Source organism: Oncorhynchus nerka, linkage group LG27 (assembly GCF_034236695.1).
Source record: "Oncorhynchus nerka isolate Pitt River linkage group LG27, Oner_Uvic_2.0, whole genome shotgun sequence".
Lineage (NCBI taxonomy): Eukaryota > Metazoa > Chordata > Actinopteri > Salmoniformes > Salmonidae > Oncorhynchus > Oncorhynchus nerka.
Genome location: NC_088422.1, coordinates 30,276,323 through 30,348,411, shown reverse-complemented (window position 1 = coordinate 30,348,411; position 72,089 = coordinate 30,276,323). Strand labels below are relative to the sequence as shown.

At 42.5% G+C, this 72,089-nt stretch overlaps 1 protein-coding gene and 2 pseudogenes across 10 annotated transcripts; 2 read left to right on the top strand and 1 right to left on the bottom strand.

Moving 5' to 3' along the window:
* Positions 1-21,181: 21,181 nt before the first annotated feature.
* Positions 21,182-31,723, bottom strand: LOC115111561 (leucine-rich repeat transmembrane neuronal protein 4-like). Of its 10 annotated transcripts, none has more exons than XM_065011536.1 (11): positions 31,631-31,723; positions 30,929-31,269; positions 30,781-30,814; positions 29,897-30,289; positions 29,727-29,798; positions 29,468-29,604; positions 29,211-29,336; positions 28,974-29,119; positions 28,415-28,795; positions 28,215-28,327; positions 21,182-24,314 (listed from the first exon to the last, which is right to left on the bottom strand). In XM_065011536.1, the coding sequence occupies exons 10-11, from the start codon at positions 28,261-28,263 to the stop codon at positions 22,696-22,698; spliced, it is 1,668 nt and encodes a 555-aa protein (XP_064867608.1). In that variant the 5' UTR covers positions 28,264-28,327; positions 28,415-28,795; positions 28,974-29,119; positions 29,211-29,336; positions 29,468-29,604; positions 29,727-29,798; positions 29,897-30,289; positions 30,781-30,814; positions 30,929-31,269; positions 31,631-31,723; the 3' UTR covers positions 21,182-22,695. The 10 variants fall into 10 exon arrangements, with proteins under 10 accessions (XP_064867608.1, XP_064867606.1, XP_064867609.1 ...); XM_065011534.1 differs by having other exon boundaries at positions 29,228-29,336; XM_065011537.1 differs by having other exon boundaries at positions 29,228-29,336; positions 29,482-29,604.
* Positions 31,724-32,044: 321 nt separating this feature from the next.
* LOC115111562 (KH domain-containing, RNA-binding, signal transduction-associated protein 1-like) lies at positions 32,045-34,192 on the top strand (annotated as a pseudogene).
* Positions 34,193-34,319: 127 nt separating this feature from the next.
* Positions 34,320-49,912, top strand: LOC115111028 (centromere-associated protein E-like; annotated as a pseudogene).
* Positions 49,913-72,089: the final 22,177 nt, after the last annotated feature.

Here is a 72,089-nt window from a genome sequence, read left to right as displayed (position 1 = left end):
TACTCTTTTTATTCACACCCACACAAGACACACACACGCATAGATAACTTTTTACTTTCGACACAACTGTTTCATAGTGTTAGATGTCGAGTATCTCCCCAGATTGCTTAGTGACCATTCTCCTCTGGTATTATCAATCTCCATTCCTACCAAGGTAAATGGAGCATATAGATGGAGACTAAATTCTACACTCCTAAAGCAACCTGAATTTTGTGCATTCATCAAAGAGCAGATCAATATTTTTACTTTGACAAACAAACCCTTTGCTCCTGACAGCTTCATTCTTTGGGACACATTGAAGGCCTATCTGAGGGGACAGATTATTTCCTATACTAAAGGGCTGAAGAAAAAACACGGTGTGGAACTGAGTGCCCTTGAATCTGAAATCTCCGAGCTAGAGAAAACCTACCAAAGAGGCCCGACTAAAGATCTATACAGGCTTTTGGTAAATAAAAAACTTAAATATAATATTCTGAACACATATCAAGCTGAGAGGGCCATCACTAAATCAAAACAGCGTTATTATGAGCTTGGAGAGAAAGCTCACAAAGTATTGGCATGGCAACTGAAAGCAGAGGAAAGTAAGAGGACAATTAATGCCATAGAAACTCTTACTAAAGAGATATCTTTCGACCCTACTGAAATTAATAATACTTTTAAGAAATACTATGAAGACCTCTACACTTCCCAATCAAGCGATGATCTATCAGAGATAGACTCCTTTCTCTCCTCTCTCAACCTCCCATGCCTGTCAGGGGAAGACAGCGAGCGCCTGAGTGAACACTTCTCAGTTCCTGAATTGTTGGAGGCCATTAAATCCTTACCTTCTAATAAATCTCCTGGGGAGGATGGCTTCCCTCCAGAGTTCTATAAAGAATTTAGGGAGCTGTTGGTCCCCTACCTTATGGAGGTACTTAAAAAAGCCAGAGAAGACAACTGCTTTCCAGAGTCCTTCTCTCAAGCAGTGATTACTGTAATCCACAAGAAAGGGAAAACCCGCTAAAGTGCGCCTCCTATAGACCAATCTCTCTCCTTAACACAGATTGTAAACTGGTCACCAAGATGCTATCTAAGAGACTGGAGTCATGTCTTCCCCTGTTGGTCAACCCAGATCAGACTGGCTTCATAATTAATAGATTGTCCTCCAATAATCTCAGAAGGTTCTTTGATATAATTCACCTTGCTAACAAAAACAAAATACCTAGTGTCGCAGTCTCCCTCGACGCTGAAAAGGCCTTTGATAGGGTTGAATGGCCATACCTCTTTCGCGTCTTGGAAAAGTTCGGTTTAGGTACCGTGTTTGTAAATTTGATAAAATCACTCTACAAATCTCCTAAAGCTAGGATTGCTACCAATGGGATTACTTCCTCCTCTTTCCCTCTTTATAGGGGGAACAGGCAAGGTTGCCCAATTAGCCCCCACCTCTTTGCCCTCGCCATCGAACCGTTGGCTGAGGCTATTAGAACGTGCCCTGACATACATGGCTTTGAGGTGGGCCCCCATACCCATAAATTATCACTCTTTGCGGACGACCTTATCTTATTTCTAACAAACCCAGAACACTCCTTCTCTCACTTGCAGATCCTACTACAGTGTTATAGTTCTTTCTCTGGATATAATTTTGATAATTTTGATAATTTTGATAAAAGCGAAATCTTACCGTTGTCTGTCTTTGACCATCATACCATCAAGCACAAGTTTCCTTTCAGATGGTCGCCTATGGGCTTCACATATTTGGGCATAATGGTGGATGGTAATCTGAACAACCTCTATAAACTCAATCTGGCCAGTTTGTTGCAAAAGGTGGAGGTTGACCTTTGTAAATGGATGGACTTACCTCTCACTCTACTGGGTAGAATCAATGTAATTAAAATGAATGTCCTGCCCAGATTTCTATATCTGTTTCAATCTCTCCCTATCCCTGTTCCCGCAGCATTTTTTTCCTCTCTCGACAAGCTGGCCATACGGTTTATCTGGCACGGCAAAACCCCTAGGGTTGGCCTGGATAAACTGACCCTTGATTACAGTCAAGGGGGCTTAAACCTCCCCAATTTTAGAATGTACTACTGGGCTGCACAGTCTCGGTTTCTGGCTCAGAGGTTTGACAATGGTCCCTCTCCCTCATGGTTGAACATTGAAAAGCTTGAGGTAAATGATGACACTGGGGCAGATTTGTTTTACAAATGGGACAGAAAATCTATAAAAACCATCACAGACAACCCTTTAATCATACATTCTGTCCTGGCATGGTGCAAACTGCATGAGCTGTTCGGACGAGGGGGATTCCTTTCCCCTAAAACCCCTTTATGGAACAATAGATTGATCCCTATGTTTTTCCAGAATAGTAACTTTAGACCATGGTCTGATAAGGGGATCACTCTTCTGGAACATTGTTACGAGGAGGGAGTTCTTATGTCTTTTGATCAGCTGAAACAGAAATACCACTTGCCTAACAGGGACTTCTTTAGCTACCTACAACTACGAAACTTTATTAGGGTGACTCTCAAGGGACAATGGAACCTACCTAAGATGTCACCTATTGAACAACTCTGCCACGCAGACCAACCACTGTTCAAGACCATTTCCGTGTTTACAATGCTCTTATGTCAGGACTAACACTGCCTGGGCTAGATAAACCCCGACTTAGATGGGAGAAAGATCTGGGTATTGATCTTGATGAGGATCTATGGAGTGACCTATGCAGGGATGGTGTTACATCCACATTGAACTCCAGATACAGACTGATCCAGTTTAATTTCCTCCATCAGCTCTATATCACCCCATCTAGACTGCACAAGTTCAACCCAGATATCTCCTCCCTATGTTTTAGATGTGGCTCAGATGAAGGAACATTCCTCCATTCCACTTGGCAGTGTTCAAAACTACACCGTTTCTGGCAGGGGGTATGCGATACCATATCCTCAATTCACGGGGTTGCATTCCCTTTAGACCCGGAGGTCTGTCTACTGGGTAACTTTACTAACACCAATCTTAGGCAAAGCCATACTATAAAGCTAACAGAAATATTGCTAGCGATTGCCATGGAGAAAGTTCAGCACTGTTGCTACTCTCCCTAGGAGTGGCCGTCCTGCAAAGATGACGGAGAAGACATTGCTGTCCAAAAAAAACATTGCTGCACATCTGAAGTTTGCAGAAGGGCACCTGGATGTTCCACAACGCTACTGGGAAAATATTCTGTGGACAGATGAAGCTACAGTTGAGTTGTTTGGAAGGAACACACAACACTATGTGTGGAGAAAAAAATGCACAGCACACCAACATCAAAACCTCATCCCAACTGTAAAGTATGGTGGAGGGAGCATCATGGTTTGGGGCTGCTTTGATGCCTCAGGGCCTGGACAGCTAGCTATCATCGACGGAAAAATGAATTCCCAAGTTTATCAAGACATTTTGCAGGAGAATGTTAGGCTATCTGTCCACCAATTGAAGCTCAACAGAAGTTAGGTGATGCTACAGGACAACGATCCAAAACACAGATTTAAATCAACAACAGAATGAATGGGTTCAACAGAAGAAAATACGCCTTCTGGAGTGGCCCAGTCAGAGTCCTGACCTCAACCCGATTTGAGATGCTGTGGCATGACCTCAAGAGAGCAGTTCATACCAGACATCCCAAGAATATTGCTGAACAGAAACAGTTTTGTAAAGAGGAATGGTCCAAAATTCCTCCTGACATTTGAGCAGGTCTGATCCACAACTACAGAAAATGTTTGGTTGAGGTTATTGCTGCCAAAAAAGGGACAACCAGTTATTAAATCCAAGGCTTCACATACATTTTCCACCCTGCACTGTGAATGTTTACACTGTGTTCAAAAAAGACATGAAAACGTATAATTGTTTGTGTTATTAGTTTAAGCAGACTGTGTCTATTGTTGTGACCTAGATGAAGGTCAGATTACATTTTGATAACTAATTTATGCAGAAATCCAGGCATTTCCAAACGGTTCACATACTTTTATTGCCACTGTATAGTTATCTGTGCCAATAAATTGCTTCCCTTGTGTTTTAAGGACTGCATGGGCATTGATTGAGTTATTTTATCAAATCAGAGCAAACTACTCTGAGCTTAACCCAAAATGAGTGCCGAGCCTTATTCTCCACAGACAGGGAAAACATTGTTTATTTTGTCACAAAGGACAGTAATTGGAAAATTGTTGTCACGTGTGCTCCCTCTCCAGCCTCTAGGTCACCAGGCTGCTCATTATGGCGCATACCTGTCACCATCGTTACGTGCACCTGCGCGTCATCAGACTCACCTGGACTCCATCACTTCCCTGATTACCTTCCCTATATATGTCACTCCCTTTGATTCCTTCCCCATGCGTTATTGTTTCTGTTTCCAGCCTGTGCGTTGTTCGTGTATCTTATTACGTTTAGGTTATTCATAAAAATGAGTCACTCCCTGAACTTGCTTCCCGACTCTCAGCGCAGATCGTTACAGAATAACGCCTCACCTATGGGAAGTATCAGGGAGTGTGTTTTTTTGTGTGTCAGGTGGAATGACTTCGGGTCCTGGAGCCGCTACAGGTTTTCATGCCTCAGCCAGATCGCCAGGTTCCCCTGCCTCAGCCGGCTCGTTAGGCTTTCATGCCTTCGTTGGAATGCCAGGCTCCTCTGCGTCCACCAGCTCATCAGGCTCTCGTGCCTCAACCTGGATCGCCAGGCTCCTCTGCCTCAGCTGGTCTGTCAGGTTCCCGCGTCCCAGCCGGCAACAGGTTCCCGCGCATCAGCAGGGGTGACCAGTCTGCTCCTGATCCCCGGGATCGTCCCTTGGGTTGGTGTCCTGCTGCTGGAGCCGAATGCGCTGAGGAGGGGGTACCGGCATGTGTGCTCCCTCTCCGGCCTCTAGGTCACCAGGCTGCTCGTTATGGCGCACACCTGTCACCATCGTTACGCGCACCTGCACATCATCAGACTCACCTGGACTCCATCTCTTCCTTGATTACCTTCCCTATATATGGCACTCCCTTTGGTTCCTTCCCCAGGCGTTATTGTTTCAGTTTCCTGTCTGTGCGTTGTTCGTGTTTCTTTCATTAAATGATTCACTCCCTGAACTTGCTTCCTGACTCTCAGCGCACATTGTTACAATTGTGGTAATTTGGAATTAGTAAAGGTCACAAATCTTTAAAAAACAGGACATAGAGTACATTCGGAATGTATTCAGGTCCCTTGACTTTTTCCACATTTTGTTACATTACACCCTTATTTTAAAATGTATTAAATAATTTGTTTCCCTCATCAATCTACACAGTTTCCCTACATCATCCTTGAGATGTTTCTACAACTTGGAGTACACCTGTGATAAATTCAATTGATTGGACATGGCTTGGTTTTTGCTCTGCCTTTCCAAATCATGTCCAATCAATTGAATTTATCACAGGTGTACTCCAAGTTGTAGAAACATCTCAAGGATGACCAATGGAAACAGGATGCACCTGAGCTCAATGTTGAGTCTCATAGCAAAGGGTCTGAATACGAAGGAATTGTCCGTAGAGCTCCGAGACAAGATTGTGTCGAGGTACAGATCTGGGCAAGGGTACCAAAAAATGTCTGCAGCACTGAAGATCCCCAAGAACACAGTGGCCTCCATCATTCTTAAATGGAAGAAGTTCGGAACCACCAAGACTCTTCCTAGAGCTGGCCGCCCGGCCAAACTGAGCAATCGGGGGAGAAGGGCCTTGGTCAGAGAGGTGACCAAGAACCCTATGGTCACTCTGAGAGAGCTCCAGAGTTCCCCTGTGAAGATGGGAGAACCTTCCAGAAGTATAACCATCTCTGCAGCACTCCACCAATCACGCCTTTTCGGTAGAGTGGCCAGACGAAAGTCACTCCTCAGTAAAAGGAACATGACAGCCCTCTTGGAGTTTTCCAAAAGGAACCCAAAGGACTCAGACCATGAGAAACAAGATTCTCTGGTCTGATGAAACCAAGATGGACACTTTGGTCTGAATGCCAAGCATCACATCTGGACGAAACCTGGCACTATCCTCATGGTGAAGCATGGTGGTGGCAGCAGCAGCATCATGCTGTGGGGATGTTTTTCAGCGGCAGGGACTGGGAGACGAGTCAGGATCGAGGGAAAGATGAACGATGATCCTTGATGAAAACCTTCCATCAGGACAAGATAGTATTTACTCCACCTGCCTGGTTTAGCATCTGATTGGTATGCTTTCAGAAAATGATCACACCCCTTGACTTTTTCCACATTTTGTTGTATTACAGCCTGAATTTAAAATGGATTCAATTGAAATTGTATGTCACTGGCCTACACCCAATACCCCATAATGTCTCTCTTGTGGTACTGTTTTTGTTCTCGTTTATTTATTTTGGATTATCTTTTGAGGCTTTTTTCTGCTGTACCTACCACCTTCTGGATTTACCTTTTGACTTGGAGGATTTTCTTTTTCTCTTGGAATTACTTTTTGACGTTGTGGATTTATATTTTTGCCTGAAGAACTTTCCTTTTTACTTTATTAAAACACCGTCTCAAGTACTGCTGTGTCTGACTCATGTTCTGGGTTCTGCCGTCTATTAGTGGCTCAGTTTGCTAAGTGACTGTTTCTCACACCGGAGACCCGAGTTCGTAACTGGGTCTTGACAGATTACAGCCTCGAGTCTTCTTGGGTATGATGGGATGAGCAGAGAATTTCAAACACAGATTCAACCATTAAGATCAGGGAGGTTTTCCAAAGCCTTGTAAAGAAGGGCACCTATAGGTAGATGGGTATAAATAAAAAAGCATGCATTGACTACCCCTTTGAGAATGGTGAAGTTATTAATTACACATTGGATGGGGTATCAATACACCCAGTCACAACAAATATATAGACGTCCTTCCTAACTCAGTTGCCGGAGAGGAAGGAAACTGCTCAGGGATTTCGCCATGAGGCCAATGGTGACTTTAAAAGAATTACAGAGTTTAATGTCTGTGATAGTAGAAAACTGAGGATGGATCAAAAACATAATTGTTATTCCACAATAGTTTTTCCCCCCGGATAAAGATAAATGGAATATAGCTAAGCACAGGCAAAATTCTAGAGGAAGATCTGGTTCAGTCTGCTTTCCTACAGACACTCGGAGACAAATTCACCTTTCAGCAGGACGATAACCTAAAACACAAGGACAAATATACACTGGAGTTGCTTACCAATATGTCATTGAATGTTCGTTAGCGGCCTAGTTTCAGTTTTGACTTAAATCGGCTTGAAAACCTATGGAAAGTCTTGAGAATGTCTGTCTAGCAATGATCAATAACCAACTTGACCTTGCTTGAAGAATGTTTTTGAAGGAGCTCTAATCTATTTTTCCAATAAACAAAAAAATCATCCATTTTATGTTCCAAACATTTTTGTGTAAGAACAGTATTTCAACATTGAGCCACATGGTAGTAAAAATCAACACTTATTTATCATAAACATAAAGTATATAGTATGTTCACAGGACATGATGACCTCTGACAAAAAGCTCTGCTCTAAAATGAGTTGCCAACATCAATCTCACATTCCTATTCTACACACATAAAAATGTACACAAATACAACACAAACATTGCCTCCAGCTACAGTATTAGAGTTGTGATGGTGGACATCAGAATCCAAGAATGTATGCTTAATCTGCCAAAGACAGTGTAGTTTGGCAGAGAGGGAGGTTCCATTGAGAGTGTGGTCTCCCAAGCCTTGCCTGGAGGAGAAGTGGAAGGAAGTAGGAACTGACACTTTCTGATAAACAATTTCACATGACTTTCTCCATCTGTTTCATGTTCACATTTCTAAGAATCTGCCTGTCACAGATTTGAGGAAGTATATTGAAAAGTGGACGGTTAAATCAATCATGTAAAATGGCTGGCTCAGTAATACAGACATGCTCAAATTTGTTGGTACCCCTCCACAAAATACGAAGAATGCACAATTTTCTCTGAAATAACTTGAAACTGACAAAAGTGATTGGCATCCACTATTGTTTATTCCATATTTAATAGAAATCAGACTTTGCTTTTGATTTTTTTATACAACATAATATTGTAAATAATAAAACACATGAAAGTGGCATGAACAAAAATGATGGGACCCGTAACCTAATGTTTTGTTGCGCAACCTTTAGAGGCAATCACTGCAATCAAATGTTTTCTGTAGCTCTCAATGAGATTTCTGCACCTGTTAACAGGTAGTTTGGCCCACTCTTCCTGAGCAAACTGCTCCAGATGTCTCAGGTTTGATGGGTGCCTTCTCCAGACTGCAAGTTTCAGATCTTTCCATAGACGTTAGATAGGATTCATATCAGGACTCATAGAAGGCCACTTCAGAATAATGTTTTGTTCTTATCCATTATTGGGTGCTTTTAGCTGTGTGTTTTGGGTACATTATCATGTTGGAGGACCCATGACCTGCGACTGAGACAGAGACAGAGCTGGGCAGTACGTTTCACTCCAGAATGCCTTGAGTCTTGAGATTTCATTATGTCCTGCACATATTAAAGGCACCCTGTGCCATGCGCAGCAAAGCAGCCCCAAAACGTAACCAAGCCTACTCCATGTTTCACTGTACTGTAGGTATGGTGTTCTTTTCTTTGAAACCTTCATTTTTTAGTCGGTGAACATAGAGCTGATGTGACTTGCCAAAAAGCTCCAGTTTTGACTAATCTGTCCAAAGGACATTCTCCCAGAAGGATTGTGGCTTGTCAATATGCATTATAGCAAATTCCAGTCTGGCTTTGTTATGTTTTTCTTTCAAAAGTGGAGTCTTCCTGGGTCTTCTTCCATGGAGCCCACTTTCGCTCAAAAAGCAAAGGATGGTGTGATCAGAAACTGATGTACCCTCACCTTGGAGTTCAGCTTTTATCTATTTTGCAGTTATCCTTGTTTCTTTTTCTACCATTCGCACTCTCCTTCTGTTCAATCTGGGGTTGACTTTCCTCTTGCGGCCGCGCCCAGGGAGGTTGGCTACAGTTCCATGGACCTTAAACACCTTAATAATATTTGCAACTGTTGTCACAGGAAGATCAAGCTGCTTGGACATGGTCTTGTAGCCTTTACCTTGCTTGTCTATTATTTCCTTTCTGATCTCCTCCTTTGCTTTCTCTGGTCCATGTTCAGTGTGGTGCACACAATGACACCAAACAGCACAGTGACTAATTTTCTCCATTTAAATAGGCGAAATGACTGATTTCAAGATTGGAGACGTGTGATACTAATTAAAGAAACTAATTAGTTTGAAATATCACTATAGTCCAATTATTTATTATATTTTCTAAGGGGTACCAAGAAATGTGTCCAGGCCATTTCAGAATATCTTTATAGAATAAGCAATAATTCATCTCTTTTCACAGCTTCTTCACTTCATTCTATGACATACCAAAGGCATGCAAGTATACATGATAAAATAGGTTTTAATTGAATCACTTTTCAGGAGGAATGAAGCATTATTTCAATGAGCTGTAAGGGTACCAACAAATTTTAGCACGTCTGCAAGTAAATTCCTCTTTACTTCCCATTTACAAAAGGCATTTTCTTCGCTATTGATAGCAACATTTTTATTGTTGTCATTGACCACTGCCAACTAATGTGGGACATCTGGCAACAACTGAATATGAAAGTAATTCCATGTTATTGAATGCAGCTCATGTTGCATAATCTAGAACTGTTTATGTTCCTACACAAACCAAATGATTAATTATGTAGCCATAGTCTTCTTGTTATTTTAATTGAGAATGCAGGAATCTATTTAATTCCATACTCAATATTGAATCATTTGAACAGTATGAAACTGTCACTTGCTTATCAGAGGTGTCTCTAAAGGATGGAAAAAAAGTATTGTTTGAAAAAGCTAGCCTTAGCTTTCCTAACTGTCTGTGTATATTGGTTCCTAACTTCCCTGAAAAGTTGCATATCACAGGGGCTATTCGATGCTAATGCAGAACGCCACAGGATGTTTTTGTGCTGGTCAAGGGCAGGCAGGTCTGGAGTGAACCAAGGACTATATCTATTCCTGGTTCTACATTTTTTGAATGGAGCATGCTTATTTAAGATGGTGAGGAAGGCACTTTTAAAGAATAACCAGGCATCCTCTACTGACGGGATGAGGTCAATGTCATTCCAGGATACCCCGGCCAGTTCAATTAGAAAGGCCTGTTCGCTGAAGTGTTTTTAGGGAGCGTTTGACAGTGATGAGGCGTGGTCGTTTGAATGCAGAACCATTACGGATGCAGGCAATGAGGCAGTGATTGCTGAGATCTTGGTTGAAAACAGCAGAGGTGTATTTGGAGGGCGAGTTAGTTTGGTTGATATCTATGAGGGTGCCTGTGTTTATGGATTTGGGGTTGTACCTGGTAAGTTCATTGATAACTTGTGTGAGATTGAGGGCATCAAGCTTAGATTGTAGGATGGCCGGGGTGTTAAGCATGTACCAGTTTAGGTCACCTATCAGCACGAGCTCAGAAGATAGGTGGGGGGCAATCAATTCACATATGGTGTCCAGGGCACAGCTGGGGGGAGAGGGTGGTCTATAGCAAGTGGCAACGGTGAGAGACTTGTTTCTGGAAAGGTGAATTTTTAGAAGTAGAAGCTCAAATTGTTTTGGTACAGACCTGGATAGTAAGACAGAACTCTGCAGGCTATCTCTGCAGTAGATTGCAACACCGCCCCCTATGGCAGTTCTATATTGGCGGAAAATGTTATAGTTAGGGATGGAAATTTCAGGGTTTTTGGTGGTTTTCCTAAGCCAGGATTCAGACACTAAGACATACGGGTTGGCAGAATGTGCTAAAGCAGTGAATAAAGCAAACTTAGGGAGTAGGCTTCTAATGTTAACATGCATGAAACCAAGGCTTTTACGGTTACAGAAGTCAACAAATGAGAGCACCTGGGGAGTAGGAGTGGAGCTAGGCACTGCAGGTCCGGGATTAACCTCCACATGACCCGAGGAACAGAGAAGTAGGATTAGGGTACGGGTAAAGGCTATAAGAACTGACCGTCTAGCACATTCGAACAGAGAGTAAAAGGAGCAGGTTTCTGGGCACGATAGTATAGATTCAAGGCATAATGTACAGACAAGGTATGGTAGGAAGAGAGGAAGAGACTTGATGGAAATTAGCAAATTATATGATGGTAAAATAAAAATGATTATATACTGGAGGTACAAATACATAAAGTCATAATTTTGTTGCTCTCAGGATATAATGTGATTTTCTCTGTATGTCTGACAACAACTAAGAGAAATACAGACCATTAATTATATTCACTGAATGGTAGGTGTATATTGAATTCATAATGAAATCAAATTGATTAAATTAAACATTGTGCTTTAATAAATAAAAAATATGGGTGGTAATGTTGCAAGAGCAATGGTTCGCTAACACTAATTGTTCAACCCTTTCATGTGGTAATTTGCTCAATGCTTGCTGCTCTCATAATGACTGTACTAACACCTGCATCATCCAATGAGGAATTACTTAAATGTTACACTGTCAGACTTGGTGATAGAAACCCTGTCTCCACCCCTTGAACATAAACAAGCCACTACAATAACTAGTTAATTAAGGGAGGGGAGAGGAGGTGAGGCTGTAGGACTGAATCTTGCTGTCTGTCTTCAAATCAAGGAGGCAGTCTCAATGAAATGTGAGTCACTGTTTTGACCAGAGGAAACAACTGGAAAAATCCCAGTGGTTCGTAAGATAGTGGGGAATCAGTGTGTCCTGTTCACTTGAGATCCCACTAAGACGTATTTTTTTTGGGGGGGGGGGGCCTGATGCAAAAAAGAAAGACAGTAGCTTTGCTGGAGATGAAGATTCACTGGACCAGAGCCAGGGCCTCTGTGCTGCAATTACAGAATGTCAGTGGAGAGAGTGTTCTTTTCTAACCACTGGAGTGGTCAATGCCACAGAGGTGACCAGGAGGCATGGTGCTGCTCCATACAGTATGAAACCCCCATTAAACAGAGGTTAATAAATAAATGGAAACAATTCCAAACTCCAGAGATCACATGGGGATCCAACAAGAGTTGATCATTTGAAACATTGGATACGTTGACTGATTCTGTGCCCTATGATTTTACAAGGACATTTGAATCTACAGTATGTAGTACAGTCTAAAATGAAGGTTACAGTAGGTTTGGTTTGGGCCTGTAATGGTTCCTGGTGGCATTGGAGTCCTCTGGAATGAATATAGTGTTTAGCCACTGAGCGGTTTGTCAGTGAACTCTGGGTAATCTCCAAGCCATGCTCCTGGTAAAGGTCTTGGATTCTTTCTAAGTGAGGCAATGAATAAGAAAACAATTAACATTTACATTACATTTAAGTCATTTAGCAGACGCTCTTATCCAGAGCGACTTACAAATTGGTGCTTTCACCTTATGACATCCAGTGGAACAGCCACTTTACAATAGTGCATCTAGGTCTTTTAAGGGGTGGGGGGGGGGGGGTGGGGGGTGAGAAGGATTACTTTATCCTATCCTAGGTATTCCTTAAAGAGGTGGGGTTTCAGGTGTCTCCGGAAGGTGGTGATTGACTCCGCTGTCCTGGCGTCGTGAGGGAGTTTGTTCCACCATTGGGGGCCAGAGCAGCGAACAGTTTTGACTGGGCTGAGCGGGAACTGTACTTCCTCATTGGTAGGGAGGCGAGCAGGCCAGAGGTGGATGAACGCAGTGCCCTTGTTTGGGTGTAGGGCCTGATCAGAGCCTGGAGGTACTGAGGTGCCGTTCCCCTCACAGCTCCGTAGGCAAGCACCATGGTCTTGTTAACAATGAGACATTTCTATAAAAGTTTTGTATAAATAAATTCATTATCACAAAATCTGAGTGCAACTGGTATAACAGTTGTAAGCACCTACAATGCATAAAATATGAGATATTTTAAATCTTACCTTCCTATTTAATTACCATATACATAGTGTTAGAACCATTGGCTTTAATGCAAATACATAGGTTGGCGTCACTTAGGGGGCAGCGGCAAGCCTCGAGGTTAGAGAAGTGGGCCAGTTGCTGGTTCAAATCCCAGTGCTGACGTGGGGGAATATCTGCCGGGGAGTGAGCCGGCAACCGGACGGTTGCTGGCATCAATATCTCAGGTGCCACCTACCACCGGTGTTCCCTTGACTATGGAACTTAACCCCCTAAACTGTTCATTGGGCTGCGGATGTCCTCTGCTCCAGCCTCCCCAATTAAATGTGTGTTTGTGGGTATGTGTATATTGGGGGGTTGGATAAAAGCAGAAAACAAATGTCGATCTCGCGTGGACTAGTGGAGTGTAAAGTATATCTAATATAAATGGCATTGGACCACTTTCCAGGAAAACTATTAATATAGAACAGCATACTACAGAGAAGCACCCAACACTCATACTGAGCATTACACTCATACTGAGCATTGCATTCATAATGAGCATTGGATTAAAAAGCAAGTTTGCGGCTGTTAGTGATGCACATTCACTAAATTACCATGAATACATTCAATAAATGGATGCAGACTGAGTACTTCTCAACATAACACGTTGAGAGGAAGGGAGGATTCAATTAAAATAGTGTTTTATCGCAACATTAAATTAATTACAAAAAGCATTATGAAATACTAATTATTGTCATCTGTAATAATTAGTACATTACAGTATGAGTTGGTCTGGAAGGAAAGACATCAGCCAGAGTATACCACAACATGCAATGGAATGCTCATCTTACTCAATCGTTGTGAAATCAAATAGTTTTCTTGCTCACGGCTAGGGTTAGAAAGGGTCAGAAACTTTCCGGTAAATTTACAGAATTTTCCATGGGAAAATTTGGGGAATTTTGCTTAAATTCATCAGAAAAGTTAGCTTATAACAGTTAACCTTTTTTTGTGGGATACAAATAAGGCAATTATAGGTCTTGTGGCATATTTTGGTGGAATTATCCCCAATTCAATGGAATTGCAACCCTCTGCATGCACAGTGCACTCTTCCATCACATGTACAGCGGATTCTCAATATCGTGCACACTAATGAGATGCTAATGAGCCCACACTACTTACTACCCTGTCTGAGCCACGGACTACATGCTTCTGGTAAGTTTTGATTACAACACTGGGTGTGGTGAATATATTTTATATACAGTGCCTTGCGAAAGTATTCGGCCCCCTTGAACTTTGCGACCTTTTGCCACATTTCAGGCTTCAAACATAAAGATATAAAACTGTATTTTTTTGTGAAGAATCAACAACAAGTGGGACACAATCATGAAGTGGAACGACATTTATTGGATATTTCAAACTTTTTTAACAAATCAAAAACTGAAAAATTGGGCGTGCAAAATTATTCAGCCCCTTTACTTTCAGTGCAGCAAACTCTCTCCAGAAGTTCAGTGAGGATCTCTGAATGATCCAATGTTGACCTAAATGACTAATGATGATAAATACAATCCACCTGTGTGTAATCAAGTCTCAGTATAAATGCACCTGCACTGTGATAGTCTCAGAGGTCCGTTAAAAGCGCAGAGAGCATCATGAAGAACAAGGAACACACCAGGCAGGTCCGAGATACTGTTGTGAAGAAGTTTAAAGCCGGATTTGAATACAAAAAGATTTCCCAAGCTTTAAACATCCCAAGGAGCACTGTACAAGCGATAATATTGAAATGGAAGGAGTATCAGACCACTGCAAATCTACCAAGACCTGGCCGTCCCTCTAAACTTTCAGCTCATACAAGGAGAAGACTGATCAGAGATGCAGCCAAGAGGCCCATGATCACTCTGGATGAACTGCAGAGATCTACAGCTGAGGTGGGAGACTCTGTCCATAGGACAACAATCAGTCGTATATTGCACAAATCTGGCCTTTATGGAAGAGTGGCAAGAAGAAAGCCCTTTCTTAAAGATATCCATAAAAAGTGTTGTTTAAAGTTTGCCACAAGCCACCTGGGAGACACACCAAACATGTGGAAGAAGGTGCTCTGGTCAGATGAAACCAAAATTGAACTTTTTGGCAACAATGCAAAACGTTATGTTTGGCGTAAAAGCAACACAGCTCATCACCCTGAACACACCATCCCCACTGTCAAACATGGTGGTGGCAGCATCATGGTTTGGGCCTGCTTTTCTTCAGCAGGGACAGGGAAGATGGTTAAAATTGATGGGAAGATGGATGGAGCCAAATACAGGACCATTCTGGAAGAAAACCTGATGGAGTCTGCAAAAGACCTGAGACTGGGACGGAGATTTGTCTTCCAACAAGACAATGATCCAAAACATAAAGCAAAATCTACAATGGAATGGTTCAAAAATAAACATATCCAGGTGCTAGAATGGCCAAGTCAAAGTCCAGACCTGAATCCAATCGAGAATCTGTGGAAAGAACTGAAAACTGCTGTTCACAAATGCTCTCCATCCAACCTCACTGAGATCGAGCTGTTTTGCAAGGAGGAATGGGAAAAAATGTCAGTCTCTCGATGTGCAAAACTGATAGAGACATACCACAAGCGACTTACAGCTGTAATCGCAGCAAAAGGTGGCACTACAAAGTATTAACTTAAGGGGGCTGAATAATTTTGCACGCCCAATTTTTCAGTTTTTGATTTGTTAAAAAAGTTTGAAATATCCAATAAATGTTGTTCCACTTCATGATTGTGTCCCACTTGTTGTTGATTCTTCACAAAAAATACAGTTTTATATCTTTATGTTTGAAGCCTGAAATGTGGCAATAGGTCGCAAAGTTCAAGGGGGCCGAATACTTTCGCAAGGCACTGTAACATACATAATCTTTTGTTAACTGGTAAATAGTAGCCGACAGCAAAGTGTGTTTAAATCAGTTCTACCTTGTTAACAATTTCTGCTAGTTTGTTTTTGCTACCATGTGGGCTTGCTTGAGCATGCTAACTGAGAAGTGTTAATTCACCTGTTTCCATACATTTATCTTACAAAGGAGTTGTTTAATCTAACTGCTTAACTATTTATCTGTACATGGAATTGTATGTGGTTTTTTTACTAATTATTTTCAAGTCTTTACAGGAAAATTCCACGGGCACTATCTGATGTGTGAAGACATTTCACTGCATCTAATGTAGAAAGAAAAGCTGTGTACATTTGCAAATACTGAGCCAAATCATATGTGAAGAATGCAACAAAGATGCAGAATCATCTAGCCAAGTGCATAAAGTTCCCTCAGAACAAGCAACCTCTGACAAAAGTCAGAATCAGACACCTTATCGATAGCATAAGCTCATGGTCCTCCTGGAATCAGAAGTGTTTTTGACTCAATGGAGGAACGTAGTCAGAGAATGCTGATGGATGTCCTGCTCAAGCTGTGTATGCAACTGGTTCACCTCTGATGCTCACAGACAATGTGTATTGGAAGAGATTTCTGAATGTTCTCTGCCCAGCATACACCCCTCCAACCAGACATGCTTTATCTACTAATTTGCTGGATGCAGATTTCAAGTGAAGGTCAAGCAAATCATAGAGAAAGCAGACTGTATTGCAATCATCTCTGATGGGTGGTTGAATGTTTGTGGGCAAGGAATAATTAACTACATCATCTCCACCCCTCAACCAGTATTCTACAAGAGCACAGACACAAGGGACAACAGACACACCAGTCTCTACATTGCAGATGAGCTGAAGGCAGTCATCGATGACCCTGTTCCACAGAAGGTATTTGCACTGGTGACAGACAATTCTGTGAACATGAAGGCTGCTTGGTCTAAAGTGGAGGAGTCCTACCCTCACATCACACCCATTGGCGGTGCTGCTCATCCATTGAATCTGCTCCTCGAGGACATCATGGCACTGAAAACAATGGATACACTCTACAAGAGAGCCAAGGAAATGGTTAGGTATGTGAAGGGTCATCAAGTTTAAAAACAATTTTTTAACTAGGCAAGTCAGTTAAGAACAAATTCTTATTTTCAATGACAGCCTAGGAACAGTGGGTTAACTGCCTTGTTCAGGAGCAGAACGACATATTTTTACCTTGTCAGCTCAGGGATTCGATCTCGCAACATTTCGGTTACTAATCCAACGCTCTAACCACTAGGCTACCTGCCACCCCAGTTAGCAGCAATCAACCTCACCAAGCGAAGTGAGAAGAATAAGAGCACCACATTGAAGCTGCCCTGCAACACCCATTGGGGTGTTGTTGTCATCATGTTTGACAGTCTCCTGGAGGGGAAGGAGCCTCTCCACAGTCTGCCGATATGGACAGCCCCATCAAGAGGATCCTCCTGGATGATGTATTTTGGGAGAGAGTGGTAAGTAGCCTGTGACTCCTGAAACCTATAGCAGTAGCCATTGCACGGATTGAGGGAGACAATGCCATCCTGTCTGATGTTCAGACTCTGCTTGCAGATGTAAGAGAAGAAATCCATACTGCCCTGCCCACTTCACTGTTGCTCCAAGCAGAAGAAACTGCAGTTCTGAAATACATCAAAAAGCATGAAGACTTCTGCCTGTAGCCCATACACACCGCAGCATACATATTGGACCCCAAGTACGCTGGCAAGAGCATCCTGTCTGGTGAAGAGATCAACAATGGTGTCATCACTACCGTGTCTTGCCACCTTGACCTGGATGAGGGCAAGGTTCTTGGCAGTCTGGTGAAGTACACTTCCAAGCAAGGGCTTTGGGATGGAGATGCAATATGGCAGTCGTGCCAACATACCTCAACAGCAAACTGGTGGAAGGGACTTTGTGGATCTGAGGCTCTTTCCCCTGTTGCCTCCATCATCCTCCAAATCCCACCAACATCAGCCACCTCAGAGCGCAACTGGTCCTTGTTTGGGAACACACACACCAAAGTACGCAACAGGCTGACCAAAGAAGAGTTAAAAATTGGTGGCCTCCCGGGCAAATTTGAGGATTTTTGAGGATTTTTGAGACTGACAACGAGCCATCCTCAACAAGGTTGGAAACGGACAGTGAAGATGAGGCCTCATAGTCTGATGTTCAATAGATGGACATTGAGGAGGTCCAGGAAGAAGACATCATTTTACAGATGTATGCTGAAAACATTTCTGGGAGATGCGATGGATCATTGGGGATCATTCAATATTCCCTTTCTTTTGATGTTCAGTGAAATCATCCCATGTGAAGAGTCAACTCATTTAATTAAATGACTCATTTAATTCAATTCAGAACTAAATCGTTTTTTATATTTAATCATTTGCAATTATGTCTACTTATGATAAGGTCAAAGGTTTATGTTTCTGTCTCCATATGATATGGTAAATATATCCAAAGCAAAAAACATCTACATTTAAATGGTATTAATATTAATTTGCATATATTTCCGTTAATTCCCATATATTCACACAGAAAGTTTCCACCACTGAATATTCCCCAAAATGTGCAACCCTACTCAGGGCACACAGTGTGTTGTGAAATCTGTGAATGTATTGTAATGTTTTTAAAATTGTATAAACTGCCTTAAATTTGCTGGACCCCAGGAAGAGTAGCTGCTGCCTTGGCAAATACAAATGTAACCTTTTTAAAAATACAATTATCCATGTTGTATTTAAGCAATAAGGCAGAGGAGGTGTGGCATATAGCCAATATACCACGGCTAAGGGCTGTTCTTCAGCAAACTCAGTGTTTCACAGTTGGGATGGTGTTCTTTGGCTTGCAAGCATCCCCCTTTTTCCTCAAAACATAACGATGGTCATTATGGCCAAACAGTTATATATATGTTTTTCATCAGACCAGAGAACATTTCTCCAAAAAGTATGTGCAGTTGCAAACCGTAGTCTGGCATTTTATGGCGGTTTTGGAGCAGTGACTTCTTCCTTGCTGAGCGGCCTTTCAGGTTATGTCAATATTGGACTAGTTTTACTGTTGATATAGATACTTTTGTACCTGTTTCCTCCAGCATTGTGATAAAATGCTGGGTTCGTAGTCTGAGTCAGGCACAGGACACAGGTTTGAGAAAACACAAAAATATTTTCTCAAAATATTCAAAACCGGAATATCTCCAACAAGGAAACATAACGTATAGAGAGAACCCTCCAACACACACGGTAACACAAAACAATCACGGACAAAACAGAAAGGGAGACGAGGGGGTAAATAAGGAACATAATAATAAGGGAATAGAAAGCAGGTGTGCATAATCAAGACAAAACAAAAGGAAAAAGGGAACATGGATCGATGATGACTAGAAAGCCGGTAACGTCGACCGCCGAACCCCGCCCGAACAAGGAGAGGAGCCGACCTCAGCCGAAGTCATGACAAGCATCTTCACAAGGTCCTTTGCTGTTGTTCTGGGATTGATTTGCACTTTTCACACCAAAGTACATTCATCTCTAGGAGACAGAACATGTCTCCTTCCTGAGCGGTATGACAGCTGCGTGGTCCCATGGTGTTTATACTTGTGTACTACTGTTTGTACAGACGAACGTGGTACCTTCAGGCGGTTGGAAATTGCTCACAATGATGAACCAGACTTGTGGAGGTCTACAATTGTTTTTCAGAGGTTTCGGCTGATTTCTTTTGATTTTCCCATGATGTCAAGCAAGAGGCACTGAGTTTGAAGGTAGGCCTTGAAATACATCCACATGTACACCTCCAATTGACTCTAATGATGTCAATTAGCCTATCAGAAGCTTCTAAAGCCATGACATAATGTTCTGGAATTTTCCAAGCTGTTTAAATGCACAGTCAACATAGTGTATGTAAACTTCTGACCCACCGGAATTGTGATACAGTGAATTATAAGTGAAATAATCTGTCTGTAAATAATTGTTGGAAAAATTACTTGTGTCAAGTAGATGTCCTAAACGACTATAGTTTGTTAACAAGAAATTTGTGGAGTGGTTGAAAAACGAGTTTGAATGACTCCGACCTAAGTGTATGTAAACTTCTGACTTCAACTGTAACTACGATATGGAAGGAATGAGATCAATTTACCACTTTTATCATTTTCATAACAATGCTCTTTTGTTCGCATAGGAAGGCACCATTTGCATTCCAAACAGGAATGTATCATAACTGCAGCATGTAGCTGATGGCATAATACATAACATGGGTATATAAATCTTGCTGCCAGCAGTACCTCCTCTACTGGAGACCAATTAAAACGTGCCATACTTAGAAAGTGAAATGAGTGATGGGAAACATAAATCATTTTGCTATCAAATGAACATCAACCATTCTCAATGTTTGTACACACTCTCTTTACGTCACATGATGGCCATGGATACATCATCCTCCTGCCATATTTCAATATATGACTTTTCTGTATAGACATGCCGTATGAGTGAGTTGTGGTTAGATCTTTATAACTGTCTCTATTGGCCTCAAGAACAGTGATCATTATGAATTTTAAAATCTATACACACTATTGGTGGTTAATAACCAGCAAGTTGTCCAATATCTGCTAATACCAGCCTCTACACAACACACAGGAGGAGAGTCTCCAAGTCTGAGGAATGACATGTTTCTAGTTCAGGACCAGTAGAAGGATATTATTGTCCTCAAATGAAAGACTGCGACTGAATTCCACCCCTTTTTGATTAAGTAGGATAGCTCACGGATATAAATCGTTTTTGAATGCTGGCACCAAGTTGCCCTAATCCTGCCTGACTTAACACATTCACACATGCTTCCTTGCCTACATTTATTTTCCTTTCCGTTGCGGGAGCTGACAAAGGGAGGGAGGAGGAGAGGAGAAGAGAAAACAGATGGAGGCGGGTGGCATTTTTCGAATAGGAAAAGTGCCCTGACCCTTACAGTACCTGTTTGCTGAGTGGCTGTCGCCCCTGTTCTTTCTCTTGCCTGTTACACAGCATGAACACACGACCCTCCCACACCAACACAAGCAGACACAGCATGGAGGGAGCTGAATTAGGTGTCTGCCAGTAGGAGAGAAAAGAGGACAATCACAGAATGGTAATGGGGGGAGGGGGCATTTTGGCAAGTTACTCACTCTTACGGCTGCTTTATACAGTGCAGAGGACAGTATCTGCAATATGAATGGTCAGTCATATTAGTGTACTGTCATACAATGCCAACTTCAGTTGACAACCACTATGTCCATTTACGCTTGGTTTTGGATATTGACAGTATCTAATAATGTCAATGTCCCTACTTGTATAGCTATGCAACATACTACTGTAAATATACAAGGGATGATGGATAGTCATGTGAAAATGATAGAACTCCAATCTGTTATTCATATTCAATCTTCACAAAAATCACACCTGCTTTCCTATGAGTTTTTATTCAGCTGATTCAAAAACATGCTATTAATAAACAGCCATTTCCTGTACAACATCAATTGAGTGCATTGGCAAAAATCATAATGAGCCAGTCAATTGATGAAACTACTTCCATAGCTAGCCTTGATTTGGCCTGTACTACTTTGAAAGAGTGCTGTGCCATTTTTAGACCATATCAAGCTGCCTCATGGAAGTACGCGTCTTCCTTATAAGGATTATATTAGTCAAACATCACTTCTTTGTATGATATGTCATTGTATCTGTTTGGAAAGAAATAATGTTGAGGTACTTAAATATTCCCTTAAACATAAGACCTGTTAAAAGCATATGGTGATCAAGTGAATGCGATTAAGGGATTCTGCATCATGAAGCAAACAAAGGAACCCATACTTTTAAAAACCAGGAAGGAAAGCCTCTTAAAATGAAGCAGATATTTAGACAGAGTAAGATTCAGAGCCATATACAGTAGACTATGCTATAGTGCTCTGGAAACAATAAACAACCAAAAGGAGGGCAAACATCTGTCATGTGAAGTGTAAATCAAATCTAAATGGTAATGTATGTTTCCATAGTAGAGCCTAGATAGAAATCTGCCCTGTGAAGCCTAAATGCTATGTGATCAAAATCACCATGGCTGCATTTTTCATAGCCTTAGTGGGGTGTTATACCCCACACAGCCATGAAACATTTGTCCCAGGTGTTGGATCAGACAGGATAATCATGTAGATTTTTTATTGATTTATTGCAATTTTCATAGAAATGTAATTTTGTCATAAAATGGAAAGCTGTCTTGTTACACGTCATGGTGAAGTGCCCCAAAAGAAAGTCTACTAATGCTGTTGGACTTTTTGCTACATTGGTATAGTATGAAGATCAAAAACAGGAACATAATCTTGCAATTATGTTTCTGACACCCATTATTTAGTAACTACCATTCACAAGTTTAATGACAATTAAATTACACGGTGATCATATCATTTCATAAAATGAACAAAAGCTAAATATAAAAAAACTACACATAACATGTATGAGTTGCATTTATACAAGTACAATAAGATCTCAATATCATCCAAGGATAACAAAAGTGAAAAGCAGGGTCATTTGTAATCAACAGCAGATAACCGTAACAAATGTGTAGATATAAATGAGGTTTATACTCACAAACAGGATTAATATATTCAATCACTTTGTTCTAATGTGATAACGTTAATTTAAAACAACAGTAAGAACAGAGTCAAACAGAGGATGGATATTTAACTCAGTCTCCATTCGCTCAGAGAGGTTTACAGTGCATCCCTGTGGAAAACATTGACCTCTGACTCCCAAGCAGCTGTACAGTATGTTTATAGGATTGATAACGTTAATTTAAAACAACAGTAAGAACAGAGTCAAACAGAGGATGGATATTTAACTCAGTCTCCATTCGCTCAGAGAGGTTTACAGTGCATCCCTGTGGAAAACATTTACCTGACTCCCAAGCAGCTGGAGAGTGTGTTTTTAGGATGGAGTTGGCGGATCATACCTCACATTCTCTGGATCCTGAGATTGTGCAGGTGTAGGCCCTTGTCTCATTTACCAATGCATCCATGGTCTGAGAGTTTGTATAAGTCAAATAATACTCTTGTAATTGAGAGTTAAGGTTAAGCTTCTGCTTCCGGGCCTTTTTTCTGTGCTTGCGGTTGACTGAGTGCTGCTGCAGCTGCCTCATGCTATTGGGGTAGCGCTTCCATGAGACATAAATTACCAGCAGGATCAATGACACAGAGAGAAATAGGGCTACACTGCCTGCAATGATTTTATGGAAGGCCATATGCTCAAACTCTAGTTCTGGGAAAAATGATGAGGATTCTGGAGAGATTGAGGTCATGAGTATGGACTCCCTTGTGTCTTTTTCTGTCACAATGGGAGAGACAGGTTGTGGAGTGAGTCTTTGTACTGTTGATGCAGATATACCTTGGGTTGTTGTGGTCGTGGAAGGAGGAGGTGTGGTAGGCTTTTTGATGTCCACAACTGAGGCTGTGGTTTGCCTCATGATCATAGCTGTGGTTTGCTCTTCAACTGATATGTTCACACAGACTGTGTAGTTCCTCACTATGTCCATTACTCTGTCTCCCTGAACTGACTTGGGGCTGCTGCATATAATTTTGATGTCCTTTGAGCCTCTGAAGTTCTTCAGCCAGGTCACCAGGGGGCAGATGGTAGGGCTGCAGTCCCAGGCATTACCCACCAGGCTGATGGTGGTGAGGGAGACCCAGGCTGAAACCACATCCTGAGACATGTTGCTCAGCTTGTTGGATTCAAGATGGAGTATTTGTAAGTTTGGCATACACTGGAAAACAGCTGGGTCCAGGATCTGGATGTCATTTCCTGAGAGGTCTAATTTCTGCAGTGTATGCCAGATCCATGGCAGGCCCTGATTGACGGCTCGTATCCGGTTCCATTGCAAGTAGAGGACCTGTAGATTGCTAAGGCGTGGGAAAAGAAACAAATTAATCCTTGAAAATTGATTATGCTCCAGATGAAGCTCTTTCAACTTGAACAGCCCCAAGAAGGTGGTGCGGAATAGGGTGCGTAGGTGATTGTAACCCAGGTCCAGGAACTCCAGGCTGCGACACTCCAGAAAAGTCCGTACAGGTATACTGCTGAGACCATTGGACCGTAGGTGAAGGTTTTGGAGCTTACGCAGACCATAGAAATGACCTGGTTGCAAAGAGTGTAGCTGGTTGTAGGAAAAATCAAGATTGCGCAGGTTTGGTACAGCATTGAAAGCCTTATTGTGTAAAAGTGTGATCTTGTTGGAGCTAAGAATCAGTTCTTTGAGCCTACGCACGCCCTGAAAGGCTAAGCTATCTATAGCGGTGATGGAATTGTGGTCCAGGTAGAGCCAGATGAGCTGGTTGAGATGAGCGAATTGGTAAGGCAGCAGAGTCGCTAAGCGGTTGAAGCGCAGGGACAGACCCTGGCATCCAGTAGAGATGTTTTCTGGAATGTCTTGAAAAATGCCAGACTCGCAATAAACAATCTTTCCTTCGCAGCGACAACTTGCTGGGCACATTCTCTCCCCCTTGCTGAGCAGCAGAAGAAAAGACGTCAGGAGAAAAAGACATGACAGCCTCCTGTCCCAAACTCGGGAACCTGTAGAAGAGAAGAGATTGAGTGCATGGGGCTATCATAGCACATACACCCCCATTTCAATATGGTGCCATGTCACTGTGCAATGTCCATGACAAAGTGGATTGATTTTCAGACCGATTTTTTTTTTTTGCAGTGGCAAGTGACAATCCGGTAAAATATGGGTGATGGGTGTTTCTTTCTAAGCCAGAAATGCACAGCAGTAGATAACGGACTCTGAAGAACTTTCACATTTCGCATCGTATCAGCTCAAAATAATTACATTGTTTTCTCTTTAAATCTAACACAAATGGAACATGGCTAATTTATATGTAATGTACCAAATATAAAAAAGGAAAGGCATATTTATCAGTGACCAATCTATTTTTATTTTTTTACATCTGGATTAGAAATCCCTATATAATACATTTGCTGGTTGTACATTGACTAGGAAAAGCAAGCATCAACGAATGTCATGTAACAAATCTTCAAGCGCCATGTAACTTTAATGAAATAGATATATTTGTCATTTCATTTCGTTTCATTGGTGGTCACTTACTCATGGCGTTAGTAAAATAGCGGCAATCCTTTCAGCACCAGGGAACTGTCAAAATAATTCATTTAACTCCTTCCATTTGACACACGTCTGCTCTTCCACTAGAAAACTCAAATTATTGACTGAATTGTTTCACGAGTTTCAAGAGCGATGCTCACAAGTGTATATCACTGATGATAAGTACGGCATATTTTAAATCAGAATAAAAGACAACAAATAGCGTAAGTAATCTTCCCAACAGTTCAATATATCCGCGGAGGATCAATGAGACGAGGCATAATGCACTCCTCCCTAAATAGTCTGTTGGACTGGTATAGTGTCTTCTCCTGGACGCAGAAAAAAAGCGAATTACTGGCTATGCGCAATAAACAATTCCGTTTGAGCGTGTCTGATTGCACAACCAAGTGCAAATGCAACACCTTGCTCTCTCTCTCGCTCTCTACGCACACATGCACGCACATTCGCTAACACACACACAGAGAGACAGAGAGAATTCCGCTGTAAAAGAATCGGTAACATTCCAGTTAATTAAATAAATCCATACTGTGCATTATTTATTTATTCAACATACTCCGATTAAGAAAGATCTATATGTATTTACAAAAGCTACCTTATTAACGAGGAATTCAGGAGAAAGAAATGTAGTCTCCACAATCTGCCAGCTAACATGGGTGAAAAATCGAAAGACTAATATCGCTGTTGTATAGTAGGCCTACTGCCCACAGTATATATAAATAGCATCACAATAAAAGACTACACAATATTAGTGTCCCCCTCTTACTGTGCCAATCAAGGCCCTGATTGGTGAACCACTGACAGCACTTTGTCAGTTGGCAAGGTAAGGGACACTCACACAGAGTGCTTTCAATTTATTTGACACACACGATTACACTGTGCATGTTCATTTATACAGTAATTATTATTCAACAGTCCTCACCTGGGATTTGAACTCACAACCTCTTGGTTCACTGTACACCGATCTGCTATACCACCATGTCCATCTCAGGCATTGGTTAATCTGACTATTCTCATCAACAATTTAAGAGCTTTCTGTATAGTTGTCTAATGTTGGTGGTGCATGTTAACCTGTTTTAATGATACTACAATAACAAACACCTTAACCACTGTCCCAATAAGTGATATCTCTAGGACATGCTTATTGGGCCAGTGCAGTTAGGCCCTGTCCAGAAATAACCCTACGCCCATCTCCCTAGGCACTTGTATAGATCTGAAACAACTTGATAGGGGTAGCAATAGGGTAAACACACTTTGAAGTAAATCTCAGCTCTGTTAAAAGTACACTCAAGAAACACTTTTATTGATAATAGTGTCATTAAAACAGTTTAACGTTCCCCACCAACATTAGACAACTATACTGAAAGCCCTTAAATGTCTGATTAATCAAATCAATGATGAGAATAGTCAGATTAACCAATACCGGAAACGGACATGGTGGCGTAGAGGGAAGAACGAAGTATGTATGTATGTAAGTTGAAAACACTATGTTAAAATCACTGTGTGCATCCCTAACCTTGCCAGCAGACAAAGAGCTGTGACTGGATCAGTGGTTCACCAATTAAGGCCTTGATTGGCTCGGCAACAGTAACAAGGCGTGATGTGTTATGAAACCATTTTTTGGGAGAGTATTTCTTTGGGACCATCACGCCACATCCTGACAACTGATACACAATATGTTCCTGCAACGTTCCCATGAAACATGTCTAGAACAATATCTTACGTTCTGAGAACATGGCAACCATGTTCTGTGTATGTTTAGTGTGAAGTTGGACTATTCTAACACACAGAAAACTGGACACATTAGTTCTTGCAACGTTACCATCTAGAACATTGATATCTTATATTCTGGGAACATGTCAACCATGTTTGGTGGGATGTTGATGGAATTTTCTCATAACCCTCAGAAAACTGAAAACATGAATGTTCTCACAACGTAACCATGAAGCGTGTCTAGAACATGTGCAGTTCAGGTCAGCAATAACAGAGAGAACAATCTCTCCTAATATCTCAATGCATTTGGGAAATCAGTGCCGTTTATACTGATGACAGGATAAAAGGACATTTTGGCCTTCTGCGATTTCTTATCAGACATAAGATTAGATTTTAGTTTTTAAATCTCTAGCCACCACACGTCAGGACGGACATGATGGCACTATAATTTTGTAATGGGTCGTTGTTCACACAGTGGGTCATGTGAACTCTGCTACCAATGCTCAGCAGTGATTTTTAATTGATAATTTCATAATGAACTCCCCCCTCCAGGTGTCGCCCATCTTCCCCATTATCCCCAGTGTATTTATACCTGTGTTCTGTCTGTTGCCAGTTCGTCAAGCCTACTGTACCAGCGGTTTTCCCCTTGCTCCTGTCTTTATATAGTTCCTGTTTTGACCATTCTGCTTGCCGTTCTGTACCTTGTCACACCACCATGGATTATTGAACTCTGCCTGCTGTGACCCTGAGACTGCGTGCCGTTCTGTACCTTGTCACACCACCATGGATTATTGAACTCTGCCTGCTGTGACCCTGAGACTGCGTGCCATTCTGTACCTTATGGACTCTGATCTTTAACTAAAGCATTTACACGGAAGAAAATTATATATAAATGCAACATGCAACATTTTCAAAGATTGAATTAGTCATAAAAGGAAATCAGTAAATTGAAATACATTCATTAGTCCCTAATCTATGGATTTCACATGACAGGGATGTTAACAAAATTGTGCACAAGATTGTAGAGAATGAAGCTTTTTGTGAGTATGGAACATTTTTGGGATCTTTTATTTCAGCTCATGAAACATTGGACCAACCCTTTACATGTTGCGTTTGTTTTTTCAGTGTATTATTTAATTAAATATGTTTTATTGTCACATACACCAGATAGGTGCAGTGAAATGTGTTGTTTTAACACAGGAGCAAAGCTGTTTTACAGAATATTGCTTTCTGCAGTGATCTCATTTCAGCCTTGGCCACACATCCACATCATCTCCATTGCTCTTTGTGTACTATTTTGTTTTGTAAGAGCTTTTCCAGCTCTTGCAGTCTTTCCAACCCTTTCCCAACACAAATACTATCACAGGAAGGCAGAACATATAATAACATTCATTGCATATAAAAGCTACAACAACAAATACAATTTAGCCAATGCAGTTACAGGTGTAACGATCAAGCTATGTACGTCCTGAAGAACTGTGGTGCACCGTAGTTCACAACACATTTCACCCCATTGATGATAATGCCTCTGGCAGCAGCATCAGTGCTGGTCAAACTTGAACAGAACAAATATATATTATAATATATTTGGCAAAGAAAATAGAATGTTAAATTATCCTCAAACAGACACTCATACTCACAGTTGGATCTTTCCCTGTTCAAACTCCTTAAGGGTTCTCCTCCTGTCATTGGGAGTCGTGAGGAGAACTCAGCTGCCTGCACTCCACTAAAAAGCTGCACTAGCAGACACAGTCTGTTAGAGAGAACAGAGAGCAAATCATATGGCTGTGGACATCATCAAATAATGCATTAAGGAGAAGGCCAGGGAAGATTCACCAACCTCTGAGCGGATTCTCTGGAATTGGTGAAGCACAGAATGGGACTAAACTTCAGGCACAGTATGAAATTGAGGATGAGGAGGGGCTTCTTACTCAGAGTGCAGGGCACATAGTACTCTCCAAAAAAAGAGACCACAGTGACACATTGCTCTGGGATATAGGAGAAATAAAAAATCTATTGCAATAATATTTTGGTAAAGAACTGTCAGGCCCTGGGGGAAGTTGAACCTCTCTTGAGACTTAGGGTGGGGTCGTTGACTGACTATGGACCGAGCTGAAGAGTCTGGGCTGATGCAGGCCTAGTTGCTGCAACTTCTCTGGATTCTGAGTCAGTGTGGCTGAGAATAGGAGCTTCCGTTAGAGGCATCCGAGGTGTTGACAAGCTGCCACAAATAAAAAGCAGAAATGTTTAAATCACCGAAATGCATATATCCGAGAATGTGTGAAAGCACACAATCCATAGGTGTAGTACAGTTTGTATTCTCTAACAAACAAACCACATAGTTGCCGGTCCTGAATTTCCAGTACTGTCTGAAAGAATCCTGAGAAGTGAGGTCTTACCTCGCTGCAGTGATAAGTGCAGGCTCTGTCCTCTTGAAGATCTAGACTGCTTCAGAACCCCTCTTGGATCTGTAAACTGCCTTGGTCACCTGACTGAGCCAAGACTTGTGCATGCTGTCAATCATCCGGTCTGCCTCATCAATGATCTGAGAGAAGGATTTATAATGAGAACATCATGAATACTTTATTTAAATACTGTTAGTCATAACATCCATGCAAATAAAATGGACACTGTACTTGTATTAGTGACCCACAAGGAAGCGGAGGTGTTCCAAACTGAAACCATCAATTTTATTGATGTGATCAACCAGTCTCCCAGGGGTTGTGACAACAATGTCTGCCAAACTGTGGCTTGTTCCACCTCTGTAAAAATAGCAAAAGGTATCTCTTTCAGACTGATTCTCTTTAAAATCATGGTGTCATTTATGCACAAAGGACTATTTTGAGTGAAAGGAAACTCTAAGCTTAAACAAATAGAATAATTTAATATCTACCAAGGAAGAAAGACCTTGATGTGTCTTGACTGGGTTTCAGAGAGCGATGCCTGCTCTGTGGCAAAAAACGTTTGACCAGCGATTATAACCACTTTCAAGCTGGTGCCCTCCGCATATGAACTGAATACTTTGCAAACCTGTTTGAGGAAAAACATTTTTTCCCGCCAACTCCATCCAACGTTTTTCAGTGGATGTGAGCTAACCAAAAACAATCACAAGTTATCTCCATCATGGAGATTGAAGGTTTGACCCTAGTTACCTGCTGTGCAAGCTCTTTGGTGGGCAACACTGTCAAAACCCGGATGTCACATAAACCTCGCTCCATCAGTGCCTAAAACGACATGAGAACATCAAACTGATTACCTTCTATCTAATGAAAGAAAACACACCTTCCATATTTTTTTTTATGGCTGATGGTTTAATTCATACCTGAATAACAGGTATAACGAATGCCAGTCTTGCCACTCCCCGTTGGTGCTGACACACAAATGTTTCTGGGTTTGTAGCCCCTCTTCCAATCAACAGACCATGAGACATTCTCTAAAATGACTGGGATGACCTCTACATGTACTGCACAGTGGACACAATAGAATTTGAGTACTCCCCCCCCCCCCCCCCCATATTATGACAGCAAAACAGATTTGAACTTCTACTCCTTCATGCCTGCTAACCTGGAAAGAGGTGCTGAATTCCATTGCCCTCCAATTTGCGTTGCAGTCTAGTACAAATTCCTGGGACATCACTGATGGGGACTAGGTTGCTTGTAATATCTCTCTGGATCACAACTGGCTCAGTAAGCCACTGGGGCGGGACTCTTTGTACCTAACATGAAATACATACAATTGTATCTAAAGATAAATATTGACATATTACTAGCTCAAAACATTTTAATCTGCTATATGACAAGTGAATCTGTGGGTGATGAGGATTTCAGATAACACCCCCCCCCCCCCCCCCCAATATTATGTTTTTTTTAATAATAAATGTTCGAAATATGCTTTCTAAGTAGTTCATGACCCTAGGATGGCAACACATAAATTATAAGTGATTTCAATGGGTCTTTTTAAATTTATACTGTTCAATCCAAATTCAAACAAATATAAGTTTCAGCATTTTCATACATTTCCTGCACTTTTATTACCATTTCGTCCACAAATCGAATTGCACCGAATCGTTTCAAACTAAAAGTATTGTATCGTAGCCCATGTATCTAGATGCGTATTGAATTGTGCTTGTAGGGAGAGATGCACATCTCTAGTACAATTTCCACTACAAGTTATATCAATGTGATGCACTTAACCAAAATACGGTACCTTTTGAATAATCTTTTTCTCAAAATCATCCCATCTAAGACCAAGGAGAGAAGCAAAGACAAAATAAAAAATACAAATATAAAAATGTATTCTTATGAATGTTATACTATTTCAAATGTAAATGTGTGACAAAATGATAGATACAGACCTTTGTCTTCTGTTAGTTGTATATTTTTTTGTAGCATTTTTCTTCTTTGCATGCATTATCACCCTTGGAAAGTTCTTCAGGGTCAGGTGGAGACATGTTGGTTTACTTGCTCTTTCCTCTTCTTTGAGTGTTTTGTCTCCTCAAGGTTGTCTCCCTTGTTTTTTATTTTCTTCTTCGCAGAGGTGTCCCTGTCATTCTGAACTATTGTTTTTGAATTGTGTTCCCCTTGACATGCCAAGTTCTGTTGCTCCTCGACTTTGGCCTTCCTCTGAATCTTAGCCAACAATACTTTGGATCGAGACTCGTTGCTAGAGCCATCACCTTCCTTATCTCCAATGTATCTATGAAAAGCATAATTGTCATTGTAGTTCGTTTTAGGTCCTTACTTTATTTAACGTTACTGTACACTTTATAAACACACGTATTACTAAATTAATCCAGGAGGTTGCTAGCCATCACACAACAAACACAAACAGTGAACATACATATTAATAAGTAACATAGCTATTGTTCAAATGTTGAAACGGGATACAACAAAAAGATGTGGGGAAACTTCATGTAGCTCTATTAGCCTATCCACGGATGGCTAGCTGGAAATTAAGTCAGGAGTCTACAATATCACAATGCATTTTTCAAACAGTTCACTATGTCAACTATTAAGAGTCGATACAATTTAGATCTCAGCGTTTGCTTTGCTTTTACCAAAGATATTAGCCACAGTTCTCTCTGCATTTACACACATGTATTTTCCTGTTGACAGACGCTTTAAAACGACGTTGGTCGCTTTTTGATGCGAAAACAGAAGGCTTGACCACTTAAAAAATATAAAGGGAAATGTTGTCTTCCTATCTTGTGAGTAAGTAAAGCTATTCTAATTATCCTCTTTGTTAATAGATATATTGTTCATATTTTGCTTAGTGATAACAATATTTATATATTTCAAAAATGCAGTGAACGCGTTATAAAACAAGCAGCTTTTTCTTTAAGACCCCTTCCACCCTGTAACGTGCAGCCTTCCAAATGATGACGCAGTCCAATGAAAAACAAAGGATGAGACAGTGCGCTAATTTGATTCTACAAACCGTAATCATCCACAACGCGCTCTCTTTTAGGGGTGAAATACGGATAACGTGTAGCTAGTTACCGGAGAATATTACGTTCGAAAACATAGCTGAGAACATCAAGCGGGTCAACTTTATAAAGTAGGTTGTTTTGGGACGCTCCCGACCGACTGGAAACCAAGTAAACGAAAACGTTACAGAACGTGAGCCACATGAGTTCTGACGCTAAGCCCGAACCTAAAAAAGCCAAAATGGAGAATGAAAGCAAGTATCTCCCTGAGCTTCTGGCAGAAAAAGACCGTCTGGATTCTTTATTCACACATGCAATAAAACTTATATCTACAGAGATAGAAAGGAGAGACAAAGAAAGAGACAGAAAGAGAAACTTACCTGGGCCTATTTACCACAAAGAACATCAAGGTCAAGGAACGTGTACTCATTCCAGTCAAACAGTAACCAAGGTTAAACTTTGTTGGTAAGATTTTTGGACCCCAGGGGAACACAATCAAGCGCCTCCAGGAGGAAACTGGAGCCAAGATCTCAGTATTGGGCAAAGGTTCCATGAGGGACAAGGTGAAGGAGGAAGAGCTGAGAAAGGGTGGTGAGCCCAAATATGCTCATCTGGGCATGGAACTGCATGTCTTCATAGAGGTGTTTGCTCCTATACCTGAGGCATACCTGCGCATGGCTCACGCCATGGACGAGGTCAAGAAGTTCCTCATCCCTCAGGACACCATGGATGGTATATGCCAGGATCAGTTCATGGAGATTGGCTACCTGAATGGCGGTCAAGATTCACAATCCAGGGGACGAGGGGGCCCTCCAGGCAGGGGCAGGGGAGCACCCCCACCCAACTCAGTAGGAGCCAGGGGGCGAGGAATGCTACCTCGTGGAGGAGCCCCTCGTGGAGGCACTCAAAGTGGTGGCGCTTCCCGATGAGCACCTCCCAGTGGTGTGTCGGCCAGAGAGGCTCCAGCTGGTCGGGGTGGACCCCCCTCTCCACCTGCTAGAAGAGGCACTACACCCCGTTCCAGACCACCCACCCCAGGGACACCAAGGATGCTACCATCCCCAGCCCACTCCCACCAGCAGCACCACCACCCAAGGCTGAGGCCTACAATGAATATCCTGCCTATGAAGAAAGCTACGCTGAGCCTGCATATGAAGGTTATGACAACTATTACAGTCAACAACCTCCACAAGCGGACACAGAGTACTATGACTACGGACATGGAGAGGCTCAGGAGGCTTATGAACCCTATGCCCAGGATGATTGGGAGGGCTAATGGTCCTCCACTGGAGGCAAAACCCCTCCAGTGAGGCAGGATAAGAGGGGGGCCTACAGAAAGCATCCATAAGGAAGATACTGAACTGTCTCTGGTAGAGGGTTGCCATGGCAACTGTCTCCCATTGTAACTCACTTAACTATCCAAAGTAATTTCCCTAAATGTTTTTCTTTTAAATTTCTGTAGTTTTGTTTTTTAATGATTTGAGAGCAGGACAACGATGTATGGAATCGAGTGGGCGTAGCAAGCAAATGCAAGGATTTGGATAATACGTTTTCATTCAATGTTTGTTTCCACTGCATTAATATCTAAGTTAATGGTTACTTAGAGAAACGTGATACCTTGTATAGTGTTAAATTTTATTTTTTAAGGTTTGTTTCAGTTTGTCTTGAAATTATTTGTGGCAGTTGCAGTCTCATTTAGGCTGCATTTCTAACGTATTTTTAGCTAAAACTTGATTAATGACGTCAATGTAACATCAGCAACTAGTCTAAGAATATATGGGGAAGAACCAAAATGATTTTCTAGACATCATTTTTGCAGCAACTAACATTCCCTATAGAGGCATAGATTTTTATAGGGTTTTGAAATCTAGCCTTATTAGACACTGAGACAACTTTGGTCTACATTTTATTGGGCTGACTTTGATAGAAATGCTGATAAATTGCTGACTTTGTTTGAGTGGTCCTACAAGAATTTGGACATGGTCCTCACATGGTCTTCATGTAAGGGAAAACTGCAGCCATCTCAATATTATATGCATACACTTATTAAGAACGTTTTGTATATTGCTCTCTAAAGTTGTGCCGTCTCCAAAATGCATAGTGCTACGTAAGTGTGTACTCTTGCCTAAATAGGATACGAAATATATCCCAAAAATGTTTTTCTGCAGTGCGTTGTATCAATAAAAGCCTTTTTTTTTATCACACAAAAAAAAAGACTGCGCTAATTTTCCATCAGCTTTTGAGGCTAGCCAGAAAGCTAACGTTATTCATCAAGTGAAGGGTATCGCTAACTGACAGGGAAATGGACGACTTTTTCACAATGGCAGATGGATCTGCTGTCAAAGTCTGTGTACGCGTTCGACCTCTCATAACGGTGAAGCTGTTTTCTCACCTTAACATATAGCTAGTTAGTTTACTGAACAAGTACCGTTAACAATTTTGATTAAAGTTAGCTAACGTTAGTTTGCGCTGACTTAGTTCTAGTTACAGTAAGATAGTAGATAACTAACACACAGAATAATATAGCAAGCCAACAGATCTCATTTGTACCAACTAATGATTGCATAATAACTGTGAACTGATTAAGTTGAGACATTGGCTTGCTAACTACCTACAGTAGCTTTATCTGTGGTGGAGCTCTAATGTTGTCGTAGGGAGGAAACTGCTGCAGAAAGCGCCTAGCCGGTCAAGTTGTATTGGAAAGCTGATAAGCAGACAATTAATCAGGTTGATGATAGAAATTGTACCAAGAACTTCAGTTTCGGTGAGTTTTCCTAAAGGCGAGTATGAATGTTGGACGGACATGCAGGAAATAACGTTAATCACTTATTTGTATGATTTGTTTCCTTACAGACCGTGTATTTATAGTGTTGAAGAAACAACTCTACAGCTGTACCAGGAACTTGCAAAGTCTCTTGTCTCCACTGTTCAAGGTTATAATGGTAAGGGATTGTGAACAGTGTTGCCAACTAATTTTCAGGGTAAGTTGCTAGAGGCAGTGACAACTTCAACAACCAGGGATGAATCAATGAGCATGTAGTGTTAGTGGGTCCAGATCGAAGTGGGACATTTGGGTTGCAATGCAGAGCAGACTTACCAATCTCATTGTGGTTGAGGTCATAGAGGTGCTCGAATGGGAAGTTCTTTTCAATCTTGATGACTTCCTCTGGGAGCTTCCTGAACTGACGCAGAAGAGACATGGACTGCCACCTGTGTAGGAGAGGGAAACATTCAGACAGAGAAGACCAGAGGAACATCACATTTCATTCTAGCCTCGTCATGTACACTGAACAAAAATATAAATACAACATGTAAAGTGTTGGTCCCATGTTAAAATAAAATATCCCCAAAATTATACATACATACAAAAATGTTATTTCTCGCAAATTTCGAGCACAAATTTGTTTAAATCCCTGTTAGTGCGCATTTCTCTTTTGCCAAGATAATCAATCCACCTGACTGTTGTGGCATATCAAGAAGCAGATTAACAGCGTAATCATTACACAGATGCACCTTGTGCTGGGGACAATAAAAGGCCACTCTAAAAAGTGCAGTTTTGTCACACAACACAACCCCACAGATGTCTAAAATTTTGAGGGAGTGTGCAATTGGCATGTTGACTGCAGGAATGTCCACCAGAGCTGTTGCCAGATAATTGAATGCTAATTTCTCTACCATACACCGCCTCCAATGTAGTTTTAGAGAATTTGGCAGTATTTCCAACCGGCCTCACAACCGCAGACCACGTGTATGGTGTCGCGTGGACAAGCGGTTTGCTGACATCAACGTTTTGAACAGAGTGCCCCATGGTGGCTGTGGGGTTATGGTATGGGCAGACATAAGCTACGCACAACTAACACAATTACATTTTATCGATGGAAATTTGAATGCACAGTGAAGAGATCCTGAGGTCCATTGTTGTGCCATTCATTCGCCACCATCACCTCATGTTTCAGCATGATAATGCACAGCCCATGTCGCAAGGATCTGTACACAATTCCTAGAAGCTGAAAATGTCCCAGTTCTTCCATGGCCTGCGTACTCACCTGACATATCACCCATTGAGCATGTTTGGGATGCTCTGGATTGACATGTACGACATCGTGTTCCAGTTCCTGCCAATATCCAGAAACTTTACACAGCCATTGAAGAGGAGTGGGACAACATTCCACAATCAACCGCCTGATCAACTCTGTGAAGTAGTTGTGTCATGCTGCATAAGGCAAATGGTGGTCACACCAGATACTTCACACCCCTCCTTTTTTCAAATTTTTTTTTTTAAAGGTATTTGTGACCAACAGATATATCTGTATTCCTAGTCATGTGAAATCCATAGATTTGGGCCTAATGATTTTTTCAATTGACTGATTTCTTTATATGAACTGTAATTAAGTAAAATCTTTGAAATGGTTGAGTTTATATTTTTGTTCAGTAGAGATTATAGTATGTTGACCATATAAAAATATTTTGAACACTTAGTAACACTATTTAAACAATAATTGTATTTGACTTGTTTATTGACATAGCTATATTAAATGGCAAACATTTTCTCAGGAACAATATTTGCTTATGGACGAACTGCATCTGGGAAGACATTCGCTATGATTGGGAGTTCTCTTACTCCAGGAGATATACCCTTTGCCATGGAGGATGTCTTCCAGACTATAAAAAACGTGAGTAGTTAGAAAATAAACAGTCATATGCATGTGTAAGATGTGTTGTAAGTGGTTTGCTTTTAATTTTTTACTTCAGTGTCCAAAAAAGGAGTTCCTTCTGAGGGTGTCATACTTGGAGATCTACAATGAAACTGTGACAGATTTGCTCTGTGACAGTTGGAAAAGGAAGCCTCTAGAAATCCGAGAGGGGAACAATGTAAGTTTTATGGAAACATTGTAAAACAATAGAACTGTTGAACTACAATAACCAAGATATGACGGGTGTTTTTAAATGGTGAAATGTCTGTCTTGGCAGAAAAATGTCTATGTAGCTGACCTTACTGAGGAACTGGTGACATCTACTGAGCAAGCCCTTGTGTGGGTTAGAAAAGGAGAAAGTAAAATGCTCTTATTCCTTATTTAAACCATCATGTTAGATTAAATACAATACATGTATTGACTTTAACATACTGACACTATTCAATGTTAAATGTATGCCCTAGAGAATCGCCATTATGGAAAGTCAAACATGAACCAGCATTTGTTCACATACAATTTTCCGCATGGTAAGACACTTTATTATACATCACAATAGACCATGCATATCTGGTTATCTGTGTGCTGGAGATAATGCTGGTGTTTTTCTCAGATCTTGGAGAGTCGTGACAGGGGTGACCCTGCATCTGGTGAAAATTCAGACAGCGCCATTATTGTGTTCCATTTGGTAAGCTGCCACAGGGAAGTGTGTTTGGTGAACTCAGATGTGTCCTCCATTTTGTATTTTCTTACCAGTCTCATGTTCATGTAGAATTTGGTTGACCTGCCTGGGGCTGAGAGAGCAAGTCAAACAGGCGCTGAAGGTAAGTGGTTTGATATTTGTACTAATGTAACAACAGTGTGAAATATCTGAACAACCTTCCTTTGGTGGTTGAGTACAGTTTCATTTTGGGATTTTTGACATCTGATATTGTAGGTACACGTTTCAAAGAAGGATGTAATATAAATCGCAACCTGTTCACCCTCGCTCAAGTGACCAAGAAACTGTCTGATGAAACCCAGAAGTAGGTGTTTGGTTACTTACCTTTTTCCACAGCATTTGTGTAACTTATGCAATTTGTTTAATGTTCATTAATGTGATTTTTATCCATACATTCAGGGGTTTTACTAACTACAGGGACAGTAAACTCACCCGTACCCTCCAAAATTCCTTGGGTGGAAATTGTAAAAACTGTCATCTGCACAATCATCCCAGTTACTGTGGAAGAAATGCTTAGCACTCTTCAAGTGGGTGAAATATTTGTCCATCTTAAGTCCTTATTTTAAATGATTAATATCAGACAAATGTAACACTTATTTTTAAATCAAGTATCTGCCCAGCTCTACAATGTAGTTTGCTAAGTGCAGCAAAGAACATGAAGAATGTCAGAGGTTTCTGATGACGGAGCCCTTCTTAGAAGATACAGAAATGCTGATATGTCTGTCTTGACAGAGCAGAATGAGGGTAATAACCATAGGAAAAATAAACTAAATATCAATGTCAGTGGTAGCTTTTATTCTGCTATACGGTATGCTATATTTTGCCATACTGGCGCATAAATCATGTTCAATAGCTTTTTTTCTGTTTGTGTATTCACAGATGGCGATGAGTTAGATTCTTCTACCTTTGACATGGAGATGAACCAGAGCAGTGTGACTGCGTAGTTTATCAGAAAGGTGAACATGGACTATTGCCATCTTATCGTAACACTGCATTACCTTCTTGTCGTCTTTCATTCTCATGTTCCTGCGTTCTCTTCTGTTCTAGTGAATTTTTATTTATTTAACCAGGAAGGGCTCATTCAGATTTAAAATCCTGGCCAAGATAGGCAGCACCAAGTCATTACAAATATTACAGACAAACAACATGAAAAACTACAAGTAATCTAGTAAAAAAAATATAGAATTCACAAGAGTATAACAAAATCAAAAACAGCCAATTAAAATCTTTGACAGGTCAGGGAATCAGTCTCAAGATCATTCATCAGTGATTTAAAAATACCAATCGGGACAAGTTCTTCCAAGACAATGGCGCAGAGTACTACATAAAAGCCCTTTTACCAAATTCAGTTTGGAACAGTTAGCAGGATAAAGTCCAGCGAACGAAGAGGGTACCCACCACATTTCTGAACAATAAAAATGACCAAATAAGAAGGTAGTAAACCCAAAATGGCTTTGTAAATAAAAGTATATCAGTGACTGAGCCTACGAGTGACTAGAGAAGGCCAGCCAACCCTGGTATACAAAGTGCAGTGGTGCGTAAGGGTTTTGCAGTTTAAAATACATCTCAAAGTGCCATGGTAAAGGGTGTCAATTGATCTCAAACACTGAGCGGAAGCATTCATATATAAAATATCCCCATAGTCTAGTAAAGGCATAAATGTAGCTGATACTAGCCCCCCTCCTGGCTTCAAAAGAAAAACGGGCCTTATTCCTAAAATAAAATCTCAATTTCAGCTTCAATTTTTTTGTAAGTTGAATATGCAATTTAAAAGAGAGGCTGTCATCAATTAAAATTCCAAGATATTTAAGAGGTTACAACCTCAATCTCCTTGCCATTTTTATCTCCAAACGAGTTGAACAAATTGTCTGAGAAGGTGTCCCGTCTGGAGATCCAGCTGTAAAATTAGGCTCGGCAGAAGCAGGAGGCCATGGAGAAAGTGGAGACTTTCGAGAGGAGGGTTGCCGAACTGGAGATGCAGTTAGAGAAGTTGCAAATGCCCACTGATGCACAGCTGGAAAACGAAGTTCAGCAGAACCAGGAGGCCATGGAGAAAGGGGCGGTTTTTGAGAGCAGGGTTGCTGAACTAGAGAAGCGGCTAGAAGAAAAGTCACAAATGCCTGCTGATGTGCAGGAGGCCATGGTGAAGGTGGTAACTTTTGAGAGGAGGGTTGCTGAACTGCAGAAGATGCTAGATTTCCACTGACTCACAGGAGCAGGTTGGCTATCACCAATGTCTTCTCACTGGTTTATCATGCAGAATGTCAGAAATCATTTAATCTAAATGCAAAAATGGTCCAACTGTCATTCTTTACAGATGAAAAGGGAATTTGAGGAGACAATTAAACTCTGAGACGTTGGTGTCTGAGAAGGTATCTAGCTATAATTTGTTTTTCGGTTATTTTTGTATTGAATTCTCAACTCCCCATGTGGTCTGTCAACAGGAAATGGTTGCTGCTGAGCATGATTATCTCAAGCAGGAGCTCAACATTCTAATGGGATGGACTAAAAACTTGAAGAAAAGGCTGCACTTCTTCAGGAGATGGAGGAGAAGAAAGAGATGGATGAGTTCAATTTTCTGGAAGAGGAGAGCAAAAGAGAATGAGGTAATACAGACTGCTGCAAAGATTGCGTAGATTTGTCAAAAGTTATATAACCAATCTATTTCAATGTAGTAGTTAAGCAAATTGGAATGTACTATGTATGGCATAAGACAATTGCAAGTCCATGAATGTCATAGGGACTTACTATAAGTCATTAAGATGGTTTGTGCTTGTAACCTTTTGTATAACTACAGAAAGAACTACTGAATGAAATGTCCTTAAAGAAGGCTGTGGAGGCATCTGGATGCAAATCTCAAGAGCTTGAGGTGAGACTACAAAATGTTTAGGCAGGAGCAAGAAGCGAGGCTAACGAGATGTATTGTATGTCAATGAGTGCTGGGCTGCATGGCTTTTGATTGATTTGCCAATTACGGTCCATCCCTAGGCTAATCTGGTGGCAATGTCAGAGGAGCTGAAAAAGAAAGATGACTGGGCAGAGGAACTACAAAGATCGGTACATTCATTTAAAATCATTTTAGGTCATTGATTTGTGCCAAACGTGTTCACCACACTGGTGTAACATAGCCATCATACTTTTCTCTTTCAGAGTGACATTGACTTGGTCCAACAAATGAAGCAGCTGCGACGCACTCTGGACGATGCTGAGGGACGGAGTTGTGACACTAAGAAGGAGTGGGCCCACCTGCGCAGTGAAAATATCCCACTCAAAGAGAGGGATGTGTCTTCAGCCTCAGTGTCAGTTTGCAGCCTGTATTTAAATGCAAACTGCGCTCAATGGATTGACCATTATCGTGTTGCATTAGCTTTAACTCTATGCTTTGGCCTTGCTTTCATGTCACATGGATGGAAGCTGAGGGGAATGGCCTTAGCTATCAGTTGGAGACAGAACAATCACGCTTCAAAAAGATGCGGGTTGACCTTCAGATGGAGTCACAGGGAGCCTTTGAGGAGAACACCAAGCTTACTACTCTCCTGGATGGAAAAGCTCCGAAAAGTATGTAGTTAGTGTTGGTTGTCTTTTGTATAATATTTCCTCTCTTCCCCAACCTCTTGTTTATTTGCTATCATGCGGTCTCCTCTTTTTGCTTAGATCTCATAGACAGCATTGAACTGGAGAAAAAAAAGTTACTGACCTGAAGAAAGAGCTGGAGAAGTCTCATGAAGATGAGAAAACCCTACAAGCTAAGATCAAGGATTTGAGTCCACTGCAGGATCTTCCAGATAAAGTGAACAGTTTGATGAAGCAGGTAACCCCATTGTTGTAATGTAAAGCAATAGAGACTTGTCTTTTAAGAGAAGTTACTTTTAATGAATCCCCTCTTCTCTAGCTGTTCAGGTATATGTCCTCAATGAGGAGTTGTGTGCAGTCCAAATGGCGAGGGAGAGCCTGGGTGTCTGCTAAGGAGGAAGCTCAGCAACTCAGAACATTTCCAGAGCTCCCAGGAGCAGCAAGTCAAACTGCTAGATGACCTGAGTGAAGCAAAGTTGAGGGAAAACGACCTAACCCATCAGTAAATTGACATCACTGAACAACTGGAGACTCTCCGTAAGGACTTGGTGTGCTCCTCTGTGGAGAACAGTCAGCTTCTTACTACTGTGGAAGAGTCCAGCCTGAAAGTAAGTCGGTCCTTCTCAAATCACATGACCTTAAATTTGTTTTTTGTTGTTGAATTGTCTTTAAGGCTGTCCACCAACAATGTATTTTTGATTTAGCTGAAGGAGAATGAAGAGCGCCGAGCATCAATTGAAAATACACTGCTAAAAAAAATAAAGGGAACACTTAAACAACACAATGTAACTCCAAGTCAATCACACTTCTGTGAAATCAAACTGTCCACTTAGGAAGCAACACTGATTGACAATAAATTTCACATGCTGTTGTGCAAATGGAATAGACAACAGGTGGAAATTATAGGCAATTAGCAAGACACCCCCAATAAAGGAGTGGTTCTGCAGTCACTTCTCAGTTCCTATGCTTCCTGGCTGATGTTTTGGTCACTTTTGAATGCTGGCGGTGCTTTCACTCTAGTGGTAGCATGAGACGGAGTCTACAACCCACACAAGTGGCTCAGGTAGTGTGGCAAGAAGGTTTGCTGTGTCTGTCAGCGTAGTGTCCAGAGCATGGAGGCGCTACCAGGAGACAGGCTAGTACATCAGGAGATGTGGAGGCCGTAGGAGGGCAACAACCCAGCAGCAGGACCGCTACTTCCGCCTTTGTGCAAGGAGGAGCACTGCCAGAGCCCTGCAAAATGACCTCCAGCAGGCCACAAATGTGCATGTGTCTGCTCAAACGGTCAGAAACACTCCATGAGGGTGGTATGAGGGCCCGACGTCCACAAGTGGGGGTTGTGCTTACAGCCCAACACCGTGCAGGACGTTTGGCATTTGCCAGAGAACACCAAGATTGGCAAATTCACCACTGGCACCCTGTGCTCTTCACAGATGAAAGCAGGTTCACACTGAGCACATGTGACAGAGTCTGGAGACCCTGTGGAGAACGTTCTGCTGCCTGCAACATCCTCCAGCATGACCGGTTTGGCGGTGGGTCAGTCATGGTGTGGGGTGGCATTTCTTTGCAGGGCCGCACAGCCCTCCATGTGCTCGCCAGAGGTAGCCTGACTGCCATTAGGTACCCGAGATGAGATCCTCAGACCTCTTGTGAGACCATATGCTGGTGCGGTTGGCCCTTGGTTCCCCTAATGCAAGACAATGCTAGACCTGTAGTGTGGTTTTCCACTTTAATTTTGAGTGTGACTCCAAATCCAGACCTCCATGGGTTGATACATTTGATTTCCATTGATCATTTTTGTGTGATTTTGTTGTCAGCACATTCAACTATGTAAAGAAAAAAGTATTTAATAAGAATATTTCTTTCATTCAAATCTAGGATGTTATTTTAGTGTTCCCTTTATTTTTTGAGCAGTGTACATTGTGTGGAATGCAAGAAGTCATGAAAGACTTGATTGAGAAGCTTGCTGACGGTGAATCATTCAAGGACCAAAATGACAATCTATCCCAAGAACACCAAGATCAGGTGCAGTGCCTCTCAAAACAACTAACTTCAGCTGTCTCTCTACAGTAGGTAATTAATTTAGTTAATTTGTCCTTCAGATAAGGCAACTGTGAGGAGCTTGAGTCTATCTCACTCAGATTGCACAATCTCCTGTCTGAGAAGACAGACAGTCCTCAGAATCATGCAGAGGAGTTGGTGCTCTCTACTGTGACCTCCCTGACTGAAGAGAGAGACCAGCTCCAGGAGATACTGGGTGGAGTCAGAGAGGAGAGGAACCAGCTCAAGAGAGACTTGGAGGAGAATGTAGAAATGGTGAGTTGTACCCTTAGGAAGGCCATTTTGTTTAAGAAATAGATTGGAGCATCAAGCTGTAAATGGGGATGTAAAAGGAATATACTTTTCCCCCTCAGATGATACATATCCAGGCAGAACTGAAACAACAACAACATCTGAACTCAGAACAGCAGACTGAGAGGGAACATCAAGAAGCTCAACTTCAGCAACAAGTATCTGTCAACCCTTTTACATTCAGGTTACATTAGAACATTGTTTAAATACTGGATACATTTCTTATTTTTTGTTTTGTTCAGATACAGCAGCTAGGAGAGGAACAGGAAACCATGACAGAGGAGAGGTGTCAGTTGAAGGGTGACCTGCAGGAAAATATGGAGATGGTGAGGCCGTGGCCAAATGTTTTCTAGTTCAACAACCCTCAGTGACTTTGAAGTGTTCACTGTGAGCACCATAATGCTTCTACTGCTACAAGTGTAACACATTATTTTTATTCTAGGCTGATGAAACCCAGGGAAACTTCCCTTGGATGGAATGGAGGAGCTCTGACAACAGAACCAACTGAACTCTGACCTTGAGAGCCAAAGTTTACAGAAGGAGTCTATTCTAGAACTGCAGGTTAATAGCCTACTCTTCCTTACTTTTTGACACTGTAGCCTCTTCAGATCACATGCATATTGATGAAACATTTCACTGGTTTCCCCCATGATAAAAGCTAAGCAGCTGAGAGAGGAGGTTGAATCATTGCAAGCTGAGAGAGAGGATCTCCTGTCTGAGAAGACCGATAGCCCTCAGAGTCATACAAATTAGTTGGAGAAGCTGCTCTCCACTGTGACCTCACTGACTGAAGAGAGAGACCAGCTCCAGGAGATGCTGGGGGGAGTCACAGAGGAGAGAAACCAGCTCAAGAGGGGCCTGGTGGAGTATGTGGAGATGGTGAGTGATTTCATCAATTTTAAATACAATATTTAGAAAATGCATGCATTGATAATTGCAATCAAAAGAAGCTTTTTTAAATTCTACTAATGTACCTTTCATCATTTTGCAGATGATTGAAAACCAGGAGGAGCTGAGGGTGGCCTTAAAAAGATTCACCATCAAGAGGAAAATATTAAACATATGGATACTGCACATCTGTTACATCTAGTTGAACTGCAAAGTCAGATAAAATGTGCTTTTACTTAACAAATTTAATTGACAACAACAATGGCGCTGGAGAAGAAGGCTGACGTTTTGTGTCCCCAACCGATTGTGTTTTTTCATTTATTTGTGTTTAACTTATTTTGTACATGATGTTGCCGCTACTGTCTCTTATGACCGAAAATTACTTCTGGACATCAGGACTGCGATTACTCACCATGGACTGGCAGAATCCTTTTTTTCCTTTAACGAGTCTGATGAGCCCGACGCAAATTATATACTGATAAACTGCAGTGAGTAAAACAAACTTAGGGAGGAGGCTTCTGATGTTAACATGCATGACACCAAGGCTTTTATGGTTACAGAAGTCAACAAATGAGAGCGCCTGGGTTAACCTCTATATCACCCAAGGAACAGAGAAGGAGTAGGATGAGGGCGTCCGGCAAAAGGGAAGAACAGCCGAGAGCTGCCAGTGGCACGAGCGTACCAGACGAGCTAAACTACTTCAATGCTCGCTTCGAGGCAAGTAACACTGAAACATGCATGAGAGCACCAGCTGTTCCGGAAGACTGTGATCACGCTCTCCGCAGACGATGTGAGTAAGACCTTTAAACAAGTCAACATTCACAAGGCCGCGGGGCCAGATGGATTACCAGAACGTGTAGTACAAACATGCGTTAACCAACTGGCAAGTGTCTTCACTGACATTTTCAACCTGTCACTGACCGAGTCTGTAATACTAACATGTTTTAAGCAGACCACCATAGTGCCTGTGCCCAAGAACACTAAGGTAACCTGACTAAATGACTACCGACCTGTAGCACTCACGTCTGTAGCCATGAAGTGCTATGAAAGGCTGGTCATGGCTCACATCAACACCATTATCCCAGAAACCCTAGACCCACTCCAATTTGCATACCGCTCCAACAGATCCACAGATAATGCAATCTCTATTGCACTCCACACTGCCCTTTCCCACCTGGACAAAAGAAACACCTATGTGAGAATGCTATTCATTGACTACACTAGCATTCAACACCATAGTGCCCTCAAAGCTCACCAATAAGCTAAGGACACTGGGACTAGTACCCCCCTGTATATAATCTCATTATTGTTATTTTACTGCTGCTCTTTAATTACTTGTTACTTTAATTTCTTATTCTTATCTGGGGGGGGGTTTCAACTGCATTGTTGGTTAGGGGCTCGTAAGTAAGAATTTCACTGTAACGTCTACACCTGTTTTCGGCGCATGTGACTAATACAATTTGAATTGTCACATCAATTGAGATATAGATTCTAATATAAATGTTAACCGCACTGTTCAGATGAAGCAGCTGAATGAGGAGCTTGAGTCGGTGCGAGCTGAGAGCGAGCGTCTCCTGTCTGAGAAGACAGACAGCCCTCAGAATCATGCAGAGGAGTTGGAGAAGCTGCTCTCCACTGTAACATCACTGACTGAAGAGAGAGACCAGCTCCCTGAGATTCTGGGTGGAGTCAAGAGAGGAGAGGAACCAGCCCAAGCGAGAACTGGAGGAGAATGTGGAGATGGTGAGTTGAAGTTAAACATTCTCTAATCACATTTTTCAGAAACCATTATTATGATTTATTTTGTCCATGAATATAATTTGAAGTCTTTGAACCAGTCCATCAAAGTCCAGGAGGAGCTGAATCAGCAGCAACATCTCAACTCTGAGCAGCAGGCTGAGACAGAACAACAAACAACTCAACTTCAGCAACAAGTCAGTAATAGCTTCAACTCATCCAGGTGATGGTGTCTCCTAGTTTCTTGTTGACAGTTTCGATCATTGTATGTTGTTTCACCTTGTTCAGATACAGTAGCTAGAGGAGGAACACGCACACATGAAAGATGAGAGAGCCCAGCTTCAGAGAGATCTTCTGGAAAATATGGACATGGTGAAGCCTTTGTTAGTTTTAAAATATGAATTTGTATATATTCATTATTATTTTGATGTGGTCTAAAGTGAAATGTCTCCCCAGGTCATACAGATCCAGAGGACATTAGAACAGCAGCAACATCTGAACACAGAACAGCAGGCTGAGAGAGAACAACAAGAGGCCCTACTTAAACAACAAGTAATTCGTAGTTAAACCATATACCAGTACAAAGCTGGTGGTTTTAGGCCATTTGGGGAAATATATTTAAATTCCTTGAATGTTGTTTTGCAGGTCCAGCTTCTTGAAGAGCAGTTGAAGATGGTGAAAGATGATAGGAGCCAGGTGAAGAGCAACCTTCAGGACAGTATGGACATGGTGAGAGTCTGTGACTGTTCTGAACTTAGAGAAGCAGTCATAATGTGAGAGAACATCAGAATGTTTGGTACAAGTGGTTTTGGCTAAAGTGGCATTAAATGGTTCCTTTGCATTGCCCTCCGATGAAGCAGTTGAAAAAAGAATTGCAGGGCTTCAAAGAAGGACAGTCTGTTTCCTTCTGGTGTGTCTGAAGTTGCTGTGGCATTTTTCTAATTAACTTTTGCCCCCATTCCTGATGCTCAGTGACGCAAATGCAACCATCTCCATATTGACAGAGCAGTTCAATAACATGGAGCGCGAAGTGTTTTACCACTAGTGAAGCAGAGGGAATTTGCTCCAGACTGGAGGCTTCCACTCAGCAGCTCCAGGTGGGCTAGCACTGGATTTTTTGTTTCAAAATCTATACAAATGCATCATTCGATGAAATCATAATAAAAATAATTGTATCCCTTTGCAGGCGTCCTTCGTGAGCTCCAGCTTGTTATCAATGGTGCTTCAAAGCCTGGACATGGGCCCCTGGTCGATGTCACACAAATTGACGAAGTCATGATACTGAAACTGTTGTTCCTTCTTCCGAAGTCCACCAAAAACATCTGTAACAATGTCAATAGAGCTACAGTCCAGATAACTAATGCGGCTTGGGATACGAAGGTACGAATAGTCACACGTTCATAATCATTTCTATTTAATTTTGAACTGCAATAATAAACTGTTTGCTAAATTGAGTCAAAACATTTCAGGTGCTGCTGAAGCTGTATGCCAAGGATTACAAAACACACTTTGAAGCCCTGGTCCTGAATGACTTGGCTGTATTTGAGGAGAAAAGACTGCAGCACCTGCTCATCTGTAGAGCCCAGGCACCCAGTCACTCAGTCAAGGTGGCTGAGAACGAATTCCTTGGAGTCTGGGACCAGAGACTGTCAGAGCTGATGGACAAGAGTGGCGATTACCTCCAGGTGGGTAGGCCTCACATTACTGCACCGTTTTGTCTTTAAAATTAAATGACAGAAAATGCATTTATACTGTATGTTGTGAAACTAATTGTGTTCATTGGTTATCAGAATAATAATGTTTTGGATAAGCTTAAGGAGTGCCTGTCCACTCACCCAGCAGTGGTGTCAGAGGAGCTGAGGGCGTGAGAGAGGAGCAATGAGGAGGCTGAGTGCTCTATGCATGGTCCACTCACCTGGCTCGTCAGCTGTGGAGAGCTTCCTGGCTCGTCAGCTGTGGAGAGCTTCCCGCGGCAGAGCTGGCCCGGCGCTCTGCCGTGGCACAGGCCAACACATGGGCTCTCCAGGTAGTTAACCCCACCAATCATTTCCAGTCTTAGTTAGCACATACAGAATGTCAATTGCTTCACAGGGTTCGATCATGATTTGTGTGTCAGTGTTTTCCTCTTGCCTTAAAGGGATTGTGAGATGAGCACCGTGGTCTGCTGAAAGAGCTAGGTGTGGTCCGAGCACAGGCTGACAGTCAGCTGAAAGAAGAGCGAAGTAAGACCTTTACTCTACTGCAGATACTGGAGAATGCCCCAGTCAAGACTGAAGCTGACCAGCTGAGGGACAACCAGCATCTTGCCATGCAATGTCAGCAGTTGGAGGGAGAAATTAAGGTACCGTTTTAACCTGTTTTTAATCTCATGGATAACTTCCATTGTTCTTCTATCTGAACCCATGACTAGTTTACAATGTATATTTTGTGTTTGCAGGAAATGCAAATGAGAGTTGAGCACCAGATTAAAGCTGCTAATAGGGTCTCAAACCACAAACAAGCCACCCAGCTCCTACGAACTGAGCTTCAGGATGCTTGTGCACAAGTCAAGGATAGGGAGGGCTCTATCCAAATCCTCAAAGAGAGACTGACGTAAGGATTGGAACAAGGTGGAATTTCACCCCTAGGCTTTTTTGTATTTTGTGTGGGATGTGTTCAATACTGTATAAACTGTACAATACTGTTTTTTTATTTATTTTATTTTAAAAATGTTCGTTTGTAGGTTCTGGCCAAGAGAAGAGCATCACCTAGTGCTCTTGAGCTTGAAAAGCTGAATGCTAAAGTTGTGAAGATGGAGATGACTGTATTGTCCTCTAAACACCAAGAAGAGTAAGGCTTCATTTGTTTTAATCATGAGCTTCAATGTCATTTTAAATGTGTATTCTTCCTTTGATTCCATCAGGTTTGTACCACTACTGAATTTGAGCAGGGCTTGTTAAAGTATCTCTCCATGAGTCATCATTGGAGAAGATGCATGTTTATGACATTCTGCATTTGTTTTCCCAAGGTTACTGAGGATGACCACGCTCCTGAACCACAAGGAGGACGCTCTGAGGACGCTGAAGGAGACTCTGAGAAGATCACAGCAGGAGGGAGAACAGTTATGTAAGTCTGCCCCAGACAATATTATGAATAGAATTTGAAATGACCACAAAACAACAGGTGAATAGTTATGAGCCCTAATTGAGATGTTTGTTATTGCAGTCATGGGGGGAGAGGATCTGCATGCCAGACTGACAACCACCAGAGGACGTATGGTCCAAAGCAACATTCTCCTTGAAAAGAACAAACTCGAGGAAGTGAAACGGCTACAAAAAAATTCTGAATTGGTGAGGTAAAGATGAATCTAAGATTACTGTAATGTTTCTTGAGATACCGTATCACTGACATTCTGCCATTTCTCTCTGTTTTCACAGCCGTGTTTCCACTCAGCAAGGAGATATTTCCAAGTGGAAGGCTAGAGCAGTTAAGCTGAAGGAGAGGAGGGACGTGGTTGAAACACCTCCATCTGCATGTACTCATACAAAACGACGCCTTCCCATGACTTCTGAGGACCTCAACTCTCCCATGAAGTTCCTTCACTCTCCCAAGAAGTTCCTCGACTCACTCAAGAGAAAGTTCTTTGATGTCCGTCCAGGCTCTGAATGTCGATTAACTGTCCCAAGCAGTTTTTTGATAACTCCAACCTTGGAACCGTTCAAGGTAATTACAGTCAAATTTAACTGAGTTTACCTTATATTTAAAGTTTGTATGTATCCGGTCACCAAACAGCAGTTGGCCTTAATGAAATGACATTTTACCAGAAGTGGTGTGTATTCCCATAACATCATATATGGAGGCTGCTGGAAGTGCAGAAGTGGGTAATTGGTGTAATGTTATCCCCTGTGTTTGTGATAAAATGGTGGTGTTATTATTAATTGGAGCACAAAAACCTTCTCTTCTGGCAGTTAATGTCACTTGTCACGTACTGGTTTAATTGCGTAAGATACTGTATCATAGGGCTTGGTAACAAAAGTTGGATAACACTTAATCACTGATTTCTCTCTAACACTTCCTCCATCTTTGGAATTGTAACCTATACCCAGTGTTTCCTCTGGAATTTTTGCTAAGCAAAGGTATCGGGGGTGGGTCTCTGCACTGGTCTGGGCTCAAGCCCCCTGGGATATTTGGAACGACTGAGAAGGTTACTTCTGGTGACTTTAAAGGAAGATAGTTTACTCCAAAATGCATAAAAATGTATTGATGCGTGCCACTGCACTGTAGGGAGATGAGGAGCAATTGGTGGCTATGCGCTCCTGACTCGCTCTGTGTGCTTCAAATATACAGTACCAGTCAAACGTTTGGACACATACTGATTTAAAGGGTTTTTCTTTATTTGTACTATTTTCTACATTGTAGAATAATAGTGAAGACATCAACTATGAAATAACACATGCAATAATGAAGTAACCCCCTATTTTTTTTTTTTACTATATATATTTCAGAATCTTCAAAGTAGCCACCCTTTGCCCTGATGACCGCTTTGCACACTCTTGGCATTCTCTCAACCAGCTTCACTTGGAATGCTTTTCCAACTGTCTTGAAGGAGTTCCCACATGTGCTGAGAACTTGTTGGCTGCTTTTCCTTCACTCTGCGATCCAACTCATCCCAAACCATCTCAATTGCATTGAGTTCTAGTGATTGTTGAGTCCAGGTCATCTGATGCAGCACTGCATCACTCTCCTTTTTGGTCAAATAGCCCTTACACAGCATGGAGGTGTGTTGGGTCATTGTCCTGTTGAAAAACAAATGACAGTCCCATTAAGCCCAAACCAGCTGGGATGGCGTATCGCTGCAGAGTGCTGTGGTAGCCATCTTGGTTAAGAGTGCTTTCAGTGACAGTGTCACCAGCAAAGCACACCATACCATTACACCACATGCAGAGTAGAGGTCGACCGATTATGATTTTTCAACGCCGATACCGATTATTGGAGGACCAAAAAAGCCGATACCGATTTAATCTGCCAATTTTTTATTTTTTTTGTAATAATGACAATTACAACAATACTGAATGAACACTTATTTTAACTTAATACATCAATAAAAATCAATTTAGCCTCAAATAAATAATGAAACATGTTCAATTTGGTTTAAATAATGCAGAAGTAAAAGTGCAATATGTGCCATGTAAAAAAGCTAACGTTTGAGTTCCTTGCTCAGAACATGAAAACATATGAAAGTTGGTGGTGCCTTTTAACATGAGACTTCAATATTCCAAGGTAAGAGGTTTTAGGTTGTAGTTATTATAGTATTTATAGGACTATTTCTCTCTATACCATTTGTTTTTCATATACCTTTGACTATTGGATGTTCTTATAGGCACTATAGTATTGCCAGTGTAACAGTATAGCTTCCGTCCCTCTCCTTGCCCCTACCTGGGCGCGAACCAGAAACACATCGACAACAGCCACACTCGAAGCAGCGTTACCCATCGCTCCACAAAAGCCACTAGTTTCAGAGCGAGTGACATTGGAATGCTATTAGCGCACACCCAGCTAACTAGCTAGCCATATCACATTGGTTACACCAGCCATTAGGCTGATAGGCTTGAAGTCATAAACAGCGCTGTGCTTGCGAAGAGCTGCTGGCAAAGCGCAAGAAAGTACTGTTTGAATGAATGCTTACGAGCCTGCTGCTGCCTACCATCGCTCAGTCAGACTGCTCTATTAAATCATAGACTTAATTATAACATAATAAAACACAGAAATACGAGTCATTAATATGGTCGAATCCAGAAACTATAATTTCGAAAAGAAAACGTTTATTATTTCAGTGAAATACGGAACCGTTCGGTATTTTATCTAACGGGTGGCATCTTTAAGTGTAAATATTCTTGTTACATTGCACAACCTTCAATATTATGTCATAATTACGTAAGATTCTGGCAAATTAGTTCGCAATGAGCCAGGCTGCCCAAACGGTTGCATATACCCTGACTCTGCGTGCAATGTACGCAAGAGAAATGACCATTTCACCTGGTTAATATTGCCTGCTAACCTGGATTTCTTTTAGCTAAATATGCAGGTTTAAAAAATATATACTTCTGTGTATTGATTTTAAGAAAGGCATTGGTGTTTATGGTTAGGTACAGTCATCCAACAATTGTGCTTTTTTCCCGCAAATGCGCTTTTGTTAAATCATCCCCCAGCGTTGCATCGATTATATGCAACGCAGGACACGCTAGATAAACGAGTAATATCATCAACCATGTGTAGTTACAACTAGTGATTATGATTGATTGATTATGTTTTTATAAGACAATTTTAATGCTAGCTAGCAACACAACTTGGCTTCTACTGCATTCGCGTAACAGGCAGGCTCCTCGTGGAGTGCAATGAGAGGCAGGTGATTAGAGCATTGTTAACTGTTGCAAGATTATATCCCCCGAGCTCACAAGGTGAAAATCTGTCGTTCTGCCCCTGAACAAGGCAGTTAACCCACCGTTCCTAGGCCGTCATGAAAATAAGAATGTGTTCTGACATGACTTGCCTAGTTAAATAAAGGTATAAAATAAAGGAATAAAAAAATCTGTGCCCAAAAATACCGATTTCCGGATTGTTATGAAAACTTTAAATCGGCCATTCCGATTAATTGGTCGACCTCTAATGCAGTGATCATCCGTTCACCTACTCTGCGTCTCAAAGACATGGCGGTTGGGGCCAAAAATCTCACATTTGGACTCATCACACCAAAGGACAGATTTCCACCGGTCTAATGTCCATTGTGTTTCTTGGCCCAAGCAAGTCTCTTCTTATTATTGGTGTCCTTTAGTAGTGATTTCTTTGCAACAATTCGACAATGATGGCCTGATTCACGCAGTCTCCTGAACAGTTGTTGATGTGTCTGTTACAGGAACTCTGAAGCATGTATTTGGGCTGCAATTTCTGAGTCTAGTAACTCTCTAGTGAACTTATTCTCTCTGCAGCAGAGGTAACTCTGGGTCTTCCTTTCCTGTGGTGGTCCTCTTGAGCCAGTTTCATCATAGCGCTTGATGGTTTTTGCGACTGTACTTGAAGAATCTTTCAAAGTTCTTGAAATTTTCCAGATTGACTGACCTTCATGTCTTAAATTAACGATGGACTGTCATTTCTCTTTACTTATTTGAGCTATTCTTGCCATAATATGGACTTTTACCAAATAGGGCTGTCTACTGTATACCACCCCTACCTTGTCACAACACAACTGATTGGCTCAAACGCTTTAATAAGAAGGAAAGAAATTCCACAAATTAACTTTTAACAAGGCACACCTGTTAATTGAAATGCATTCCAGGTGACTACCTCATGAATCAGTATCCCTTCTTTCTTTTCTCTCCAAAACTCTTGAACGTGCCGTCCTTGGCCAGCTCTCCCGCTATCTCTCTCAGAATGACCTTCTTGATCCAAATCAGTCAGGTTTCAAGACTAGTCATTCAACTGAGACTGCTCTTCTCTGTATCACGGAGGCCCTCCGCACTGCTAAAGCTAACTCTCTCTCCTCTGCTCTCATCCTTCTAGACCTATCGGCTGCCTTCGATACTGTGAACCATCAGATCCTCCTCTCCACCCTCTCCGAGTTGGGCATCTCCGGCGCGGCCCACGCTTGGATTGCGTCCTACCTGACAGGTCGCTCCTACCAGGTGGCGTGGCGAGAATCTGTCTCCTCACCACGCGCTCTCACCACTGGCGTCCCCCAGGGCTCTGTTCTAGGCCCTCTCCTATTCTCGCTATACACCAAGTCACTTGGCTCTGTCATAACCTCACATGGTCTCTCCTATCATTGCTATGCAGACGACACACAATTAATCTTCTCCTTTCCCCCTTCTGATGACCAGGTGGCGAATCGCATCTCTGCATGTCTGGCAGACATATCAGTGTGGATGACGGATCACCACCTCAAGCTGAACCTCGGCAAGACGGAGCTGCTCTTCCTCCCGGGAAGGACTGCCCGTTCCATGATCTCGCCATCACGGTTGACAACTCCATTGTGTCCTCCTCCCAGAGCGCTAAGAACCTTGGCGTGATCCTGGACAACACCCTGTCGTTCTCAACTAACATCAAGGCGGTGGCCCGTTCTTGTAGGTTCATGCTCTACAACATCCGCAGAGTACGACCCTGCCTCACACAGGAAGCAGCGCAGGTCCTAATCCAGGCACTTGTCATCTCCCGCCTGGATTACTGCAACTCGCTGTTGGCTGGGCTCCCTGCCTGTGCCATTAAACCCCTACAACTCATCCAGAACGCCGCAGCCCGTCTGGTGTTCAACCTTCCCAAGTTCTCTCACGTCACCCCGCTCCTCCGCTCTCTCCACTGGCTTCCAGTTGAAGCTCGCATCCGCTACAAGACCATGGTGCTTGCCTACGGAGCTGTGAGGGGAACGGCACCTCAGTACCTCCAGGCTCTGATCAGGCCCTACACCCAAACAAGGGCACTGCGTTCATCCACCTCTGGCCTGCTCGCCTCCCTACCACTGAGGAAGTACAGTTCCCGCTCAGCCCAGTCAAAACTGTTCGCTGCTCTGGCCCCCCAATGGTGGAACAAACTCCCTCACGACGCCAGGACAGCGGAGTCAATCACCACCTTCCGGAGACACCTGAAACCCCACCTCTTTCAGGAATACCTAGGATAGGATAAAGTAATCCTTCTCACCCCCCCCTTAAAAGATTTAGATGCACTATTGTAAAGTGGCTGTTCCACTGGATGTCTTAAGGTGAACGCACCAATTTGTAAGTCGCTCTGGATAAGAGCGTCTGCTAAATGACTTAAATGTAAATGTAAATGTAATGAAGTTTGTTGAGGGAATGCCTTGATGACAGCTTTGCACACTCTTGGCAAAGGGTGGCTAATTTGAAGAATATAAAATGTGTTTTGATTTAACACTTTTTTTTTGGGAACTACATGTTTCCATATGTGTTATTTCATAGTTTTGATGTCTTCACTATTATTCTACAATGTAGAAAATAGTAAAATTAAAGAAAAACCCTTGAATGAGTTGGTGTCAACTTTTGACTGGTACTTGGTTATAACTTGTGATCTTAAAGGGACAGTGCGAGATTTTGGCAATTAAGCACTTTTTCTACTTACCCAGTTCATGGAATCCGTAAACTCATGGATACCACTTATGTCTAAGCATGCGGTTTTGGCATATATTACAAACAATATTTGGTGGCGGTGACAAAAATGAACATAGAGGAAACACTGCCATACAAGGCTTGCTTTGGTTTTGCATGGTGGTTTGTTTGCTTTGGTTTTGTTTTGGCTCATTTAGTCTTCTATTTTTACTCTTTTCAGATGCAACTGTGGATTAAAAAGGAGGAATGGTGGCCTGTCACCAAAGCAAGCTGATCTATGCAAACAGCAGTAAATGATTTACCTAAATTGCACTAATCATTCATTGTTTATCTATTTTTCAAAGTGTTTGTTTTCGATAGCCTTATATTTTAAAATAAAGAGCAGTTTATTTTAATTAGACTCATCTTTACCTGCTCTCTCTGTAATAGCACTTTCAGATGTTCTGACAGCAGATGGCATGCTTACACCATTTTGTTTGAGAATGTTTTATTTTGACAATGATGGAGGATTTTAAACTTGGTGTCTATGCAAAGTGGTCTTGATGTTCAGTTTCTCCCATTAATAATTTTCAGACAAATGCTTTTACATTTCTAACCGTAGATTGCAGTTTGAGGATATTGTACATTCATGGGACTTTCATGACTCCTCATTGGAGTTAAATTACATTTTTGAAGATGGAACAATGGGTAATTAAGCTATATGGCAGAATTAAACTCAGAATTATTCTTTATAACTGTATTTGCCTGTATGTTGTGCAGGTAAACAGGAGGCCTGACTCAGTCCACTTAGACTTGGGTCTCAGTAGCTGCCCCACGGCTACATTCTCTTGGTCGCTTCCTCTGCATGGCTTCACATTTCATTTAAGAGGGTGCAGTAACCGCATTCTTCCTGTTCTCTCTGTTGGGATTACTGTAAGAAGGGTACTGAGCCTTCAGAAGGAGAACTGGCACCATGGTAAATAACCTTTAGAGTTCTGTAGCACATCATCAAAGGTAATTTGATCACAGGTTCCCAAATGGAAGGGAATTAAGTGATGTTTTCTGACTGCCTGGCAAAGTAAAGAAGACAGATCTTAAGATACACGGAATGCATTACTTAATTTGTACTCCAAGACATTCCAGTGACTGAGCCCTGCATACTTATCATGCAGTAGTTTTCTCTAACCTAATGACTGCACCAGCTAAAAGACACGACCGATTGGGTTTGAAAGTGCCACAAGACTGGTAGACTTCCGAGCTGAAGTCTCTGCATTACCTTTGAGAGTTAACAGGTTCAGGCAAAATTATTCAGTACACATGTGCTCAAAGTTATTTTCATTAAACATTGTGATGCCATCGAAGCTGAAATACTTTATTTAAAAAAACATCTAGCCGGAGAGGAGTAGTGGTTTTCATTATTTCACAAATATCAACATACAGTAACTCTCAAATCTGGAAATGTAAGCGCTGAAGTCTGCACTCAGATTATCAATAAAATACACTTTTCCCAAGCTTCTCTTGTACACCTAACTCATTAATAGTATTTTCAAGACGTGGTATCTTTTGATACTTTTGTTCCAAGGATATCACAATATTGATGGTAAATAGGTTTGCCAGTTTTCTACAGGTTTTTTCTTATGTAGGCAATACAAGAAGAAGATGGAACACAATTGGTCAGAAAAAGAACAAAGTCTTTGTGAAGAAGTTCAAGAATAAAGGGAGACCTTCTTAAAAGGGAATTACAGTCTCAATACTGAACCAGACATTCCTCAAGCACAAGTTGTCGGAGTAGCCCTCATTGCAATTAAAGTAAGCAAAAGTGTCAAAGTTTGAACCTCTCCCGGCAGCCCACCTAATTGCTGAGGTGGCTTGTTTCATCTAATAGTATTATTTGTATATTTCCATAATGTGTTACAGTGGGAATCATCCAGGACAGGTCTTTCCCTTGTTCAATTATTCAGGGCTCAGTCACAGACAGTCATTAAAGTTTCATGGGAGGCAATTTGGAGGCAGTGCTGGTTGCTTTAGAAAACAAAAAGCCCTATCTGCCTTTGGAAGTGCATGTTGTGAACTTGTGATGGAGGTAAAATGAAATTCATCATTACATTTGTGGACTATTATTGACCCAGAAACTAAAAGGTGCAATTGTATGGTGACCAAATGTATTTAATTAGGTATGTCACTCAAAGTTCTTCTCAAAGATAGCCTTATAGATAACTTAAACTTGCTAACTCATTTGCTGTATGAGACTGAGGAACACATCCACAATAGTCAGGAGTTCTCAAGTCAAAATTTAATACTGATGCACACAAATAGATGCCCCAAAAAGTTTGTCTCCTTATAATTGTCAGATTTAGAAATGTATTCTTGCCAGTGCTTAAAAACTAAGAGGTAACATGCACACTTAGAAATAACACTTGTTTTGGGAAATACTAATATTACTTCATGCAGATCATTCTGCATGCCTTGAATCCTCTTAACAGCAAAATCACATGCCCACATAAATATCCTTGAGTAGAAAATGGGTCATGTAAGATTTTTTTAGAGAGGTAATTAAAACTTTGAGTGTATGTGGCTTGACATGGGATAATACATACACAACAGCAGCTTACTGTAATACTTTGCTGGTAAAGATTAGGTTGGGAAATATCTGAATCTCCTAAATAAAAATTCCAGGCAATTTGTTTTTAGAGATTACAAATATTTTACAAATAATGTGCAGTGCTCTAAATTGCTGACAGAAATCTTATCGAGATGGGAAAGGAAGTAAAAATGACATTCTTTCTCAAGGACAGTTAAGTTGTTCAGTTGAATTGCAACAGCAATATTCAAACATGCACAGGCCAGGGACAGTGCATGACAGGCAGTCCTGGGCAGGCCAGTTTCTCTCATGAATTCACTGTTAAAGATGTTTGAAAATGTTTTGTAGGAGGACCATCATACTACATTTTCTTCTCTATTCTTCTGTTTATTCTGTTGAAGTCTGAATATGTTTATTCACATTTACTCCTACAATAGGTCTTGATATTGTTCCTTTCAGGCATGTTTTTACGTCAGTGGCTATTTGAAGGATTTTATGCTTGCTCTATTCTTAGCGCCAACTCACACTGGTAGCATGACTACTTGCAGTGTTTTAATTTCCAATTGTCAGGGTATAAATATTCCATTTGCTCTGGGCTCCATTCCCAGAATAAGATGTGAATACATGAGCTGAATTAGACTTTTTAACACCCTGATTACCAAAATAAACTAAATTAACTAAAATGTGTTGGTTATTTGTCCCTTAAATTTTTATTACGTAAGTATTTAATGTTCTGAATGTGGTTATATGCAGGTGTAAAATGTGGATTTTGGACATTGCATTGTGATGGAACTCTATTCCTGGTTAATCCTCCAATGTAACTATCTTTGGTCAACAGTCTATAACTTACTTTCTGCATTCATAAAACGCATGATGGCATCACAATGTTATCCCTTGGGCTGTGCTGCATGCCTAATGGCTTGATTGGTGTCACCTGATTTGTTGTCATATCACATGCCAACTGCAGTGTATTAGTGATGTGAGCTAAAATGTCCATTTTTGTAGTTAGTGTGGTCACTAAAAGGGCCACACCAGAAATGACTGTGAGCTTGAGTCAAAGTCCCATTAAGAGGTCATGAGAGGCAGCGTTTGTTTATTCATGACACATTTAAGTGAGTAAGTGGCTGAGTAGTGGCCAAAAGTATGTGGACCCCCTTCAATTTGGTAGATTTGGCTATTTCAGCCACACTTGCTGACTGACAGGTGTATGAAATCGATCACACAGCCATGCAATCTCAGCTAGAACTGCCCCGGTCAACTGTAAGTGCTGTTATTGTGAAGTGGAAACATCTAGGAGCAACAATGGCTCAGTCACAAAGTGGTAGGCCATACAAGCTCACAGAACAGGACTGCTGAGTACTGAAGCATGTAAAAATCATCTCAGTTGCAACACTCACTACCGTGTTCCAAACTGCCTCTGAAAGCAATGTCAGCACAACAACTGTTCATTGGGAGCTTCATGAAATGGGTTTCCATGGCCGAGCAGCTGCACACAAGCCTAAGATCACCATGCGCAACGACAAGCGTCGGCTGGAGTAGTGTAACGCTCCCTCCGACGTTGGACTCAGAAGCAGTGGAAACGTGGTCTCTGGAGTGATCAATCACGCTTCACCATCTGGCAGTCTGACAGACTAATCTGGGTTTGGTGGCTGCCAGGAGAAAGCTACCTGCCCCAATTTTTTATTTATTTTTTATTTCACCTTTATTTAACCAGGTAGGCTAGTTGAGAACAGGTTCTCATTTGCAACTGCGACCTGGCCAAGATAAAGCATAGCAGTGTGAACAGACAACACAGAGTTACACATGGAGTAAACAATTAACAAGTCAATAACACAGTAGAGAAAAAAAGGGGAGTCTATATACAATGTGTGCAAAAGGCATGAGGAGGTAGGCGAATAATTACAATATTGCAGATTAACACTGGAGTGATAAATGATCAGATGATCATGTACAGGTAGAGATATTGGTGTGCAAAAGAGCAGAAAAGTAAATAAATAAAAACTGTGGGGATGAGGTAGGTGAAAATGGGTGGGCTATTTACCAATAGATTATGTACAGCTGCAGCGATCGGTTAGCTGCTCAGATAGCTGATGTTTAAAGTTGGTGAGGGAGATAAAATTCTCCAACTTCAGCGATTTTTGCAATTCGTTCCAGTCACAGGCAGCAGAGTACTGGAACGAAAGGCGGCCGAATGAGGTGTTGGCTTTAGGGATGATCAATGAGATACACCTGCTGGAGCGCGTGCTACGGATGGGTGTTGCCATCGTGACCAGTGAGCTGAGATAAGGCGGAGCTTTGCCTAGCATGGCCTTGTAGATGACCTGGAGCCAGTGGGTCTGGCGACGAATATGTAGCGAAGGCCAGCCGACTAGGGCATACAAGTCGCAGTGGTGGGTAGTATAAGGTGCTTTAGTGACAAAACGGATGGCACTGTGATAAACTGCATCCAGTTTGCTGAGAAGAGTGTTGGAAGCAATTTTGTAGATGACATCGCCGATGTCGAGGATCGGTAGGATAGTCAGTTTTACTAGGGTAAGCTTGGCAGCGTGAGTGAAGGAGGCTTTGTTGCGGAATAGAAAGCCGACTCTTGATTTGATTTTCGATTGGAGATGTTTGATATGGGTCTGGAAGGAGAGTTTGCAGTCTAGCCAGACACCTAGGTACTTATAGGTGTCCACATATTCAAGGTCGGAACCATCCAGTGTGGTGATGCTAGTCGGGCATGCGAGTGCAGGCAGCGATCGGTTGAAAAGCATGCATTTGGTTTTACTAGCGTTTAAGAGCAGTTGGAGGCCACGGAAGGATTGTTGTATGGCATTGAAGCTCGATTGGAGGTTAGATAGCACAGTGTCCAATGACGGGCCGAAAGTGTATAGAATGGTGTCGTCTGCGTAGAGGTGGATCAGGGAATCGCCCGCAGCAAGAGCAACATCATTGATATATACAGAGAAAAGAGTCGGCCCGAGAATTGAACCCTGTGGCACCCCCATAGAGACTGCCAGAGGACCGGACAACATGCCCTCCGATTTGACACACTGAACTCTGTCTGCAAAGTAATTGGTGAACCAGGCAAGGCAGTCATCCGAAAAACCGAGGCTACTGAGTCTGCCGATAAGAATATGGTGATTGACAGAGTCGAAAGCCTTGGCAAGGTCGATGAAGACGGCTGCACAGTACTGTCTTTTATCGATGGCGGTTATGATGTTGTTTAGTACCTTGAGTGTGGCTGAGGTGCACCCGTGACCGGCTCGGAAACCAGATTGCATAGCGGAGAAGGTACGGTGGGATTCGAGATGGTCAGTGACCTGTTTGTTGACTTGGCTTTCAAGACCTTAGATAGGCAGGGCAGAATGGATATAGGTCTGTAACAGTTTGGGTCCAGGGTGTCTCCCCCTTTGAAGAGGGGGATGACTGCGGCAGCTTTCCAATCCTTGGGGATCTCAGACGATATGAAAGAGAGGTTGAACAGGCTGGTAATAGGGGTTGCGACAATGGCGGTGGATAGTTTCAGAAATAGAGGGTCCAGATTGTCAAGCCCAGCTGATTTATACGGGTCCAGGTTTTGCAGCTCTTTCAGAACATCTGCTATCTGGATTTGGGTAAAGGAGAACCTGGAGAGGCTTGGGCGAGGAGCTGCGGGGGGCCGGAGCTGTTGGCCGAGGTAGGAGTAGCCAGGCGGAAGGCATGGCCAGCCGTTGAGAAATGCTTGTTGAAGTTTTCGATAATCATGGATTTGTCGGTGGTGACCGTGATCCCTAGCCTCAGTGCAGTGGGCAGCTGGGAGGAGGTGCTCTTGTTCTCCATGGACTTCACAGTGTCCCAGAACTTTTGGAGTTGGAGCTACAGGATGCAAACTTCTGCCTGAAGAAGCTGGCCTTAGCTTTCCTGACTGACTGCGTGTATTGGTTCCTGACTTCCCTGAACAGTTGCATATCGCGGGGACTGTTCGATGCTATTGCAGTCCGCCACAGGATGTTTTTGTGCTGGTCGAGGGCAGTCAGGTCTGGAGTGAACCAAGGGCTGTATCTGTTCTTAGTTCTGCATTTTTTGAACGGAGCATGCTTATCTAAAATGGTGAGGAAGTTACTCTTAAAGAATGACCAGGCATCCTCAACTGACGGGATGAGGTCAATGTCCTTCCAGGATACCCGGGCCAGGTCGATTAGAAAGGCCTGCTCACAGAAGTGTTTTAGGGAGCGTTTGACAGTGATGAGGGGTGGTCGTTTGACTGCGGCACCGTAGCGGATACAGGCAATGAGGCAGTGGTCGCTGAGATCCTGGTTGAAGACAGCGGAGGTGTATTTGGAGGGCCAGTTGGTCAGGATGACGTCTATGAGGGTGCTCTTGCTTACAGAGTTAGGGTTGTACCTGGTGGGTTCCTTGATGATTTGTGTGAGATTGAGGGCATCTAGCTTAGATTGTTGGACTGCCGGGGTGTTAAGCATATCCCAGTTTAGGTCACCTAACAGAACAAACTCTGAAGCTAGATGGGGGGCAATCAATTCACAAATGGTGTCCAGGGCACAGCTGGGAGTTGAGGGGGGTCGGTAGCAGGCGGTAACAGTGAGAGACTTATTTCTGGAGAGAGTCATTTTCAGAATTAGTAGTTCGAACTGTTTGGGTATGGACCTGGAAAGTATGACATTACTTTGCAGGCTATCTCTGCAGTAGACTGCGACTCCTCCCCCTTTGGCAGTTCTATCTTGACGGAAGATGTTATAGTTGGGTATGGAAATCTCTGAATTTTTGGTGGCCTTCCTGAGCCAGGATTCAGACACGGCAAGGACATCAGGGTTAGCAGAGTGTGCTAAAGCAGTGAGTAAAACAAACTTAGGGAGGAGGCTTCTGATACATTTTTTTTATACATTTAAGTCATTTAGCAGACGCTCTTATCCAGAGCGACTTACAAATTGGTGCATTCACCTTATGACATCCAGTGGAACAGTAGTGCATCTAAATCTTTTAAGGGGGGTGAGAGGGATTACTTTATCCTATCCTAGGTATTCCTTAAAGAGGTGGGGTTTCAGGTGTCTCCGGAAGGTGGTGATTGACTCCGCTGTCCTGGCGTCGTGAGGAGTTTGTTCCACCATTGGGGGCCAGAGCAGCGAACAGTTTTGACTGGGCTGAGCGGGAACTGTACTTCCTCAGTGGTAGGGAGGCGAGCAGGCCAGAGGTGGATGAACGCAGTGCCCTTGTTTGGGTGTAGGGCCTGATCAGAGCCTGGAGGTACTGAGGTGCCGTTCCCCTCACAGCTCCGTAGGCAAGCACCATGGTCTTGTAGCGGATGCGAGCTTCAACTGGAAGCCAGTGGAGAGAGCGGAGGAGCGGGGTGACGTGAGAGAACTTGGGAAGGTTGAACACCAGACGGGCTGCGGCGTTCTGGATGAGTTGTAGGGGTTTAATGGCACAGGCAGGGAGCCCAGCCAACAGCGAGTTGCAGTAATCCAGACGGGAGATGATGAGTGCCTGGATTAGGACCTGCGCCGCTTCCTGTGTGAGGCAGGGTCGTACTCTGCGGATGTTGTAGAGCATGAACCTACAGGAACGGGCCACCGCCTTGATGTTAGTTGAGAACGACAGGGTGTTGTCCAGGATCACGCCAAGGTTCTTAGCGCTCTGGGAGGAGGACACAATGGAGTTGTCAACCGTGATGGCGAGATCATGGAACGGGCAGTCCTTCCCGGGAGGAAGAGCAGCTCCGTCTTGCCGAGGTTCAGCTTGAGGTGGTGATCCGTCATCCACACTGATATGTCTGCCAGACATGCAGAGATGCGATTTGCCACCTGATCATCAGAAGGGGGAAAGGAGAAGATTAATTGTGTGTCGTCTGCATAGCAATGATAGGAGAGACCATGTGAGGTTATGACAGAGCCAAGTGACTTGGTGTATAGCGAGAATAGGAGAGGGCCTAGAACAGAGCCCTGGGGGACACCAGTGGTGAGAGCACGTGGTGTGGAGACGGATTCTCGCCACGCCACCTGGTAGGAGCGACCTGTCAGGTAGGACGCAATCCAAGCGTGGGCCGCGCCGGAGATGCCCAACTCGGAGAGGGTGGAGAGGAGGATCTGATGGTTCACAGTATCGAAGGCAGCCGATAGGTCTAGAAGGATGAGAGCAGAGGAGAGAGAGTTAGCTTTAGCAGTGCGGAGCGCCTCCGTGATACAGAGAAGAGCAGTCTCAGTTGAATGACTAGTCTTGAAACCTGACTGATTTGGATCAAGAAGGTCATTCTGAGAGAGATAGCGGGAGAGCTGGCCAAGGACGGCACGTTCAAGAGTTTTGGAGAGAAAAGAAAGAAGGGATACTGGTCTGTAGTTGTTGACATCGGAGGGATCGAGTGTAGGTTTTTTCAGAAGGGGTGCAACTCTCGCTCTCTTGAAGACGGAAGGGACGTAGCCAGCGGTCAGGGATGAGTTGATGAGCGAGGTGAGGTAAGGGAGAAGGTCTCCGGAAATGGTCTGGAGAAGAGAGGAGGGGATAGGGTCAAGCGGGCAGGTTGTTGGGCGGCCGGCCGTCACAAGACGCGAGATTTCATCTGGAGAGAGGGGGAGAAAGAGGTCAGAGCACAGGGTAGGGCAGTGTGAGCAGAACCAGCGGTGTCGTTTGACTTAGCAAACGAGGATCGGATGTCGTCGACCTTCTTTTCAAAATGGTTGACGAAGTCATCTGCAGAGAGGGAGGAGGGGGGGAGGAGGATTCAGGAGGGAGGAGAAGGTTGCAAAGAGCTTCCTAGGGTTAGAGGCAGATGCTTGGAATTTAGAGTGGTAGAAAGTGGCTTTAGCAGCAGAGAGAGAAGAGGAAAATGTAGAGAGGAGGGAGTGAAAGGATGTCAGGTCCGCAGGGAGGCGAGTTTTCCTCCATTTCCGCTCGGCTGCCCGGAGCCCTATTCTGTGAGCTCGCAATGAGTCGTTGAGCCACGGAGCGGGAGGGGAGGACCGAGCCGGCCTGGAGGATAGGGGACATAGAGAGTCAAAGGATGCAGAAAGGGAGGAGAGGAGGGTTGAGGAGGCATAATCAGGAGATAGGTTGGAGAAGGTTTGAGCAGAGGGAAGAGATGATAGGATGGAAGAGGAGAGAGTAGCGGGGGAGAGAGAGCGAAGGTTGGGACGGCGCGATACCATCCGAGTAGGGGCAGTCTGGGAAGTGTTGGATGAGAGCGAGAGGGAGAAGGATACAAGGTAGTGGTCGGAGACTTGGAGGGGAGTTGCAATGAGGTTAGTGGAAGAACAGCATCTAGTAAAGATGAGGTCGAGCGTATTTCCTGCCTTGTGAGTAGGGGGAAGGTGAGAGGGTGAGGTCAAAAGAGGAGAGGAGTGGAAAGAAGGAGGCAGAGAGGAATGAGTCAAAGGTAGACGTGGGGAGGTTAAAGTCGCCCAGAACTGTGAGAGGTGAGCCGTCCTCAGGAAAGGAGCTTATCAAGGCATCAAGCTCATTGATGAACTCTCCGAGGGAACCTGGAGGGCGATAAATGATAAGGATGTTAAGCTTGAAAGGGCTGGTAACTGTGACAGCATGGAATTCAAAGGAGGCGATAGACAGATGGGTAAGGGGAGAAAGAGAGAATGACCACTTGGGAGAGATGAGGATCCCGGTGCCACCACCCCGCTGACCAGAAGCTCTCGGGGTGTGCGAGAACACGTGGGCAGACGAAGAGAGAGCAGTAGGAGTAGCAGTGTTGTCTGTGGTGATCCATGTTTCCGTCAGTTTCAAGAAGTCGAGGGACTGGAGGGAGGCATAGGCTGAGATGAACTCTGCCTTGTTGGCCGCAGATCGGCAGTTCCAGAGGCTACCGGAGACCTGGAACTCCACGTGGGTCGTGCGCGCTGGGACCACCAGATTAGGGTGGCCGCGGCCACGCGGTGTGGAGCGTTTGTATGGTCTGTGCAGAGAGGAGAGAACAGGGATAGACAGACACATAGTTGACAGGCTACACAAGAGGCTACGCTAATGCAAAGGAGATTGGAATGACAAGTGGACTACACGTCTCGAGTGTTCAGAAAGTTAAGCTTACGTAGCAAGAATCTTATTGACTAAAATGATTAAAATGATACAGTACTGCTGAAGTAGGCTAGCTGGCAGAGGCTGCGTTGTTGACTATGTAGGCTAGCTGGCAGTGTCTGCGTTGTTGACACTACATGATACAGTACTGCTGAAGTAGGCTAGCTGGCAGAGGCTGCGTTGTTGACTATGTAGGCTAGCTGGCAGTGTCTGCGTTGTTGACACTACACTAATCATGATGTAATCATGATGTTGACATGCATGAAACCAAGGCTTTTTCGATCACAGAAGTCAACAAATGAGGGTGCCTGGGGACATGCAGGGCCTGGGTTTACCTCCACATCACCCGCGGAACAGAGAAGGAGTAGTATGAGGGTGCGGCTAAGGGCTATCAAAACTGGTCGCCTAGAGCGTTGGGGACAGAGAATAAGAGGAGCAGGTTTCTGGGCATGGTAGAATATATTCAGGGCATAATGCACAGACAGGGGTATGGTGGGGTGCGGGTACGGCGGAGGTAAGCCCAGGCACTGGGTGATGATGAGAGAGGTTTTATCTCTGGACATGCTGGTTGTAATGGGTGAGGTCACCGCATATGTGGGAGGTGGGACAAAGGAGGTATCAGGGGTATGAGGAGTGGGACTAGGGGCTCCATTGTGAACTAAAACAATGATAACTAACCTGAGCAACAGTATACAAGGCATATTGACATTTGAGAGAGACATACAGCGAGGCATACAGTAATCACAGGTGTTGAATTGGGAAAGCTAGCTAAAACAGTGGGTGAGACAACAGCTAATCAGCTAGCATAACAACAGCAGGTGAAATGGCATTGACTAGGCAACTCGGCCGACAGATAAAACAAACAAGCAGAATGGAGTACCGTGATTAATGGACAGTCCAGCGTGCATCAGCTATGTAGCCAAGTGATCAGAGTCCTGGGGGCAGCGGTGGATGGGGCAGGGGGGCTGGGCTGGCGAGTGTTATCCAGGTTAAAAACTAACAATGACTAAATAGCTTGTAGCTGGTTAGCTTCTGGAGGTTCTTGAGTGTGTTCTAAAGATAATAGCGAATCCGTATCACATTGGGTGAGGCAGGTTTCCGGAAGGTATAAACAATTTTTTTTTTAAATCGGGAAGAGATAAAGTACATATGGACCACTGCGTTTTTGGGACGCGGCGATGCAGCCGGTTAGCAGGCCTGTGCTAACAAGCTAACAGATTAGCAGGCCGGGGTAAACAAGGTAGTAGTTAGCGGACCTGGGCTAAACAAGCTAGCAGTTAGCATGCCGAATTAGCAAGCAAGGAGATAGCGAGGGCTAGAGAGTTAGCCTTTGGAGGACGTCGCGATGGGGTGAGTCTGTTTATTCCTCTTCATGCAGTGATATCGATAGACCGGTCATAGGTCAAGGTATTGTAGCCCAGGAGTATGCTAGGAGCTCTGGCCGGGCTAGCTTCAAGCTACGTGGGTGGAAACGCTAGCCAAGATTAATCAACCAGGGTTGCTGTTTAGCTCGATAGCTAGTTGTGAAGATCCAGCTGAAGAATGTTCCGTTTGTGGTGGGAATCCGGGGGTAAAAAAATTAAATAGGTCCGTTATGCTCTGGTTAGCGTCGCGTTGTTCGAACTGGCGAGAGCTTTCCGAGCTAAAGGTTAGTTGATGACCGGTTAGCTGAAGACCGCTAGCATAGCTGGTAGTTAGCTGGCTAGCTTCAGTTGAGGGGGTCCGGTTCCGAAGTAAATATAAATACTTTAGGAAAAGTAGCTACATTGGCGGGTTGCAGAAGAGTATTTGGAAGCTTAGGTTTAGCAAAATGTTTTTAAAGATATGCGAAGAAAAAAATATCTAAAACGAAAAAGAGACGATATTTACAGAGAGACGATACGACAGGACGACTTACTGCTACGCCATCTTGGCATTGTGCCAACTGTAAACCTTGGTGGAGGAGGAGTAATGGTCTGGAGCTGTTTTTCATGGTTTGGGCTAGGCCCCTTAGTTCCAGTGAAGGGAAATCTTTACGCTACGGCATACAATTACATTCTAGATGATTCTGTGCTTCCAACTTTGTGGCCACAGCTTAGGGAAGGCCCTTCTTTTTCATCATGACAATGCCCCATGCACAATGCGAGACCCATACAGAAATGGTTTGTCGAGATCGGTGTGGAAGAACTTGACTGGCCTGCACAGAGCCCTAACCTCAACCCCATCGAACACCTTTGGGTTGAATTGGAACACCGGATGCGAGTCAGGCCTAATCGCCCAACATCAGTGCCCGACCTTACTAATGCTCTTCTGGCTGAATGGAAGCAAGGCCCCACAGCAATGTTCCAGCATCTAGTGGAAAGCCTTCCCAGAAGAGTGGAGGCTGTTATCGCAGCAAAGGGGGGCCCAACTCCATATTAATGCCATTGATTTTGTAATGAGATGTTCGACAAGAAGGTGTCCGCATACTTTTGGTAATGTAGTGTATCTTTACTGTGCCTCTAAGCCTTTTATTTCCCGCATGGTTTAAATGATGAATGGAACGAAATAAACTGCAGAACATATTGCATATGAAGAGAATTTCTACTGAAATTACTAGTGTAGCCTACACCTGATGCCTTTTTTTCTTGATATATGGGCTAGATGCTTTTAGCCTTGGCTTTAAGTTTAGGCCTGCAACCTTATATGCTTGTTGAAATCAATAAATAATCAGCAACGTTATGAAGATGTGTAGTAGCCTTACAGTTCATTGTTCAGACATAAAAAATGGTCTATTCATTTTGTGTATATTCATCCATCCATTTGATGGCAACTGCTGGCACGCGTTATGGCCAGGAGAGGGCATCCTTAATAGCCTTGTCTGGCGAGGCTGAGCGCACTGGCATTCGACAGAACTGTATAATTGTATGTATTTCTCTCATCAGGACCAGTTGCGAATAGACTATGGAGCGAAAACCTTTGCCAGTGATCTGCTTGGCTAAATCCCACCAACATAGGCTTTAACTGGCGCTTGCTGACTGGATTACACGCTTGCTGCTCGGAATATCCGCGTATTTTGTTACTTGATAGGCTATTAATTTGGCGTTTCTTGAGTTAACCCACACATAGGCCTAAACTTATTTTCAAAGTGTATTTTTCCATTGGTGGAATGCTGTTTATGGGCTTTTTACATCATCATCTGTTAGAGTACAACGCTTTGCTTTGCTTATGTAATTGGAGTCGTGGTATGCAACTGATATAAGGATACGAGCGCTAAATAAGGCTACTCCATACTTACAAGACTTTTGATCACAGCGGCAGGTGTGCACAGTGCAGTGCTTTTGGCTGTGGAGCAAATTGGCTGCACTGACTTCGCTGCACTGGTTAGTTGAGCGGTGTTGGTTATTTGTCCAACCAAATGAGGACTGCGCGTGACATGCGGGCTTTGGAGTCAAGCATCAGAAGGCTCTAACCTGTGGAAAGAAGCCGACAGCACGCAGACATGGGTATGTTGAAGACAATATGAAAGAATGTGTTCCATTTGTCCATATACATTGTGCTCATGTTAGGCAAGACAACAGCTCAGAAACGAAGGAATCACGTCATTGATTACATGATTGTGTCAAAACCCATGTGTTATGTATTTCCTATGCTACTGGAATATATTGATAAGCCTATAATTTCTTCACAAAATAGAGAAAATCCCCAGAGGCATAATGCCATGCAGACCCTCACACATTGAACGGAATACCATTATCAATCTGCCGCATGCCAATACGAATGTGCCCCAGGGGTAGGCTAGGGTAGCAGCCTTTATGAAATTAGCCTACCAGGCAGACAGCAGGTTAGAAACGATCTTGTATCTCAAATGTCTTGCTATTAAGTTATAGCTTTGATAACTTTATTCCTTGTCTCGAGATGGTAACCAGAGTGAGGACAGACTATGGTCACAACACATAATACAGCTTTTATATATAATAGCCTAGATAACTCGTTTTCACTTTGATCAACAGGTTTGCTATGTTTTTGGTTTTATCAGTGTCTGCCTTCATTGGATGATGTTTTGACACTATATCGTTTTTGTAATATTACCCATAATGTTCCCCTAATGTATGAGTGTCCAGTTTTCCTGTTAGTTAGGGGAACATTCTATCTATGTTAGCAAAAACCTTCTGAGATTGTTTTTGTTGGTTCCCTTAATGTATGAGTGTCCAGTGTTTCTGTTAGAGGAACATTCTATCTATGTTAGCAAAAACCTGACATTTTTTTGTTGTTGCATGTTTTGCTATTACATTTAGAACATTTCACCAACCAAACATACACAGAACATGGTTGCCATGTTCCCAGAATATAATGTATACATTTTCTAGACACGTTTCTTGGGAAGTTGGAAGAACATTCATGTGTCCAGTTTTCTGAGGGTTGGGAGAATAGTCTATCAATGTCCCACCAAACATGGTTGTCATGTTCTCAGAATGTACCATTTAAATGTTCTCAACACGTTTCATTGGAACGTTGCATCAGTTGATAGGAAGTAGCCTAATGGTCCCAAATAATTATATTATTTACACATATCAAGTTGTTTCACATCTACACAAGTGCTTAGGGAGTAGGGGTTAGGGTTTATTCTGGTTAGGGTCTAACTATACTGGTCCAATAAGCACATACCCTAGAGATATCCCTTATTGAGACAGTTGTTAGGGTGTTTGTCATTGGTGCTGGTGGCCTGGGTTCAAGACCTGCTAGGGGAGTCACCCTACACTCAGATTCTTAGCAATATATGTTAATAATGTCATTATTTGGCAACAATTACAACACACTTATCTGATCTAATTAAAATTTGTTTCTCATTCAAAGATGGGAATCGGTAGAATTCTAGATAGCTGAGCATCTCAAAGGGAACTCTATCTTCTTTTTGAAATCCACACCACATATACTATGTAGAACTAACGTGTGTCTCTCATTAGGAATCACATCAGCTCTCCTCATTGCATTTCCAGTGGCATGTATTCATGGATGCCAAGGAAAGCCAGGCTTCCCCCAAAAATCTACCAAGAAAAAAAATGAACAAACTGATTTATTATTTAGTCTCTCTGTGTTTCATAAATTTCCTTCAATTCACAAGTGGCTGAATGTATCTCACCAGAGAAAGCATCTGAGCAAATTAAACAGCCCCCCTCTGTCTCAGTATGTGTAGCGTATCTATCTGATGCTGTCTGGTCAAAAAGAGAATGCCATTATTGCCGCGAGTAGCATTGACTGCAAGGGAAGCCAGCGACCATTTGGCCTCCCTTGATAAAAAATAAAAATAATAATAGCCAATCAGTGTTCAGATAAACTGGGTGAGCTCAGCTGTGAATGGTACTGGTGCACCAAAACAAATGTCAAGGAAAGACAGTTTGTATTTGGCTTCAGACCAATCACATCAAAAGCCAAACGTCATTGACAGAACAAAAATTTGAATTGTTGCATCTCGTGGTGTTGTTGTCCTCCGGTGGCTAGCTAGCTAGCTAGCTAAAATTGTCCCTTTCCTAAGTCAGCCATGGATGGAGATAGGGATTTAGTCTGAGCAATTATTATAACGACGATTCTGATCCAACTATAAATTCGACATGTAGCTAGATGTAGTATGCTAAAGTTAATTAGATGGCCTGGGGTATCATTGCCCATGAAAGGAAGTTAGGCTAGCAAGCAAGCATTTTAGCCAGGTAGCCTAGGACAACAAAAAACTAAAATCGTGTACTATAGCTTGTTTCCGGTCACAGGTTCAGGAATGGCTGAAAAAATCACCAAATGTATCTACAATGAACCCTACAAATAGCACTGTTGTGAGCCATAGTCAATCAATCAACAAAAAAACTGTACTTTTAGTTAAAAGATATCTTTAACCTAGAATTTGTTGATACTATGCAACTAGACCAGTTCAGAATTTATGTGAAACATCACAGAACATATGGCACATGGAAATCATAAACAGGTGGTTTATGGAGATAGGTGGGATGGACTGAGAGTAGCTGAGGGGTGGGTTTAAAAGTTCATGTTGTATAATAGTTATGGCTGAAAACATGATGTATATTGTATAAGTACTATCTATCCAGATCTAATGTATATAAAAAAAATCAAATTACTTTATTCTTGCTATGTAACTACTGTAAAACAAAAACTAAAAAACATGTACAGTATGTAAATGTGTGTAGAATGTTCAAACAAGGTACTTTTTTTTTACTTCGAAAGGCCCGAAAAATAATAATAATAGTAATACAAAATATAAAACCATTTAGACTAAATGAAAGAAGAGGATGGCATCGGCGTTTCTCTACAAGTAGGGTGAGTCAACATGTTTTTCTACACACACGCTCATGCAGGCACACACACACACAGAAATCAGTACCATGGACAGCCAACATCATACACTGCTCAAAAAAATAAAGGGAACACTAAAATAACACATCCTAGATCTGAATGAAATATTCTTATTAAATACTTTTTTCTTTACATAGTTGAATGTGCTGACAACAAAATC

What these genes read in the sequence shown, in the direction of transcription:
- LOC115111561 (XM_065011536.1), bottom strand. Translation starts at nt 28,263, where the DNA reads ATGACAGGAGGAGAACCCTTAAGGAGTTTGAACAGGGAAAGATCCAAC. An exon ending in GAACAGGGAAAGATCCAACT is followed by an intron (nt 24,315 to 28,214) that starts GTGAGTATGAGT and finishes TCTCTTCTACAG; the next exon opens with GTTCCCGAGTTTGGGACAGG.